This window comes from Elephantulus edwardii, unplaced genomic scaffold (assembly GCF_000299155.1).
Source record: "Elephantulus edwardii isolate Elephantulus edwardi_28Jun2011 unplaced genomic scaffold, EleEdw1.0 scaffold00185, whole genome shotgun sequence".
Classification (NCBI taxonomy): domain Eukaryota; kingdom Metazoa; phylum Chordata; class Mammalia; order Macroscelidea; family Macroscelididae; genus Elephantulus; species Elephantulus edwardii.
In genome coordinates, this window is record NW_006399935.1 from 1,185,662 (window position 1) to 1,250,852 (window position 65,191).

At 50.9% G+C, this 65,191-nt stretch overlaps 3 protein-coding genes across 3 annotated transcripts in view; all 3 read right to left on the minus strand.

Annotated features, from left to right (window-relative positions):
* The window catches only part of PRAM1 (PML-RARA regulated adaptor molecule 1), a 6,420-nt gene extending 3,823 nt beyond the window's left edge, over positions 1-2,597 (minus strand). Inside the window, exons 1-4 of the mRNA XM_006896403.1 lie at positions 2,580-2,597; positions 254-2,396; positions 116-182; positions 1-39 (exon numbers count right to left, since the gene is read on the minus strand). The exon at positions 1-39 is cut by the window's left edge and continues 35 nt beyond it. Coding sequence (XP_006896465.1) covers positions 1-39; positions 116-182; positions 254-2,396; positions 2,580-2,597 — 2,267 coding nt within the window. The remainder of the gene's footprint in view (positions 40-115; positions 183-253; positions 2,397-2,579) is intronic.
* A 7,169-nt stretch (positions 2,598-9,766) lies between these two features.
* Positions 9,767-12,877, minus strand: ZNF414 (zinc finger protein 414). Its single transcript, XM_006896404.1, has 8 exons — positions 12,692-12,877; positions 11,964-12,237; positions 11,561-11,668; positions 11,353-11,458; positions 10,503-10,849; positions 10,359-10,409; positions 9,934-10,098; positions 9,767-9,858 (listed from the first exon to the last, which is right to left on the minus strand). Exons 1-8 carry the CDS (start codon positions 12,875-12,877, stop codon positions 9,767-9,769), a joined length of 1,329 nt encoding a protein of 442 aa, XP_006896466.1.
* An 8,580-nt stretch (positions 12,878-21,457) lies between these two features.
* Positions 21,458-60,353, minus strand: MYO1F (myosin IF). Its single transcript, XM_006896405.1, has 27 exons — positions 60,108-60,353; positions 58,647-58,736; positions 58,470-58,564; positions 56,481-56,568; positions 56,289-56,378; positions 55,537-55,668; positions 55,281-55,415; positions 54,963-55,095; positions 54,543-54,739; positions 51,654-51,734; positions 51,461-51,547; positions 49,452-49,538; positions 48,452-48,619; positions 47,290-47,375; positions 37,254-37,335; positions 34,209-34,315; positions 33,654-33,752; positions 33,317-33,461; positions 27,590-27,704; positions 27,307-27,476; positions 24,760-24,905; positions 24,275-24,421; positions 23,972-24,120; positions 23,221-23,304; positions 22,533-22,728; positions 22,279-22,448; positions 21,458-21,534 (listed from the first exon to the last, which is right to left on the minus strand). The coding sequence occupies exons 1-27, from the start codon at positions 60,351-60,353 to the stop codon at positions 21,458-21,460; spliced, it is 3,402 nt and encodes a 1,133-aa protein (XP_006896467.1).
* Between the last annotated feature and the right edge of the window lie 4,838 nt (positions 60,354-65,191).

Consider the following 65,191-nt stretch of genomic DNA (forward strand, 5'->3'; position numbering starts at 1 on the left):
TCCACATCATCGTAGACCTCGTAGATCTCATCTGAGTCTCTGTAGGACACTTGAGTTGAGGGCCGTATCCACGCCCTCACCCTTGCGCCTGCACCCACCCGGTGCCCACACTCACTCGGGGTTGCCTGCTGGCCGTCGGGCCTGGATGTGGATGGCGGCAGCGGAGCGGCTCCTGTGCAGGCCTGTGGAGAGCAGAGAGGCAGGAGGCTGGTCCCCAGTGCCAGGGCCCTCCTGCCCAGACACCCTGACCCACCTGAGGCCGCCGAGGGTCTTCGAAAGCTCTGGATGTCCAGGGGGCCTGGGGGCAGCGGGGGCTTGGGAGGAGGGGGTCCCAGGGTGCTGGCAGAGGGCAGAGGCCTGTGCCGGGGTGGGTGGCCCAACCTCAGGCTGCTCCTGTGAGTGAGGGACCCCTTCTGCGGCTGCTGCCTCCCCAGGTGGGTTCTGAATCCAGGGCTGGGCGGGAATCGGGACCCAGTGCCCCTCGTAGCAGTGGGCAGTGAGCTCTCTGAGACAGAACTGGGGAGTGGGGGCTTTCGGGGGAGGCCCCGGATGAACTCGCCAGAGGTCGGCTTCCCAGGCAGGGCACCGACCTCGGGCTGGGAGAACTTCCGAGCTGGTCCACAGGCGTCTGATGGGAACTTGCGGGGCAGTGAGCGAAACTCGGGCTCCGAGGTCGTCCTGGGCAGGGAGCCTGACTCTACTTGCGGCGCCTTGAGCAGCGCCTGGAACTCGAGCTGCTGTGGCTTCTTGGGAAACACAGGGAATTCGGGCTCCGAGGCTGTTCGGATGAGATCACCGAACTCAGGCTGATGGAGCTTCCCTGGGTGGTTGGCTGGCTGTGATTGTGGGCTCCTCCTGGGAAATGCACCCGACTCAGGCTTCCAGGAGTGAGGCTGGGGCTCGCTGGGCTCTGGCCTCCAAGGTGGTGTCTGCAGGGGCTCACTGAATTCGGGCTGCGAGGTCTTGTGGAGGTGATCCATGAATTCGGGATGCTGGGGCTTCCGGGGTTGATCTGTGAACTCTTGCTGCAGGGGCTTCTGGGGGCCTATGCTGAACTCAGGCTGTGGGGCCTTTTGGAGGTGATCAGTGAACTTGGGCTGCAGGGGCTTCTGGGGACCTGCGCCAAACTCGGGCTGTGAGGGATTCCATGGGTGATCCGTGAACTTGGCCTTTGGGAGTTTTAGTGGGTGACTGGTGAACTCAGGCTGTGGGGACTTATTAGGACCTGCACTGAACTCTGGCTGTGAAGGCTTCCGGGTGTTCGGGGGCTTCTGAGGGCCTGTGCTTAACTCAGACTGTGGGGGTTTTGGGAGGTAATCAGGGAACTCGGACTGCCGGGGCTTTGGGGGATAACTGGTGAAATCGGATGGTGGGGGCTTCGGGGGGTCTGCGCTTAACTCAAGCTGTGAGGGTGTCTGGGGCTGATCAGTGAACTCAGACTGCAGGGGCTTCAGTGGGTGACTGGTGAACTCAGGCTGCAGGGGCTTTCGGGGGTAATCAGTGAACTCGGGCTGCAGGGCCTTCATGAGGTCATCAGTGAACTCTGGCTTTGGGGACTTCTTAGGGCCTGCACTGAATTTGGGCTGTGAAAGCTTTCGGGAGTGTTCAGTGAACTCAGGCTGTGGAGACTTAAGGGGGTGATTGGTGAACTCAGGCTGTTGAGGCTTCACAGAGTCATCCGTAAACTCAGGCTTTGGGGACTTCTTAGGGCCTGCACTGAACTTGTGCTGTGAGGGCATGCGGGAGTGATCAGTGAACTCAGGCTGCAAGGGCTTCATGAGGTCATCCATGAACTTGGCCTTCGGGGGCTTCACGAGGTCATCTGTGAACTCAGGCTTCACGGTCTTTTGGAGGTGACTGCTGAACTCGAGCTGCGAGGGCTTTGGGGGTTTCAAGGGGTGACTAGTAAACTCGGGTTGTGGGGGCTTCTTTGTGCCTGCATTGAACTCAGGCTGTGAGGGCTTCAGGGTGTCATCGGTGAACTCAGGCTGTGGGGGTTTCAGGATGGTCTCGCTGGTCTCGGGGGGCCAGTGCTTCCTCGGGAAACCACTGAACTTGGGTTCTGAAGGTGGCCTGATGGGGCTGGGCTCCAGCTGCGGGGGCTTCCGGAGGGCCTCACTGAACTCAGGCTTTGGGAGCTTTTTGGGAAGTGGACAGGCCTCAAGTGGTGGGAACTTCTTCGGGCCTGCACTGAACTCTGGCTGCGGGGACTTCTTGGTGCCTGTGCTGAACTCAGGCTGCAGAGGCTTCCTAGGATGTTCTCCTGACTCAGGTTGTGGAAATGTCTTTGGCAGTTTGTTGAAGTCAGGCTTTGGGGGTTTCCTGGGGTGTTCACAGGACTCTGACTGGGAAGCCTGGAACTTTGCTTGGAGGCTCCGAAAGTCCTGATGGTCTTCCTACGGGACACACAGAGGGTCTAGGGGACACAGACACTGTCACAGACACCCTCCCCCTCTACTCCTTCCAGGCTGTTTCCTCTTCCCGCCCTCAGGTCTCTCTTCTCTTTCAAGGCCCCCCCCTATGTTTTCTCCAGCCTCCGCCTGAGCCCTAAACCAAATAAAGCTAAGCCAGTGGCTTACTGAGTCATCCTGATTCATGGTGACCCCATGGGTGTGCAAAGTATCCCTGCTCGGTACCAGCTTAAAGGATGACCTTTCGGAAGCACATCTCCAGACCTCTGGTAAGTCTCCCTGGATTGGTTTTAACCACTAATCTTGTAGCTAGAAGCTGCTCAATTGTTTGCAGCACCTAGAGACTCCTCCCAAAGCCACAGGATCCAATAACTATACCCTAGTGTACCTTTCCTGCTCCCCGACCCCCACATAGAGGAGTCGAGCCCCCATCACTCAGGCTGCTGCCCCTACAAGGTGGTATTGTCTCAATATTTTGACCTCCCTCTCTCTTACTCCCTTCTCCCTAGAACTTGTCATTTCACCTTCTAAGTGCATCAGTATCCAACCACCTCTCTCCATCTCCACCATTGTTATCTGTCGAGGATCATTTTATCCAATACAGGCCCTCATGGCCCCTTCCCTGACTACCCCAGTCCATCCTCCCCTCCAGTTCCAGTCCTGCTGTGGCTGCTCGGGTCCCCAGCGAACACTGGAGACCTCCGCAAGGCTCTGTCATTTCCCTGGGAGGTGCCCTTGAAACACCTCATCAGGTGTGAGGTTTCTCCTCCATCACCTCCTTGAAACTTCACTCCACTCACTGCCACACTTCAGTCTCACCCCACTTTCTCCCTTTCTTCCAATATTTCCTTACCAGAGAGGCCATCCCTGCCACCTCCCCAGTTGTTGTTATGTGCCATCGAGTCGCCTGTGACTCATAGTGACCCTATGTACAACAGCCCTAACCCCTGCTCTATCCTGCGCCAGTTGCGTTGCCTCTGACACACCCGCCCCGATTACGCCAGTCCAGGTTTGAAAGTGATTCTCCCATGACCACGCCCTGGGTGGTGCAAATGATGAAATGTTCAGCTACCAGCCGAGAAGTGGGTGGTTCAGATCCACCCAGGGGCACTTCAGAAGAAAGACCTGGAGATCTACGTCCGAAAGTGCACCCACTGGAAACAAGAAACATTGTTCTGCTCCGAGTCGGAATCCACTTGTTGGCAACTGCTTGACTTCCTTGCAGTATAAACAGTTTATCTGCTGCAATCCGAACATACAGTGCTTAGCATCTATCTGAAAATGCCTCGGGAGTGAAACTTGGCTCTCTGTCCAGCCTGACACACAAGGGCCACACACAGAGCCACTGAGCCTCGGGCAGCTTGACAGCAACTGGCTTTTATTTTCTGTCAGTACTACCCTTAGCCACTCTCCAGTCTATTACACATGAACACACATTTTTTAATATCCTGACAATTCTGTCATGTGTTTTTTGTCTATACCCCACCCTCCGCCCTTGGTAGGAGATGAGTTCTGAATCAGAATGTTCATCAGAGTGTCCATCCTGGAAAAGGTGCTCGGTAAATAATGCTCACTTCTGAAGTGTATCTACAGAGCCACAAAGGCAACTTCTTGGCCAAAGGCAGCCTGAATGAGTGGCACAGACACATGTGGATATGTGCAGAGGAGCACAGGACCTGGGCAAGCTAGGGTGCACTGCACAACCATCAGGGCTAGCAGACCCTGGCCACTCTCCCTTGGCCCTGAGTGGCTGGCTCTGCACTGCTGTGCTGGACGATGGCAACAGGCACGGGCCCTCCGTGACCTACAGATATGCCAGTGACCCTGCATCAGACCCTGAGCCTGGCTTCTGTGGGAGTCTAGCCTGGTTTTCGCTTCACTCTGCATCCCTGACCATGTCCTGAGAGTCAAGGTGTAAGGGCCATCTTGGAAAGGTGAGGACGCCTGCCCAGGGCCCAAGTCACCTCTAGCTGAACTCCTGGTGAACTGTGACCAGGCCTTGCTAGTGGCCACAGGGCCTGACAAGTCTAGGTCAGCAGGCTGTGGCTTGGTTTACAGGGAGATAAGGAGGGGAGGGGACAGTGTGTGACCCACTCTGCCACCCCACAGGAAGGCCTGGCTGCTGCCTGACTCCCCCCCCCCCCCGCATCTCCCCTTGTGGCTCCCACAGGTGCAGGGTCTCCTGGGATGGGGACTCACCATGGCTGCAGGTGGATGGTGGGCTGCACAGTGCGAGGGATGCAGCAGACTGTTGCCTTCAGGAAATAACCAGCTTCTGCTTGAGCCAGTGCAGAGGTTGGGGGCAGCCGAAGGGGAAGGAGGGCAGAGGAGGAAGGAGGGGGCGGGGCCTCCCCAGCCCTAGGTCCTCAGATCCCACAAGTCCCTGTCCCCTCTTTTGTGGCTGTGCTTGAGCTATATGTGCTGGAGAGTAGCACAAGCCCCACGGAGGCCCTAGCCTCACTCTGTTATCATCCTCCCCTGGCTCTGCTAGGTCTTATATGCCAGGGTTGAAAGTCTCCAGTAGGGTGTCCTGGGAGGGAGAAGGGCCCCCTAGATCTGGGGCTCTGGGTCCCCTGGCTGACTTGGCAGCGGAGGGGGAGGGTTGCCCTCTTGCCTCAGGGGCCTCTGCCTTCCTCATTTCGACACTTCCCTGCTGGCTGCTTCCCAGCTCAGATTGCCTGTCACACTGAGAGGCCAGGGGGCTGGGGATGGCATTGGCAGGGGGTAGGGTGGATTGGTGGGGGTGGTAGATGAGGGAAGGAGGGAGTCGCTGGAGAACACTGTGATCTCAAGGTGGAAGGTGTGTGTGGGGGGGTAGGGGTAGGGAGGAAGCAGAGGAGACAGGGTTAGGAGGGGGCTGGGGGTGATGAAGGAAGCAGTCCAGCCAGAGAAGGGTGTGCTAACCGCACTAGCTTGTCCCAGGTCAGCGTCTCTGTGGGCTCCGACTGAGGAGTGGAAAGGAGGTCAGAACCCTTTCTTCACAGATTCTGCCTACTCTGCTCTGGGTGTAGTGTGGATGGTGTGCAGAGAACCACGGCTCCCATAGGCTGTTCCTTGGCTGCACAAGCCATCTGAAAGCCGACTGCCAGGCCTTGCTTCTTCCACGGCACTATGGGTGGGTTTGAACTGCCAGTATTTGGGCTAGCTGTTCATTGCTGTCAGTTCTACTCGCAGTGACTCTGCAGGATGCAGCTGTGTTCCCTAAGGTTTTTCAGAGCATTCAGGAATCAGATCTCCAGGCCTGATTTTAAAACTAATGTTATTTAAGTGAAAGTTTACAATGCAAATTAATTTTCCACCCAATAATTCACGTGCATTTTAGAACTTTAATTTCAAGGCCTCCAATGGATTGCTATTGTACATAGGGTTTTCAGAAATGGATGGCCAATCCTTCTTCCTAGTCTGTCTTAATCTGAATGCACAGATTTAGAAAAGTATCTGACAGACAAGCATTTTACAGGAAAAAAAAGCAGATGAAAGGTATTTCCCCAATTGTGGCATTAACCAATAGTTTCAGTGTTGGCCCCACAAGTGTCTTGACCCACCCATTTTCCTGCTCCACCATCCACCAGCATCCCCTTCCACACCTATCTCCCATTGTCCAGCCCTTGATCTGATAGCTTCTATCTCATATGCTTGGGAGGGTGGAGGGACAGCACAGGATAGGAAGACCTTCTATGAGGTGGATTAATTCAGTGACTGCGGTAATGAAGGTAGTGGAGACAGTGAAGTTGGCACAGGACAGAGCAGGGTTTAGGGCTGCTGTACATAGGGTTGTTATGAGTCGCAGGTGAGTGGATGGCACATAACAACCAACAATGGATTGCACTTTGCCCACTTTCCCCCTGTAATTCTTATGTCTGTGAATCCTTCAATACTTCAACACGTCTTCCTTTGCTTTAGTGATGGGGTGCTGGTCACCCCTTATTGGGCATGACCCTTCCAGATCAGACTTCTGTGGCACCTCTGCATGCATCCAACCCACCCACCTTTGGACTGGTAGTCAGACAACTGCTGAGGCCCCCATCCCTGTGTGAGCCCCGGTGGGGTGGACACTCAATGCAGCTCTGAGAAGCACCAAAAACCTGTAAAATGCACTCTGACTGAGGTCCATGAGGGGCTGGCTGGGGCTGCAGGGCTGCGGATCCGGAGCTTCTGCCGGGAGGGTGCTGCATTCTGCCTTCATCCGGCCCAGAGGAATGGAACACACAGTGCTAAGAGCACTGCTGTGGAATTCTGGGACCTTCTCACCCACTTCCAAGTATGGGGGTTCCCTCCTAGCTGGAGCTCCTCTAAGGTCTTCTGAGTCTCAGTCTGAGTCAGCTGAGGTTGGTCACCAGAGCACTGGATGGAGTATTGGAAAGTGTGAGGACTCAAGAACGAACAAGACTAGCGGTAAATAGAGTGGATGGAGGCTCCAACAAGGACGGCCAAGCGCTGACCGCTGTTGACTGCCCGTGCGGCCGGCAGGGGCGCCAGCGGGCGGTGCGCGCGGGGCTGGCGCGCAGTCACGGCACGGCCGGCAGGGGGCGCACGGCCCCTGCTTCGTGCGCAAGCTCCTTCCTTGGAGCTGGGGGCGGGGCCCAGGGGTCCCCACGTGGACAAAAAGCGGGGTGGGGGGAGGCACGTGGACAAACAACTCCTGATGGAACTAGGGAGTCAGAGTCGGGAAGCAGCAGAAGCCTGGGCGAGGCAGGATCGGCCCTGGGGAGGGTGGCTTCAGGGGCGCTAGCCCAGAGCTCTTGAGGACGCCCCAGGTGTGAACGCAGGCAGAGCGGAAGCACCTGGTCTTCTGGGACTGCCCGTGGCTGCTTAGGTCTAGGGTGGTCTGAGCACTTGAGCGGGTGGACCGCGGCTGTGCAGAGGGGTTGAGGCAGCAAAGCCAGGAGCTTGGAATGGAGGCTGATCGGGACCGCGGGTGCGGGCTAGGTTTCAGAACGCGCCCAGGACCTGCCCCTTTCCCGTGCTCAGCTGGCAACAGATGGCCGAGCTGGTGGTGGACAGTTCTCAGAAGGGCAGGCACCTGGCCGACTCCACGGTCAGATTAAAAGGACCTTCTGCAGAGGCTCAGCGGGAGGAACTTGTACCTGCAGTCATTGGCCACCTTGGCCCTGCTCTGAAAGGCGGGCCCAGGGTCGTGTCACTGTCCTCAGACTCCTGTGTGTCCCCTGCTGGGCGGGGAGTGGGGTGGACTTCCCTTCAGGACTTCCTGACCTTGGGGGACCTCTGTACATAGCAGCTCCAAAAAGAGTTGATCATGAGGGAGGGAGCGTGGGCAGGAAGGAGTCTGCAGAGTGGACACCGTCATCAGTGGAGGCCAGGTCCTGACCCACTTCCCCAGGGATAGAGCAGAGTGCCAGCTTGATCCAAAGGGCAGCTAGGAGCCATTCCCTATACCTGGGTGACAGATTAAGGGACGTTCCTTGGGCCAAGGCATGTGTGGATTTGGGCTGTGATGGGCCCTGCAGGGTTAGGTGCAGGATGATGGGACCATGGTGATTACGTGCCACCGGAGCACCTATGGCACAATGGTTATCACTGTGACCACTAACTGAAAGGACGGCAGGCAATTTATACCCCTGTAGTGGTGCCACGGAAGAAAGGCCTGGCAATATGCTTCCATCACAGTTATAACTGAGGAAGCCCTATGGTTTCCTTGTTCTGTAATGCATGAGGGTCTCCAGAAGTTGGAATTAACTTGACTGCAATGGAGCAGGGAGCCCTGGAACCCTGGAGAGGGGCTGTAGGCCTGGAACACCCTGTCTCTGGGTAAGGGTGCATTTGGGACTACAACCATATTTGGGGGGGCATCCCAGAGGCATGGGTGCAAATGAGGGGGTACCTCAAAGGCCCACTCTGGGCTTCTGTTGTGGAAGGGTGGTGATAACTGGGCCGACCCCACAGTGAGCCAGGTCTGCCCCCCTCACCCATCAGAGCAAGGCCCAGTCAGCACAGCTTGCAGATCTGTAGAGGGAGGGATGAAGATCACTCCGCAGTTACCTCCCAAACTTCTGACCCTTTCATGCCTCTTAATAAAGACTTGAGCACTTTGACATCTACTCTAAGGACTAGGAAGGCGGGGTTCAGGGCAGCAGTCTTTTCCCAGGCCACAGCTAGGAGGCCTGGGAGATCCGGGAGGCCCAGCTTGCCACCCCACAGCTGGAGCTGAGCAATAATGGGCTCAGTGGAGACTTTGAGGTGCTGGCAGCGCAGACCCCTGACCTGACCCACCTGAACTTCAGAAGCAGCCACGTCAAGGATGCTGTGGCCCTGAATCCTGTAACGGGGTATAGTAGTGGTCCTACATCCAGGTACCCAAGCCTTTCTCCACCCCACTGCCCACCCTAGCCCTGTCCAACTGTGAGGTGATCCAGCTCTTTACTGCTGCCCAGCTGGTCTACCTGGACAGATGTGATGCCAGGTGGCTGCGCCCCAGGTGCGAATACTGGAGGACCAAGTGGCAGAGGGAGGAACTGGTGAGGGAGGGCCAAGGAGGTGGTGCAAAGAGGTTTGTTTCGTGGCGGCAGACAGGAGGATGAAGGAGAAAACTCCACGGAAGAACTGAGAGGAGCTCTCTGCCCTGGGTTCACATACTCAGAGGAGGAGGGATCTATTGAGTGTGGTGGCCAGTTGTCAAAGAGATGGTGTCTTGTGGGCTACTGTGAGCATAGAACTTCACTGAATGTGTGTGGAGTCACTGAAGGGCGCTGGCCAGCGGACAGAAATGGTCTCTAGTGGTCTTCAGGCTGGGGGGACAGAGGAGAGAGGGTGGTGGGAAGGAAGCGTGCCACGGGTGTTGAAACCAGCTGTGAACGAGGCATGGCTGCATGCTGACCCAGGGGGTCTGGCCACGTAGGTTCTGTTGAAAGTGGGACACTGTGTACCCCAGATGGCCTGTCTTCCCATGAAAGAGAAGAGGTTCCCATGTCTGGAGTACAAAGGAGATAGCAAACCCTGATGCCACCTCAGAGCAAGGTGGGGGAAGCAGCGGAGTCTGGCAGCCAAGGACAAGGCGGCCTGAGCGTCCAGCTCTACCAGGCCTGTACTGCCCAGGATCCCCCCACCCCGATTCTCCAGCTAGGTTGACTGGGCACTTTTCCTGTAAACTATCACATCTGGTTTGTGGAAGTGGTGGGACACTGGCCCCTCTCTATACCAGCTGGGGTGGCCTGGACGGCAGGGCGACGATCCTGGGCACAGGATGCTGTGCTCGCCCGATGGCCAGACTTGGCTTACTGGGCCCACAGGGCCAAGGGACCTAGACACGTGCCGGCTCAGAGCGGTTCCTTTATTGTCCCCCCCAATCACAACACTACTCAAGGCCCTCACCCCCCCCCCCCAAAGGCGGCCACTGGTCAGAGCGGCAAGAAAACCGGACGCTCCCCTTCTGGCGGCGGTGGCGGTGGTGGCGGTGTCGGCGGCACCTTGGGCGCAAGCGGGGCCGGGTCTGGGGCGGCGAGAGGAGGGGCGCCTGAGCCTCGGCCCCCACCCGCCCCGCGCCCTCCCACGGTCCCTGCCTTACCCGCCGGGCTGTCGGGGCGGGGCGGCCCGGGCGCGGGGCCCGTGGGGCGGTGGTCCTCCAGGTGCAGCGTCATGGCGGGTCGCGAGGCGGTGGAGAAGGCGCACTGCATGCACGAGTAGCGGCCGCGCGTGTGCTCCCACACGATGCGGCTCGGGGCCGCGTGCCCTGCGGGCGGGCGGGCGACCGGTCACCCCGGGCCTGCGGGCCCTTTCCAACCTGACTACCCGAGCGACCGGGAGGGGTCTCCGCGGAACCGCCGGCGCAGATGAAATCGCAGGTGGCAGCCGTTTTAGGGGCAAACAGCCTGTATTTCGGGGGCGCAGCTGGCGCCCGGGGCAGGAGACGTGCACTGCCGCCCCCTACGGCCACCTGGCCACGGCAGGACGAAGCCCCTCCATCCCTCCCTGGTGGTCACCAGCACGCACCTGAGGACGCTTCGGCGCCGCCCTGGGGCTTCCGGGGGCTGCCGCTGGCACCTGCGTGGAGAGCGGGGGTTCAGGCCAGAGATCGGAGGGGCGGGGAGGAGGGAAGCTGGGTCCGCCCCTTCGAGTGGCCCCGCCCCCACTCACCTTGGTTCTTTTTCCAGACGGCGGCGCTGGAGGTGGGCGGCCCGGGCGCGGTGGCCAGGAAGGGGCGTAGGCGTGGGGGGCTCAGGCCAAAGGGAGCGGGGTTCAAGTAGGGTAGGAAGGGGCCGGCGGGGGTCGGGGCGGGGGTCGTGAAGGGCTCGAGCAAGGGCAGCGGCAGGCCGGGCGCCGACGCGGAGTCGGCCTCCGGGGGGCGCTCGGGCGCCGGCGGCTCCTTGTCGAGGGCGGGGGGCGGCGGCGGCGGGGCTGGGCTCTGCGCATGCTCGGCGCAAACATGCAGATGCTTGAAGAGCGAGCGGTGCGTGCGGAAGCGCAGGAGGCAGTTCTCACACCTGGGGCGGGGCACAGGGCGGGGCGGGGCCTCTGGGTGACGGGGCGGGGCTTCCCCCGACGCCGCACAGGCTCCGCCCCGGCAGCGTGCTGGTGGGACAACGGGGGGGGGGGGGGGGGGTGACAGTCACAGGTGGCAGATCCTCCACCTGCGGGACGGGGCCTAGACAGCTTGCCCTATGCGCCCCCCTACTGTGGCTTCGACCATTCTCGCCCCCTCCGCGTCCTGGGAAAACGAGGAAGGACGTCTCAACCTTGACTTAGGCCCGCGCTTTCCATCTAGGTCCTCCAGGGAGGCTGGGCGGGGCCATGCTCACGTAAGGGTGGCCTTTTTGGGCCAATGAGAGTGGAGGTCTTCACGAAGCCACGCCCACACGCAGACCCACCCTCCACAGTAGTAAAAGGCTGGGGACTCAATAGCCCCTGGTGCAGTAGGAGTGGGCAGAGCTTCTGGCACCAGCACTCTTCCTACCCCGATACCCTGCGACATGGGGTGGGGTCTCACTTGAAGTAGCGGTTGGGTTTGTAGTGCAGCTTGCTGTGAGCCATCAACTCCTGCATGCTGGGGAAGGTCTCCGCGCAGCTCAGGGCCGAGCATCGGAAGAGCTTGCCTAGAAGGTGGGCAGGGGAATGAGCGAGGTGTCCAGGCTGGCGGACGGGGGCGGGGGGGGGGGGGACGGGGAGGGGAGGGTTCTTCCCTAGCTTCGTCTTACCTTCCAGGGACTGTGTGGGCGGGCAGTGGGTTCGAAGATGTTGCGCCAGGTCCCGCACACTGGAGAAACTGAGGAAGCAGCCTGGACTGGAGCAGGGGACCTGCTTCCCTGCAGAATGCAAAGAACGGGAGGTGGGGGAGAGGGTTCGCTGGTCCCTTTCTCACCGACTCTACCCCCACCCGCGGGACTCTGCCCCAGGGAAGCACTGAGAAGGCCAGAATCGCCCTCTGCCCTGGCCACCAGACTGAGATGTCAGAGGGCAGGGGTAAGGTGGCCTGCATACAGCTGGTGGTTGGTAAATGATGGGTGATATTCCTCTAGATGGGATCTGGGCTGAGAGACAACCTGCATCCCACTGCTCCGAGGTCTGTGGCCCCTTCCTCAAGGTCCCCTCACAGGTCACCTGGTGGCGGGCGACGTCTGGGAGGTCGCAGGTCTTCAGTGGTCCCAGACACTGTGCCGGGGCTAGGTCCAGGGATGGGCTGAGTGCTGTCCCCTGCAGGTCCTCCAAGTCCCCACACTGGGGGAGTGGCTGCCCGGTCAGGGCCTGGCTCATCCCCCATGGGGATGCCGGACCCACTGGCCACAACTGGGGACACCACCTCTTTGTCCGTCTCGCTGGAGAGGGGCTCCGCGGTGGTGGGCATATCCAGGCTCAGTTCCAAGGGCTCTTCCTCCTGGTGGGAGGAGAAAAGCAAACAGAACCCTTCAGGATCCAGGTGTGGCCTGGACCAGCCAAGGAACCACCTTGTCAAACGCACTGTGCCCATCATTCTAGAAGCTTTACTGCACCGAGGGCACTGGGTAAGGGTGGATGAAGCCTCCTAAAACTCTCCTCTGGTTCGTCCTTGGCAGGGAGTTGAGAGGTGTCCCTGATGCGGAAGATATACCTGTTAAGATTTATCCCTAGGAGCGCAGCAAACATCCCTTCTCCAACTTAGGTGGGCGGCCCCAGAGGCGTGGCCTCCAGGTAGTGGGCTACAAAGGCTTTGGAATGGATGCGCGTAGGGAAATGACAAAGGAGCCAGACGGCCAAAAGGACTGAGGAAGGAGTTTCTATAGAAACTCCTATATGGGGCCGTATAGACTAATCTGGAGGTGTTAGGGGTACAAAGGAGGCGAGTTCGGGGCGTGGCCTAAGCCTTGTGGGCGGGGCCCAGGCAGGAAGTAGGCGAAGAGCGGGGGTCCTCCGGTGGAGGGAGTGTGCCCGGATGTGGGGGGCGGGGCTGCCCAGAGGGGTGTGTGCGCGCGACGTGCCGTTCGCAGCCTGTCCCCGCCGCGCCAGTGTGCCCGCATCCGCGGCGCCGCGCTCACCATCTTCGACTCAGATAAGCTCTCTTGCTCCGGTGGCGAAATCGGCTCCAGCCGCGACAGCGTCGATTCTCTCGGCAGGGCGGGCGCGCGCTCACGGCGGCACTAGCTTGCCCCTGCCAGATCTCGCGAGAGTGGGGCGGGGCTGGGGGCGGGGCTCCCATTGGTCGCTGGACCAAGGGGCGGGTCCTGGGGATTGGGCGGTGCTGGACTGCGCAGTGGACGCTGGAGCGGACCTGCGGTCTGGCTGCACCTTCTAGAGTCTGTGTGCCAAGTCAGACCCCACTGTCCTAGTCTCAGAAAGGGACACTTTCAGCTCTTCCCGCCAGTAGCCCTAGAAAGGCGGTAAACAGCGGCTTTCTTACTGTAGAGATCATATTAGTTCGGACCTATGGGCTCTTTGGAGGGAAATTAGTAAGAGTCGTCAACATTTTAAATACACGTAGTTGGAATGGGTCTGTTGAGATACCCAGATGGGGGATGAGAAGCTCAATGCCGTCTTCAGCTTAATACATGGATGTCAGGATGGAGATGCCCTTTTGATGGAGGGTGGAAGATGGTCTTTTTCAAGGATTAGCCCTTTGCACCTGCGGAGTGGAGGGGGTCAGCAGCCATTGTATTGTCCTGTGTAAAACGCAATGGATAAGTATCCACCCAGAAGCCCATCGCCCAAGCCTTGGACCAAATGAAACAATAAAGCTTTTTGCAGTAGCTTAAACAACAACAAAACACAATAAAACCACGACGGACATAGATTTTTCTGTGTACTTGTGCACTTTTATATGCAGAGAGCATCATTAGAAGCTGTTCTCTGAATTAAAACTCTGGAGCATAAGAATATGCAAGTGGAGTTTGGAGCGTGGCCCGGATTCAAATCTGAAATAAATTCCCTCTTGCCCTTGAAAAAAAAAAAAAGAATATGCAAGTGGGGGAAAGATTTTTTCTTTTGTATTATTTGAATTACAATTTCTGTCTCCTACTCTTTTTTTTTTTTTTTTTACATTTTCTGGGTAGCATAAATGATTAAGCAGTAGACAAAAAAACCCAAAAGGTTATTAATTCAAACTCAACTAGATGAGCCTTGGGAAAAAGACTTGTCAGTCTGCTCCTGAAAGATTACATACTTGAAAACCCTATTTAATGCCATTCTACTCTGACACACAAGGGGTCACCATATAGCCAATTGACTCGATGTCAGCTAACATCACCATCATCATTAAAAATCCAGTTAAAAAACCCCTCATGATTCAGATGGTTTTACTGATCTCCCTGAATTGTACATGGGAAAAATGTTCAGTTGGCAAATATTTTTCATACCTGTCTAGGTGTTGTTAAGCTTTGTCCAATCTTGTGCCAACTTCACAAGCTTAAGCCCACTGTTGCAATAGCTGTGTCCATCTGTCTTGTTGAGGGTCTTTTTTCTCCCCTCTGATCATCTACTTTTCCAAGTATGATGTCCTTCCCCTGGGATTGGCCCCTCTTGATAACATGCTCAAAATATGGGAAGCAAGTCTCATCATCCTAAACATATTTAACACAGTAACATTTTTAGAGATTGATACCAAACACATTTCTTCGCTATTAGTTTGAAAAAGAAAGGTGCTTGTGATGCAGGCTGGAGAGGGGGTTGTGTGGAGGAGAGGCTAGTGCAATCACTCTAGGGAGAGTGGGGTGGGTGGTGTGAGGTCTCAGCAAGGACAGGAACCAAGAAAGGGAGAGGAGGGGCCGGATTTGAGAAATAGTGCAAAACAGTCAACAGGATGTGGGGCCAGGGAGTGGGCAGGGTCAAGGTGACTGAGGTTTGCAGGCTGTGATGTCTGTAACCTAGATGTGAGAGCTGCCCGTTAAAATACCTGTCAAATCCACTCCCTTCTCCATGCCCACCATCCTACCCAACCGTCGTATCTCTTCATCCTTCCTGGATGCTGTTACTAGCATCCAGGTGAACAGAGTGTTGGCCATGGTGGTGAGACTGTTCCCCAGAATGCCAAGGTCAGAGGAAACTAGCATAGTGAATGAGTTCAAGTGAAGTGAAAGGAGCTGGAAAACTTCAAGTCTTCAGGAGCCCTGGTAGCACAATGGTTAAGTGCTTGGCTGCTAATTGGAATGCCTGGTGGTGGCAGGCTACAACGGCAAAGATTTACAGCCTCAGAAACTCTGTGGGGCAGTTTTATCTTACCCTGTACATTACTATGTTGATACAATGGCACACAACCACTCCTCTTCTGCACCTAGGAAATGCCCAGCTGTTGAGGTTGCTGGCTAACATCCTTTTCCCCAGCCTGTCCCCACATTACAGTCTGGATGAGAAAGACACATACAGTTGGACTTAAAAACAGACAAACAAATAAAAACCCTAATAAACATGTTGCCAGTGAGTCCATGACAACTCATGGTGACCCCATGTATTACAGAGGAGAACTGTTCCTTAGACTCACTTCCTTTCTGTAATCCTCCCAGAAGCAGTTTGCCAAGTTCATTGAATGGATTCGAACCCACCAACCTTCTGGTTAGTAGACCTGTGCAGAACATTTGCGCCACCCAGGGATCTTGGAAGCTGAAATCAATAGTCAAGCCCACTGTCATTCATTCAGTTGGTTCTGATTCACAGCAGCCCAGCAGGACAGAGTGGGACTGCCCCTTAAGACTTTAAGGGTGCCATCTTTTTAAAAAATTTTATTATTTTTTTTGTGTGTGTATACCATCAAATCAGATCTGACTGGTACAGGAGGAGATTGTTCCTCCTTCCCCAGTAAAGCATCTGGTGGGTTTGAACCACGCACCTCTGGGATTGCAGTGCAACTTCTTTCCACTAGGCCACCAGAGCTCACCAGGGTGCCATCTTTTAAGGATGCAGACTGCCACATCTTTCTCCCTCAGAGTGCCTGGGGGATTAGAATTACTAACCTTTGGGTTAGTAGCCAAACAATTTAGCCATTGCTTCACCAGAGCTCCTCAGAGGTTGGGCAGTGGAGTAAAACAGAGATAGATGTAAGGGACCAGGAATATCCCATTCACAACCCTGGTGTTTGTTTTTCCCATCCAGGATCATCATCCCACCGTAGGTACAGAAGGGAGACACTCCCAGCCCTTCAGAAGGATTGGCATTGCCTCCGTGCCTCCACTGGCTTTCCAGCTAATTAGGGCTCATTCTCTGCCTGGGAGTCTCCTGTCAAAGCTTAGATCCCTCTGTGTTGTGTTGCTAGGTCCCTTGGTGGTGGGAGTAAATTTGAACTGTCAACAGAACAGATATGTCTTGGAGAAGATGCAACTGGAATGTTCCTTGGAGGCCCAGTTGATGAAGCTTCATCTCACATATTTTGGACATGTAAGGAAAGGCTACAAAGAGAGAGCTACGTTGGCCTAGTGGAAAGGAAGTTATGCTACCAAGCCGAAGGTGGGTGATTTTCATCTGTGGCCCTCAGCCAGATTCAAATGGTTTTCCTGTCAAACATTCTTCTAGGTGGTATAGCACTGGTCTGTGCATTGCTGTACAGAGGTAACTTGTGGTTGCTGTGATACTGAACACTGTGACAGTGATGTGCCAATCGTGGTAATGGGTACCCATGGTGGACAGTGTTGGCTGGAGCTTCCCGACTAAAACAAGCCTAGAAGCAGGAGGGGCATCCACTTCTGAAATGGCTTGCCTCCGGAAACTCTATGTACGAACAGTGCTCAGGCCTTTAGTTCATAGGGTCACTATGAGTCGTCTACGATTCGACAGCACCAAACAACAACAAAAACAACAACAAGGAAAGGCTATTCGTTGGAAAAGGACATCATGCTTGGAAAAATGGAGGGTCGGTGACGGAGAGAAAGACTCTCAATGAGATGGATTGAGGCAGTGTCTGCGGCAATGGACTCGCATGTGTTGGGGATGATAAAGACGGAGCAGGCCAGGACAGGGTTCAGATCTGTTGTTCATGGGACTGCTGTGAGTCATGCTCAACGGCATGGCACTTAATAACAACTTAACCTAATGGTTATCAGTTTGAACCTAGCAAGCAGCACTTAGGAAGAAAGGTCTGGCAATCTGCTTTCATAAAGATTGTCATTAGCTGTTAGAAGGTAGATTTTGCTGGAGAAGGGGGGGCCATCTCCTCCTGTACCAGTCAGATCCAATTTGATGGTACACCCACAAAATAATAAAATTTAGAAAAGAAAAAAAAAAGAAGGTAGATTTTGATGCACACCCATGTTTATTGAAGCTTTGTTCACAATAGCAAAGAGCTGGAAACAATCTAAGTGCTCATCAGCAAACAAATGGATAGAGAAGCTCTGGTATATCCACACAATGGAATACTACACGGCACTGCAAAACAAGGAACTCATGCAATATTATTCCAAATGGGCGATGCTGGAGGACATTATGCTGAGTGAAATATCTCAGTCAAAAAGGGACAAATACTGTATAGAGCCACTGTTGTAAAATGGGACTGACATCAGGGTTGGGAAAAGACTGAGAAAGAGGGGATAAATTATGTATATTACATTGAAACAGATAATGAACTCTTTAAAAGGGATATATGATTAGGTATTATTGTCATGACAGGAGTCCAGAATGAAGGCTGCATAGTAAAGTGGACTTAGGGAGAGGGATTGTTTAACAATGAAAGAATTTTACTTTTCAAAGGGAAGAGGGAACTAGAGGGTGAGGTTGGGCAGGGATAAAAGTGCAACAATGAATGAAGGAAATCCAAAGTCTCTGTAAACTTTCATTAAAATTAATAAAAAAATATCCTTTGTAAGGGTTGAGATGTGGGGTCAGGATTGGTGGAAGATCAACAATCTGAGATATGCAGATGATACAACCCTGCTTGCTGAAACTGAGGAGGACCTGAAGCGCTTGCTGCAGAGGGTCAAGGACTGCAGCCTCCAATATGGATTGAGGCTCAATGTCAAGAAGACAAAGATTCTCACCACTGGGCCAGTTGGCAGCATAAGGATGGATGGTGAAGAGATTGAGATTGTTCACAGCTTCAGTTTGCTTGGCTCCACAGTCAACACTTTCAGCACCAGCAGCCAGGAAATTAGAAGACGTATTGCCATGGGAAAGTCTGCTGTTAGGGACCTCTCCAAAGTACTGAAGAGCAATGGTGTCTCTTTGGAGACTAAGGTGCATCTGATACAGGCCATGGTCTTTGCGATCACTTGTTATGCATCAGAGAGTTGGACAATGACTAAGGAGGATAGAAGGAGAATTGATGTCTTTGAGCTGTGGTGCAGGAGAAGAGTATTGAATGTACCATGGACTGCTAGGAAAGCAAACAGGTTCATCCTGGAAAGGGTCGAACTGGGCTGCTCCTTGGAGGCAGGATTCTAAGGCTCCGTCTAACATACTTTGTACATGTTGTAAGAAGGAACAGGTCCTTGGAGAAGGACATCATGCTTGGGAGGGTGGAGGGACAGCGCAGAAGGGGAAGGCCCCCTATGAGGTGGATTAATTCAGTGACTGGGGTAATTGGGATGGGTGTGTCGGAAGCGCGATTGGCACAGGACAGAGCAGGGTTTAGGGCTGTTGTACATAGGGTCGCTATGAGTCGCAGGCGACTTGATGGCACATAACAACAACAAGGGTTGAAAAAAAAAAGTAGATTTTGGGCAAGAAGCTGTTCTGCAATCCCAGAGGTATGCAGTTCAAATCCACCAGATGCTCTGCTAGAGAAGGAGGGGTAATCTCCTTCAGACCAGTCAGATCCGATTTGATGGTACACACACACAATAATAAAATAAAAATTAAAAATGAGAAAGTAGATTTTGCCTCCTAGAGACGCCGTGGGATAGACCAGAACTGCACTCACTACAGGGTCATCTTTCTAGGCTGTTGTCTTTATGAGCCTGCAGTCCCGAGAACAAAGCAGGATTGAGTAATGTTTCATTTTTGTTATACAGTGAAACTGAGAAAGAAAAGGGTTAAAATTTGAGGGCCCAAGCCCTCTTCACAGTTCCCTCATGCTCCAGGTGTGTTTCTGCCTTCAGAGTTTTCAGACCAGAGTAACATCAGACATTGTTTTCAGGACTGTAGGAACTCCCCCCTTGCAAAGCTTTAACATAAACAGACATGGAATAAACATCCAGTCTGAACAATGTGCCACAGTCAAATCCATAACCTGCCCTTGCAGATTGGAGATCAGACGGCTTCTGAGAGTAATTGCTTATGTAGGCAATCTTGACCATGTAAGTAACCCCAAAATCCAACCAAGGGCATGTAGACACGCTGGCATACACTAGGTCTCGGTTTGTTGTTGTTGTTATGTGCTGTCGAGTCGCTTGTGACTCATAGCGACCCTACGTACAACAGCCCTAAACCCTGCTCTGTCCTGTGCCAGTCACACTGTCTCCGACACACCCACCCTGATTACCCCAGTCAACCTCATAGAGGGCCTTTCCCTCCTGCGCTGTCCCTCCACCCTCCCAAGCATGATGTCCTTCTCCAAGGACCGATCCCTCCTTACAACATGTCCAAAGTATGTCAGACGAAGCCCCAGAATCCTTGCCTCCAAGGAGCAGCCTGGTTTAATCCTCTCCAGAATGAATGTTTGTTTTCCTAGCAGTCCATGGTATTCTCAATACTCTTCTCTAGCACCACAGCTCAAAGGCATCAATTCTCCTTCTATCCTCCCTAGTCATTGTCCTACTCCCTGATGCATAACAAGTGATTGCAAAGACCATGGCCTGTGTCAGACGGTTTATCTTCGCAAAATAAACTCTTTTTCTTTTCACAGACCTGGGCCCCTGTTGGCATTGAGCTGAGCCAGGGACCCTTAGGGGTAGCAGAACTGTGGGAGCTGGGACTTGGACTGCTAGGTTTACCCAGATCTTACGAGTCTTCCACTTGCTCCGTATTCTTGGAAACTGTTTGCCTTTTCCTCCTTTAACATGTCTCTGCATTTCACAGGTTCTGGCTTTCACAGCTCTTAACTGTACGACAGACTCAGTATCAACAGCTGCAGTATTTTGGGGAGCACACTGCCTGGTTTCTCTCTCAAGGCTCCTTTGGGTGGGTCAAGCACCAGCATTTAGGTAAGCAGCTGAGGGCTTTACCGTTGCACCACCAGGGCTCCTTTCCATGAAGATGGCAGCCAAAAACACAGTTCTGCGCTCTGACACATGGGGTGTCTGAAAGTTAGAACCCACAACAATGCGTTTGTGTGTTTCCCTTCTACTAAGCCATGTTGTGGTGGTTTGTTGTTCTTGTTGAGTATTGTAAAGTCAGAACCGACCCATAGCTGACTCTGGTGGGTGTTCAGAGGCAGTTAATCACACAGGAGGAGATTGCCCATCCTTCTGTGGAATCGTTGGTGGCCTTGAACCGCGTGCCTTTGGGATTGCAGTGCAGCTCCTTGCCCCTACTAGAGGTCCATTATGGTGGCTTAGAGGTAAGAAATGGTGCTGCCAATGCAAAGGTTTGTGGTTTGAATCCACCAGCTGCTCTCTGGGAGAAGGGTGAGCAGTCTCCTTCCATGTGATTTATTGCCTCTGAAAAACCTGGAGGGTCAGCTATGAATAGATTCCAACCCCATTGTACTATAAAACAATGACACTCTCCGCCCCAGTTGTCCTGGCTTCTCCAGTAGGGCTCATGTCCCCTCTGTGCCCAGGCTGCAGTCGCTGTCCTTCTTCCAGGCCAATTCCGACACTATGAGCTGAGAATTCTGTGTCTTGACTCCATCTCTCTCCAAGGGGCCGACCACTGACAGAGGAACAATGCTCGGGAGCTGAGGTCCCTGACTTCTAGGTTTCAGCTGGCTGTCCAGGCGCCCTGGTTATCTCAGCTCCCACAACTGGCTTGGAGCCAGGCAGGAAGACCAGTCTAGCCAGGCTAACTCCCTTCACCTCTGACAGGAAGTCCAGAAGGCCCTGGACCTATGAGGGAGAGGTTCCAGAAAGCAGTGATGTGGGATAGGGGGCCAGCAGCTGACCAAATGTGGACAGTGTGGGATCTGTGTGATGCCCGCCGGGTCCTGGGTGGGTCTCAGGACTGCAGGTTCAAGACTGAAGGGACCCACAAGACCACTCTCTGGGATACAGTTTCTGCTAGGGAAAGTGAGGTGACTCAATTATTTTTGCTTTTTTGGGGGTAGAGGGGAGTCGGCTACAGGTTGGAGCCTTGGTTTGAACTGTTTCAAATCTTCTGTCCCCCCACCCCCGGAGCTAACAAGATGCCTCACCACCTATGATGAGTGCTGTGAGATGCCACTTAGGAAAGGACTTCTTTCAATTTTCATCCAGCAATTGTTTATTGCCTTCCTGGTGGAGAAGGAAGAAAGTAATCATCACGGTCCCCAGACGCCTGGTGCTCTGTCAACAGGACACAACTCGCTGGGGTCACAGGGTATGTGGGAGGTAGGTTTGGCTCTTAGCCTCACTGGACGCATATAGAAGCAGAGGCGAGGGCAACACGTGTGACGTGGGGAGCCCAGGCCCCAGGGTGGGTGAGGGGACTGCACAGCTGTCTGCAGACCCTGGGCCTGTACTGGGGGGGACACAAGACTGGTCTTCCGCCACCATAAACACTGCAGATGGGGCTTCCGTCACAGGGCCAGGCTGGAGCAGGCAGGGACAGGGTGGAACTCTGACGCCGGCTCAGATCTTCTCTACATAGTTTCCGGGGAAGAGGCCCTCCTGGCCATGCAGCCGGCCCTTCCACCAGCCTGAGGGATCTGTGGGAGAAGGTGGAGTGAGGCAGCGCCCAGCGCGCCCGGCCACGGTGGGGGAGTGGGGAGAAGGCACAGGTGGGGTGGGGTGTGGTGTGGGAGGGCAGCCCTGCACGCTCTCATTTCTCTTAGGGCCCTGAGGCTAAGCTGAAGAGAGGTCAGCTGATGGACACACATGAAGGAAGGAGGGAAAGAAGGAAGGACAGACATTTGTCTCCTCTCCCCATCAACCTGCACTCTACTATTCTCTAGAATATTCCCTTGCATCCTTCCCTCATCCATTTTTCTCCCACAAATCCAAGGGTGGACTCAGGAATGACCAAGACTTCTTCAGGTGGCCTTCCCCTCTACCTGCCCACCAACCCACCAATACTGACTCATGGCCACGTCAGGGGTGTCAGAGCAGAAATCCTTGGTAGGATTTTCAGTGGTGTTTCCTTTGGCAAGTAGATTGCCAGGCCTTTCTTGTGAGGCACCCAGAAGCACCCACACATTTCCTTCTTACAAGGGCTCTTTGAGGCTGGCCTATGTTTGACAGGTATGGAAGCTGAGGATCAGGTAGTGGGTGTGATGCAGAGAAGCCAGGCCCCCCAAATGGCTCAGGAGGTGACCTCCAGACCCTGGGCTTCTAGCACATGAGCCATGTGGTAGGGGCCCTGAGCTGGTCCTCTCACACGGGAAGGCTATGCAGTAACTGGGGCTGCCAGCTTTGTCAGCGTCTGCCTGCCCAGCCCTGGCCCTGGCACACACCTTCCATGAGGATCTCGATGACCTCATTCACGTTGAAGCTTAGCTCGTCCACGTCCTGGCCTATGTACTGGTACAGCGCCCGGCACCGCGGGCCATGCACGCGAGGCTGGGGCTTAGGCCGGCCCACACCGGGCACTGGTCGCTGCCCCACACTGCGTTTCCTCTGCATGCTGGGGGCACAAAGGTTATGGGTCACAGCCTCGGACACTCCAGCAGCCCGTGACCACCTCCATGGCTGCCCCCACCCCACCTACCCGGCCACACCCTGGTCAGGCACGTTGAGGAATTCTGTGTTGTGTTCTGAAGGGGGCCGTGCCCTGGGACGTCTGCTGGCCCTCAAAGCTGAGGCTGGAGGGCCCTGGCGAGGCTGCTGGGAGCTCCGACTAGACGTGAGTTCCAGGGCCAGGGGGCCCCCTCTGGCTGATGGGGGCGCCCCATTTCGTTCCAGGCCTGTGATGGAACAAGTATAGGAGTGTTATCAGGGTGATCCTAAAATTTAGGCCAGACCCAGCTCCTTGTTCTCAGCCAGGGAGAGAAGCCAGTATGATAAGGACTGGGCCTTGAAGGACAGGGGCCCTGGAAAAAGGCTGTGCCATTCTTCCGTCGGAGGGCTTTTGAGGATGGGTCTTGGACTACAAGTGGAGTGGGCACAAGTGAGGTGGGAAGCAGAACGCACAAGCATAGAACTATAAATGAGTAAATCTGTTCGGTTGGCAAAACAGTATGTAGCCTGCATAACAGGAATGAAGGATAAAAGAGTTCACTGGTTAAACAGGATCATGGTTTGAGAAGCTTTAAATGCCTAAGCTTAGCAGGGTGGGAAGTTCTGACAGAGCAGAGTGGTCAACTCTGCTTGTTAGATCCGTTGACGAAGGTCTGGCTTAGGCCAGGGGACCCCACAGAAGCCAGGAAAATACTTTTAGTGGGGGGGCATGGCCTCACCTCTTGGGTGTCCAGGGGCTGTCCGGGCAGGGGCCTGGGCTGACCTTCGAGGTTTCCCCTGGGCTACTCCCTTCCGAGTAGGTTCTGAAAGGCAAAGGCGGATAAGGATTTGAGTGGCAAGACAGGCCCAGGACCCGGGTTGTGCCCATACATCCTATCCATTATTGGAGATAGCCCTTCAGACCCTGCCCCTTGGATACGCGAACCCTGGCCCCTGATCATTGGTCACGTGCCCCACTTCTGACTGTCTCATTCGTCATTTTACTCGTGTCTTTGCTGGCCCCTCCCCAATTGATTGGCTCTCTCACTGGCCCCTCCTTCGTGGCTTTTGCCTACTCTCAGCCGGCATCACTGGCCCCACCCACAACCTGGATTTGTACTCTCACTGGTCCCTCCTTACCCAGGGCCCACCTGCCTAGCTCCGCCCCCATGGCCTTTGCCCACAGTCAGCCAGTTATGATGGCTCCACCCACTCCTTGATTGGCTCTCGCTGGCTCCGCCTTTCTCCAAGACTTACTCATTTGGCCTCCTCTCATGGCCTTTGCAGACTCAGACAGCTGTGGTGGCCCCTCCCACAGCCTTGATTGGCTCTCATTGGCCTCTCCTTTCCCCAGGCTCATACATTTGGCTCCGCCTCTGCATCCTTTGCCCACTCTCAGCCAGCTGTGATGGCCCCTCCACAGCCTTGATTGGCTCTCACTGGCCCCTCCCCCAGTGCCCCTTTTGGCTCCACTCCCCCTCCCAGACTCACTGGAACTCTTGGGCAGCCCATCGCCCACACTGACAGTGAGGGTCCGGCTGCTAGCCTTGAGCATGGCCACGTCACCAGCACCTCGGGAGAAGGTGACATTGCGGGTACCGCCTCCACCCCAACCCTCCTTCTTCACCCGGAACTGTAGTCTGTAGAGAAGAGACAGCTATGTGGGTACAGGCAGTGTCTGGTCCCCTCCCTACTCTCCATCCCTGGGCCTGGACGTGGGATGAAAAGGGTGGGCCAGGTCTGGGATGGGGTGGAGGGGGAACCGTGGGCAGGGCTGTATGGTGGTGAGCGTACGTGTCACTGAAGGTGAGGGGCAGGGGCCTCCGTGCCGCCTCCTCGAAGCGCTTGCACAGAAGGCTGACAAATTCGGTCTTGAAGATGCTCTCCAGGAAGCTGTCGGCCGCGTCCTCTTGGAGGATGAAGAAGTCGTCCTGCCGGGTGCTGGGGGTGAGGCGGGAGGAAAGTCAGGTGAGGGTGACAGGCGAGACCCGGGTAAGGGTGACTGAAGTCCAGAAATGCCAGCTGCAACAAGGCAAAGTCAGATAAGCCGCAGGTGACACAGGTAGGGAAAGAGGGAGAGGTGGCAGCAGTGTAGGAAAGATGGCAATAGACCAGGTGAAGTCTAATGAGAAGGTCAGGTGTGTGTGTGTGCGTATGCACAAGTTGTTTGTAAATAACAGCCACAGTGCAACAGCAGGGACAGTGATAGGTGGTGCCAAGACATGGTAACAGGTACAGCTGCGATTACAAAGGGACAGGTGAGGGTGACCGGGAGTCACCTGAGGGAGACTCCTCGCAGGGTCTGGAGTTCCAGCTTCTTCTTCAGGACCTCTCGCACCTGGCCCTTCTCAGGCCCCTTCTTCACCTTCTCCCGCCCGATCACATACACACATTTGGGGGTCAGGATCAAGTCCCGCTTGATGGGCTGTGGACACAAGGCCAGAGACTGGTGGCTGGAGCCCTGGGCACGGGCAGCCTGGCCCCAGTGGATCAACACCAGGCAGAACGAAGGTGCTGGTTGGTCAGGTAAAGGTGTGACGGTCTAGTCTGTGATTGTTTACAGACTAGAATGGGGGGGCAGGTAAGGGTGCCTGTCCTCTAGGGGAAGGTATGTGGGTGGTTAAGTTACACAGGCAAGAGCAGGAGGTTAACTAAAGTTAGGTATATTATAGTATATTAAAAAAATAAAGGTATATTACAATAATAAATGCATATTACACTCTAAAGGTATATTGGCTTGAAATATAGATAGAAATTGGATAGAAATCTATTCTAAGGTATATTGGCTAGGAAAGAATGTTTGGAACAATGCCTTGGTACATACTAGGTGAAGGTATTCCTGCTGGACATGGTTACCTGGCTCAGATGAAAGTGCCCGAGTCATGTGACTGTAATGGGATCTTGTGAAGATGGAGAGAAGAGGTAGCTGAATAAGGGTCTCTGGGTCACGTGAGGAAGTAAGGACGAGATGTGTGTCTGAAGTGAGTTTGTAGAGAGGTAGGTAAAGGGGGGGGTGTGGTGGAGGAGTGTGTCTACGGCCAGTGAAGACATGTGCAAGTTTGGGGTGAATAGACCTGTGGGTCCAGCAGGGATACCTATCTAAGTGAAAATGTCTTAACAGGTGAGGCTATAGGCCAGTGGAAGTGTACCTGCAGCACAGACCTAGTCAAAGCAGATGAAGGTGTAGAGGACAGGGGAGGGTATACAAGTCTCTTAAGGAAGTCTAGGCTGTGAGGTTGTACAAATGTACTTGAAGATCAGGTATTTCTGGGATAATAAAGGGGGCATAAGCCAGATGGGGTTATATCTGGGGGACCAGTGTGTCTACTGAGGTGAGAAAGTACAGATCAGAGGACAGTGTACCCTCCACATAAACTTGTCTGAGGCACGTAGGCAATACGAGTGTCTACCCAGGTCCAGATCCGTAGGTTACCTCATGCTGTGCCCACTATGTAGGGCTCTCCAAGGCACAGAGGTGTGTTTGCACCAGGTGACAATATCTGGGATGTGACAAGTAGTATGGATCAAGTGATAGTCTACCTGGCAGGCAGGAATGTCTGAGCCAGGTGAGGACAGAACTGAGATGCCCAGGTATCTAGTCCAGGTGAGGAGATGCCCAAGTATAAGTGAACAGGAGTATTTGTCTGGTGAACATGTTTGTGATCAGGGCTAGCGGAGCCACGTGAAGATATATCCTCACCTCATGGGGGTATCTAGGGATTATGTACAGGTCAGGTGGGAGTACACTGGTGTGCAGAATTGTCTGGACCAGGCTGAGAGAGTACCTTTGAGCAGGACTGGCTGGGCCAGGTGGGTATGAGGCAGGCCTGATGAGTGCCACTGTGGATAGGTGTATCTGTGCCAGGTGAAGGCATAGCTGATTGACAGGTATGTCTAGGTTAGGTGAGAGTAGATCTGATGGTTTGGTATTTTCAGAACAGGTGGCTGTATGATCAGGATTTCTTGATGAGATACAGGTGTGCTTGTGGACAGGTGTGTCCAGGTCTCTCTGTCCAGTATAGCTGATGGACAGGTGTGTGATCGAGCTGAAGTCATACTTGATGAACAGTTATCTAGGCTCATTGAGTGTGTAAGTGTGGCATGTGAATCTGAGCCAGGTGAGGATGTACCTGTGGTGGGACAGGTGTGGCTAAGTGAGCATATACTGGCGGTGCATGTATCTACGCCAGATAAGGGTGTACTTGTGGTGGGAAAGACTTTTCTAGGTTAGATGCATATATGTGGACAGGTATGTCTAGGTCAGATAAAGATACAGCTAATGGACAGGTGTTTGTGGGGTCAAGCTTACTCATTGCCATTAAGTCTGAACCGACTCATAGCTGACCCTCCATTGGGTTGGTGAGGCTGTAAATCACATGGGAGGAGATTGCCCATCATTCTCCAGTGGGGCCACTGGCGGATTCGAACCAGCAGAGAGGGACAACCTTTGGGTTAGCATTACAACTCCCTATGAAGTGTGCCATCGCAGCACCCCATTTCTGGTTCAAATAAAGGCATCTTGTGTGCCATGGAGCTGGAACCGACCCATTAGCTGACCCTCCAGCAAGAGTTCAGAGGCAGTATATCGCAAGGGAGGAGACTGGCCATCTTTCCCTTGTGGAGCAGCTGGTGGATTTGAACTGCATGCCTTTGGGATTGCAGTGCAGCTTCTTACCGCTAGGCCACCGGAGCTCCCAAGGCATATTTGATGGCCAGTTTCTATATGGTCTCTGAATGCATACCTGTGGACAGGTCTGTCTGAGCTAAGTTAGGGTGAATCTGGCGGAGGGGTGTCTGGCTAAGGTCAGAGTCCTGGGCTTGCGCACCTTGAAGCGGCGGTCATACTTGGTGACTGAGTCAGCGAAGTCCACGCGCTCCCTCTTGCCCAGGAACTGGCGCAGCTCAGGCCGCTCCTCCAGCCCCAGGTAGTCCCCGACGAAGTTCCTGTTGATGCTGTTCCGCCTGCGTTCCTTCTTGTTAAGCAGGATGCTGGAGGCTGTGGGGACGCGGGGCAAGGGTCATGAAGGGTCATGCAGAGGGGCTCAGAGGAGGGCCCGGCTTTACCACTTCGTCCCCACCCAGAGCTCCCCTCCTGTCCTCCAGCCTCACCTTCCTCCCGCATCTCCTCGTACTTCCGGACAGCAACGTGGCGCCGCCAGGCCTTCTGGATGGTCCGCGCAAAGCCATCGAACTTGCGTTCTCGCATCTCCTCCAGGAGAAAAAGCTAGAGAAGAGGGAGGCTGGTGCGTTGGTCTCTCTGATGGCCACAGTCCGTTTCCCCCAGGCCCACCTCACTCACAGGCTCTCGCTCACACACACCTGCATACAGTCATTCTGAGCTTTTCTGTCTTCCACTACATGACTGGGCCCAGGGGTACCCCTCATTCCTGGACATCGCAGTCACCACTACAGGCTTGTCTGGCAAGGCTCGACTCCCAGCTCTGCCACGTATTTTCTGTGAGGTCTTGGCTGCTCTGTGCCTCAGTTTTCCATCTATAAACTAATAGCACCTTCCAACTGTAGGGAGGTCTCGTAGCCTAGTGGTAAATTGCTGCACTGCAATTCCAAAGGCACTCGGTTAGAATCCACTAGCTGCTTGCTCTGCGGGAGACGGATGTGCAGTCTCCTCCCATGTGATTTTACTGCCTCTGAAGGGTCAGCTGTGAGTCAGTTCCAGCCAGACTGTAGGTAACAGGATAACACCATATACGGTAAGGAGCCCTGGTGATGCACATGGTTAAGTGTTCGGCTAATAACCAAAAAGTTGGAGATTCAAACCCATCCAGGAACTTTGTGGGAGAAGGGCTACCTGCTTCTGCCAAGATTGTTGCTGTTGTTGTTAGGTGCCATTGAGTCAGTTATGACTCAGGAAGTCTTTGAATAACAGATGTGACACTTGCCCTATCTCGTGCCATCCTCACGAACTTTGCCAAGCTTGAGCCCGCTGGTGCAGACACTGTCAGTCCATCTCATTAAGGGGCTTCCTCTCTTTGCTGACTTTCTCTCTCTCCCAGCATGATGTCCTGACAACATGCCCAAAGCATGTGAGACAGACTTTCACCATCCTTGCCTCTAGACGGCACCCCGGGTGCACTCTCTCCATGACAGACTTGGTTTTCTTTTGTCGTTTTTGTTTTTTAAAAAGTTTTTAGGCGAGCTCTGATGGTCTAGTGGCAAGAAGCTGCCCTGCAATCTCAGAGGTGCATCGTTCAAATCCACTGGATCCTCTGCTGGAGAAGGAGGGAAAATCTCCTCCTGTACCAGCCAGATCTGATTTTAAAAAATTAAAAATTTTTTTAAATTTTATTATTATTTTTTTTGTGTGTGTGTGTATAGCCAAGTCGCATCTGACTCATACAGGAGGCAATTGTCCCTCGTTCTCTAGCAGACATCTGGTAGATTCGAACTGCTCACCTCTGGGATTACAGTGGTTTGTGGTTTGTTTTGTTGGTTTTTTTTTCACAGCCCATGGTATAGTGAATAAAGATTTTTGTTTGTTGTGTTGAGTACCGTGGAGTCGGAACCGACACATAGCTGACCCTCCAGTGGCTTTTGAGAGGCAGTTAATCGCAGGGGAGGAGATTGCCCATCCTTCTCCTGCAGAGCAGATGGTGGATTCAAACCACATACCTTTAGGATTGCAGCGCAGCTTCTTTCCACAAAGGCATCAGTGCTCCAATACAGATTACAGCCTAGAAAATCCTATGGGGCAGTTCTGTTCTGTCAGCTGGGGTCTCTGTGAACCTAAATTGACTTAAGGGCATCCAGTGATAGCAATAACACCTCTTAGGGTTGATATTTTAAAGAAGCCCCTTAAAAACCTGTGTATCAGTTGCTCTTAAATCAGTTCTACTTCAGGAAGACTGTGCTCTGTAGAGCTTTGACAGATGTGATGTTTCAGAAGCAGATCATCAGACCTTTCCTAGGTGGGTTTGAACTATCAAAATCAAACTTTCAGTTAGTAGTCAAGTGCTTAGCCATTTGTAGCCCCTTATAAATTGGTTATTTCTGCTTATTTTTGAGAAATCCCCCCAAATCCAGGGAAAGAACTCTTAGAGCAGTAAGACACTCCATAGCATGCCCAGATGAAATTTTGACTTTGCTCTTTAGAAGTAACCATGTGTCTGGATGACAGTTTGAAATGTAACCCAGAGCTTTGCGTTGACTGTCTCTTGTTGCTTTAACTTTCTTTCCTTGGTTTGGGAGACTCTTGCAAGCAGGTTCTGTTTGTAGCCTTTCCTCAGAGATGTTGTAGTTCCTCCCACTAGTTGAAGGACTTGTAACTGTCTACTGACAGAATAAGACTCTTTACTGTTGTCTGTCCCAACGTGGCTAATGGATGCCACGGAGGGGCCTCAAATTTCAGAAGTATTACAAAAGTGTGTGTTCTTGCTGTGTGCCACCAGGTGACAACCGACTCACAGCTGACTCTCCCATGACTTTCAGAGACAGTGAATTACAGGAGAGGAGACTACTCATCCTTTTACTGTGGAGCAGCTGGTGGATTTGAACTATGGACTTTTGGGTTGGCAGCGCAATTCCTTACCCCCAGACCACCAGAACTCCAGTAAGATGGAGCCACCAGCAGAAATGGAACCGATTAAGACAAACAAACCCAGAAAACAAATGCTAGTGAGGATATGAGGAAATTGGGACTCTTATCCACTGCTGGGGGAATTGTAAACTATTACAACCACTATGGAAAATGATCATAACATACTGGCTGACTCTGAGAAGAATGGGAATCCCAGAACACTTGATTGTGCTAATGCGAAACCTATACTTGGACCAGGAGGCAGTCGTCAGAACAGAGCAACGAAACACTGCATGGTTCAAAATTGGGAAGGGCGTACACCAGGGATGTGTCCTATCTCCATACCTTTTCAACCTATATGCAGAACAGATTATCCGGGAGGCTGGGCTGTTTGAGGAGAAGTGTAGCATCAGGATTGGAGGTAGACTCATCACCAATCTGCATTATGCAGATGACACAACCCTGCTTGCTGAAATTGAGGAAGACCTGAAGTGCTTGCTGCAGAGGGTCAAGGACTGCAGCCTTCAATATGGATTGAAGCTCAACATCAAGAAAACAAAGATTCTCACCACTGGGCCAATTGGCAGCATCATGATGGATGATGAAGAGATTGAGATTGTTGACTGTTTCAGTTTGGTTGGCTCTACTGTTAGTATCAGCAGCCAGGAAATTAAAAGATGAGTTGCATTGGGAAAGTCTGCTGTCAGAGACCTCTCTAAAGTACTGAAGAGCAATGATGTCAGTCTGGAGACTAAGGTGTGCCTGATACAGGCCATGGTCTTTGCAATTCCATGCTATGCATCAGAGTTGGACAATGACTAGAAGGAGAGTTGATGCCTTTCAGCTGTGGTGTTGGAGAAGAGTACTGGACAGCTAGGAGAACAAACAAGTTCATCCTGGAGAGGTTGAAGTCAGGCTGCTCCTTGAAGATAAGGATTCTGAAGCTTCATCTGACATACTTTGGACATGCTGCAAGTGGGGATCAGTCCTTGGAGAGGGACTTCATGCTTGGGAGGGTGGATGGACAGCACAGAAGGGGAAGACCCTCAATGAGATGGATTGATTCAGTGACTGGGGTAATGGGGATAGGCATGTTGGAGACAATAAGATTGGCACAGGATAGAGCAGGGTTTAGGGCTGTTGTACATAGGGTCGCTATGAGTCGCAGGTGACTTGATGGTACATAACAATAACAACATGGAAAATGATATCACACTTGCTCAAAAAGCTAGATATAGAAGTATGTTCCAGAATTCCCCTTCCTTGGTATATATACCCTAGAGAGCTAATAAAAGACATGGACAGACATGCACAACCATGTCCACTCAGAATAATAAATAATAAAAATATAATAATAATAATAATAATAATAAACAATAATAGTAATAACAACAATAATAGATGGAAACACGCTAAGTGCCCATCAGCAAATGAATGAATGACCACAGTATGGTCCCTCCATGTGGTAGAACACCACACAGCCATAAAGAGGAATGCCAAGTCATTGCCATGGATTCAGAAGTGACCCTCCCCAGCTGACCCTCCAGTGGGTTTTTGGAGGCTGCATGGGAGGAGGTTGCCCACCTTTCTCCTGAGATGTCGGCCCATTCATACAGGCAGGGAAGTGCCATGTTTGGGTTATCAGTACAGTAGTGCTTTAGGGTGTATGGCACTAGAGCTCCCCAAAGAATAATGACAGGTCCTCAAACCATAATGTGGATGACTCTGGAGAGGACATTATACTGAGTGCATTAAGTCAACGGGAAAAGGGAAAATATTGTAGGGCGGCACTTATATAAGACTCTAAACCCTGCTCTCTCCTGTGCAATCCTCATCATCTCGGACACACTTTGAGTCTATTGCTGCAGTCACTGTGTCACTCCACCTTGGGGGCCTTTCTCTCTTCTGCTGACCCTCCACTTTTCTAAACACTAGATCCCTTTCTAAGGAATAGCATCAGGATTGGAGGTAGACTCATCAACAATCTGCATTATGCAGATGACACAACCCTGCCTGCTGAAATTGTTGCCTCCAAGGAGCTTTGTAGATGCACCATTTTCAAGACATATTGTTTATTCTTTTGGTAATCCATGGGGTGGTCAGTGCTTGTCTCCAACACCACCAGTTCAAAGGCATTAATTCTTCTCCCATCATCTTTATTCACTGTCCAGCTTTCAGAGGGACAGCGAGTGACTGAAAAGGTGAATCCACCTTTCCAAGCACTTTTCTCAAGACATACCTGTTCTTTGGCCGTCCATAGGATGTTCAGTATTCTCTAACCCAGTTCAAAAGCATCGATTCTTCTCCTGTCATCCTTATTCATTGTCAAGCTCTCAAGATACATGTAGCAAAGTGATTGGAAAGACCATGACCTGAGACAGCGGCACCTTAGTCTTCAAACTGACATTATTGCTCTTAAGTGTTTTGGAGAGGTCCCTGACAGTGGACTTGCTCAATGCAATACATCTGCTGGTACCAACGGTGTTGATTGTTGATCCAAATAAGATGAAACAATTGACAATTTCAATCTTTTCTCCATCTATCATGATGTGGCATATCTGTCTAGCGGTGAGGATTTTTGTCTTCTTGATGTTGCGATGTAATCCATATTGAAGGCTGTTAGCTTTGATCTTTTGTAACAAGTGCTTCAAGTCCTCTTCACTTTTAGCAAGTAAGGATGTGTCACTTGCGTGAAGCAGGTTGTTGGTGAGTCTTCCTCCAATCCTGATAGCACATATTTTACACAGATACTCCATTGTTAATGAAGCAGGAATGGCTGACAGGGCCTGGGAGTGATTATTTGCACATCAAAGGACTTGCGTGAGACTGATCTTGAAATAACCCCAGAAGGAAGAAAGGCGCAATGAAAACACAGGAGGAAGGGAAAGAAGGGACAGGTGTCCAAGGCCAGTCCTGTGTCCTCATCATTTGTATGCCCTCGTGTCTCCACTCCAGTATCTGACGGCCACCAGGAAGCACCTCGTTTCTGAGCGCCTACTACCCAGCAGCTAGCGCCCGGGGAGAAACACCTGGTGATTTGCTCCTGTGAAGTTTACAGCCAAGAAGCCCCTCGGGACAGGTCTGCACTGTCATGTGGGGCTGCTGTGCGTCGAACCGACTTAACATCACAGGCTACGCATAGGGCATCTACTGTGCGCGTGCGCAGTGCCTGCCTGCCCTGCTGTGGACTGACCCTCACCCAGGTCCTGCAGGACCAGATGTCCCACATGGGGAAAGTGAGGCTCAGCAGACAGTCAGGGGCCCCAGCAGCCTGTCTTTCTGCCTGCTGGACACAGTCTTACCGACTCTGGGTTCTTGATGAAGACCTTGGTACTGCCCATCTGGTACTGGTCTTGGTCCATGTTGACTGCCCTGAGCAAGTGCTGGACACCCTGGCGCTCATCCCCACGCCACCGCGGCCACGTCTCAGGGGTCAGGATGGCGTACCTGCAGACAGAGGGCTGCGTGGGGGGGTGTGGAGGTGACGGCCGGTGGGCAGGACAGGGGGACTGGGTGACCAAGGCAGAGGCTGATGGGCAGTACGGGGGGCCTGGGGTCAGGGCAGCAGCTGGTGGATAGGATGGGGGTTCTGGGGTCAGGGCAGCATGGGGTCACTGGTGGCAGCTGTGCCTTGCTTACCTCTGAAGGAATTTGGCGAACTGGCGGCGGTAGGCGAAGCCGGCCCTGCGAACCCGGATGTTCTCCTTCAGACCCAGGTACTCCACCTGGTGCTTGACCCTACGGGGACAGTCCCACTTGTGTCAGATGGGGCTTCACCATTGGAGGGCATGCTGTTAGGGAGTGCCTGCACAGGCTGACCCGGGTCCGGGGGTCTCCACTGTGCAATGTAGGACTGAGTAGGACCGAGTTCTGAGATGGGTAGGGAGATCAGTGCAGGCCCAGAGGTCCTCCTGGGAATCAGGTGCTCTGGGGGGGTGGGGTGGGGAGCATGGCTGGGGGACGGAGTCTGTGTCTAACTGATCAATTTTGGGACCTTTGGAGCTGGGGAACCCAGCTTGTCCCTAGCCATTCTGTAGTTGATCTGGGTACATTTTGGGGGCTGAGTGGGGGGGTCTTGGTCAGTCTGAGATGTTGTCCGAGGGTCCCATGGGGTTCTGTGTGGTTTTGGGGACCAGCAGGTCAGTTATGGGGTGGGTCCTGGAGGGCCCATGCTAGTCTCGGGACGGGGATCACCTGCTCTCCTCCCAGTCGTGCGGTTTCTTGGTCTCATTGGGCTTTATGCAGCGGATGTAGTGCGGTGTGCACTTCTTCAGGGTGGTCACCAGGTCGTTGGCTTGTTTCTGGGATGGGCAGGAAGCCAGCAGGAGGGGCTCAGATGACACCCTCAGGGCCCATGCTTATCCCCAACCTGCTCATACACCCAAGAAACAGACACACTGGGGTGGATGGGGGCTGTCAACGGTGGCCCCCCGGGCTCAGGTGGCCCTGGCCTGTGTACTCGTTAACCTACAGCAGTCTTTTTGGTTGGGAGTATCCCTGCTAACACACACCTCACAGCATCAGTATTCTCTGGCTGCCTGACCCTGGGTGATGCACATGGCTAACACACTCGCTGCTGACCGAAATGCTGGAGGTTCTTGTCCACTCAGAGGTGACTTGCAAGAAAGGCCAGGCTATCTGCTTTCAAAAAACCAAAGGGAGCTCTGGTGGCCTAGTGGCAAGACGCTGCACTGCAATCCCAGAGGTACACGGTTCAAATCCACCGCATGCTTTCTGCTGGAGAAGGAGGGGGCAATCTCCTCCTGTACCAGTCAGATCTGATTTGATGGTACACGTAAAAATAATACAATAAAAATTAAAAAAAATGAAAACAACAACAACAACAAAAACCAAAAAAACCAAGCACAGGGAACCAAGGACACAGTTGTACTTTGACAGGTGAGGTTGCTAGGAGTCAGGGTCCACTCCACAGCAAGTGGCTGTCACTGGTCCTCGTCTTATACTGAGAGTGCTCACATCTGTCACACACACCACCCAGCAGGACCTGGCACGTGACAGCCAGGCGCCAGCAAGTCAGCCACGATTCCTGGTCACCCCACATGTGTCAGAGAAGAACTGGGCTCTACACGGTCTTCAGTGGCTGGGAGCTCACTCGTCCTTTCCACCAAGGGTCTCTGGGTGGACCTGAACTGCCTACCTATTGGGTAGCAGCCAAGCACATTAACCGTCCACATCATCCAGGGGTTTCCGGCTGCTGGTAAATGCTCAGTAAACACTTGATAGAGAGTTCTGGGAGGACATGTCACCCAGGAGCAGCCCTTTTTGGGGTGAGTTGTGGTTTGTGTGTATTGAGGGGCCAGAAGCTGTCACTGTGTATCTATCTCATGTGTATCTCAGTCCCTTGGGGGAACTGCAAGGAAAACTGACCCAGCAAAAAAACTAGGGTTCGCAGTGGGAGCGACTTGGGTGTTAAAATTGTCTCTGTGTGACGCAGACCAGCGACTGTCCTTCTGTGAGCTCTGTCTCCTCACCGGCCAGATAAGCCTAACGTGGGACCGGTGTGTCTAGCCATTGACCCACTGATGGGCATTGAGGCCGTGTCCCCCTTAGGCCGTTGTGGACTCTGCTGTGCTGAACACCGGAGAACTGGCCTCTGTTTGAATCTCTGCATTCAGATCAGGAGTGGAATTGCGCGGCCATGGAGGAGTTCTGTGTTTGATTTTTGAGGACCTGCCAACGTGTTTTCCACCCTTTTATAATCCTGTCACAGTGGGGTACTCTGGTGGCCTAGTCAGTAAAGCATTGTGCTGCCAACCCAAAGGTAAGTGGTTCGAATCCACCAGCTGCTCCTTGGAAGAAGGATGGGCGGTCTCCTCCTGTTTGATTTACTGCCTCTGAGATCCTGCTGGAGGGTCAGCTATGAGTCGGTTCCAATTTGATGGTGCATAACGACAATTGGCAATGAACGGATGAGGGTGCCCACTCCTCTGCATTCTCGCATGGTACCCATGCATGCAACGTGACCCATGGATATTGCCAGCAACAAGTGACTCTTCAATACTTAGTCCCTAAAATACAATAGTCAGCAGGTAGTGGGGAGGTGGTATGGAAACTGGAGCCTTCACCTATTGCGGGTGGGAATGGGAAGTGGGGCAGCCACTGTGCAATCCATTAATGGCTCCTCAAAAAGTTGACCGTGGCTTAGACATGGGCCAGCAGTCCCAGTGCTTGGCATGCACCCAGGAGAAGCGGAGGCAGGAGCACAAACAGGAACTCCTGCCCCAGTGCTCACTGCACTTTGCACAGTTGCCACAAAGTAGAGACAGCCAAAATGTCCAGCAGCAGACAACAGGGCAGACACCACTGCGGTCCAGCCACACGGAGGAACATGCTGCAGTTAAAAAGGGAAATGAGGCCCTGCCGCGTGCACGTGCACGGCAGGGATGGGCCCTGAGGACATCACCCTGAGGGAAATGAGGCCCCTCTAGGTCCCGGTGCACCCAGAAAAGAATGAGCTCATTTACATGAAACAAGCAACCACAAGGAAGCAAAAGCTGACTGGGGTTTCAGGGTGGGAGGGAGGAGGATGAGGGGGTTTGTTTGGTGAATTTGTCAGTAGTGGTGGAATAATGTGCAAAAGAAAAGTGAGAATGGTGGTCCACCCTGGAAAAATGTCTTCAACATCAGTTCATTCTCGGTGTGGAAGCTGCTGTGCTGGGGAAGAGTTCTGGTGGCTGTATTTCGCTGCAATAATCACTAGTATGTATGTATGTATACATATACATATATATATATTCTGGTGGCTGTATTTCACTGCAATAATCACTAGTATGTATGTGTGTGTATGTATGTATATATATATGTATATCATCTATATCTATATCATCTGTATCTATCTATATCATCTCTATCTCTATATCTATATCATCTATCTCTATCTCTATATAGATATCTATATCATCTATATCTGTATCTATATCTGTATCTATCTCTGTCTCTATCTCTATATCATATAACTATATCATATATCTATACCTATATCTATATCTATCTATATCTATCTATATATCATCTATATCTATATCTCTACTGTGCACTTCAGGATTTAGAGAATTGGGAGGTCATCAAAGGGAAACAGACCAACGCCCCACAAACCCAGAACTAGAGGAGGAACCTTCATGGGGAGGAGAGAAGAGATGGAGATCCTGTGGATGGGAGAGACAGACACTGGGGGGACTGGTCAGGCTGCCCTGTGGCCCCTCACCATCCCAGGCCCACCTTGATCTTGGAGCCGGCTGTGCTGGGACGACCCTTCTTGTCTGTGTCCAGCTTCTCAGGAAAGAGCATCCGAAGGAAGGCCCTGGAGTGGGGGTGGAGAAGGGCATTTGTGGGTACAGCTGGACCCCAGACGTGGAGCTCTCCGGTGTCTTGTTTGCCCCAGCTGTGGGGGGCTGTGATGGGCAAGGGGCTAGCTTTGTTCCTTCTCTCCTCAAGCTTTTCACTTTGCACTTTTGTTACTTTGTCTTTCAGGAAGATATATACCCATGAACGGCAGAGGGGAGAGAAATGAAGCAATAACATGGATCAGCTGGTGCAGCACGCTGGGCAAACAGGAGCAGTCAGTCCTTCTGTGTGGTGAGAAAAAGAAAGGCACCCCATCGACTTTGTCGGTCATCTGCCCCAGCTCATGGCAGCCCCAGGCAGTCAGTGTCCAGTCCTGCTTCAATCCCCTTGTTAGCAGTCAGCTGGCTGTTAAAATGATTTAGGGCAAAAAAGCCCAGGAAGGAGAGTCAAGGATGAAGTTAAAATCATCAAGTGCTTTGCAGTGTCTCCTGGAACCTTGTCAAACAAGCTATTGGAGGCCAGCTGGAGCCCATACAGTGTAGAGGCTCCAGAGAATCCAATGAAAGCCAAGCACACAGCTTTACCTTGTAAGGAAGGTGCCAAGGCTGACATGTGCACTAAGAGTTACCCCAGGGAAGGGCGCTCTGGTGGCATAGTGGCAAGACGCTGCACTGCAACCCAGACGTACGCGGTTCAAATCCACCAGATGCTCTGCTGGAGAAGGAGGGGGCAATCTCCTTCTGTACCAGTCAGATCTGATTTGACGGTACACGTAAAAGTAATACAATAAGGGGAGCTCTGGTAGCCTAGTTGTAAGGAGCTGCAACTACAATCCCAGAGGCGCACGGTTCGAATCCACCAGATGCTCTGCCGGGGAAGGAGAGACAATCTCCTCCTGTACCAGTCAGATCTGATTTGACAGTACACACACACAAAAATAATAAAATAAAAAAAATTAAAACAAACAAACAAAATTACAATAAAAGTTTTCTTTTAAAAAAAGAGTTACCCCAGGGAGAGGAGACCTAACATGCAATTAAACAACAGACCTGAGTGGGAACCTCCAGCAACATCATCCCATTGGTCCAGATACCACTAACCTTAATTTGCATAAAAATGGCCCCCAGAAGCTATATAACCCTTTGTCCACTCTTTTCCTTTTCATGGAGAGTGACCCATTCTTCTCTCTAGAACGTATTATCACTAATAAACTGTCTTTATTTTCCCTTTTGTCTTTCCTCTTGGCAAGTGAGACATCCTTGAGCTTAGTGACCACTGAGGTTCTGGGGCTCCGATCATACTCTGCGGAATTGAGGGCTCAGCCCACACTAGGACTGCTTTAATCAAGCAAGTCAGACAATGCCTCTTTTCAGAGCTACTAAAATTGCAGTCAGGAAATCAAAAGACGAATTGCATTAGGGAAATGTGCTGTCAGGGACCTCTTCGAAGTTCTACTACAGAGTAATGATGTAGTCTAGAGACTAAGGTGCTCCTGACTCAGGCCATGTCTTCTCACTTGTTTGCTATGCATCTGGGAGCTGGACAATGAATAAGGATGACAGAAGGGGAATAGATGCCTTTCAGTTGTGGTGCTGGAGAAGAGTCTTGAACATACCATGGACTGCCAAGAGAGGGTGAAACCAAGCAGCCCCTTGGAGACAAGGATTTTGAAGCTCTGTCTCACAGACTTTGGGCATTTAGCCCAGAGGGACCAGTCCTTGGAGAAGGACATCATACTTGGAAGGGTGGAGGGATAACACAGGAGAGGAAGACCCTGGATGAGATGGATTGGCACAGTTACTGGGTAATGTATTTACAACTGGGATAAGTGTATTTGAGACAGCGAGAATGGTTCAGGATAGGGCAAGGTTTAGAGCTATGGTACATAGGGTCACTGTGCGTCACAGATGACTCGATGGCATATAACAACAAGAACAAAATTGCTGTAACAAAGAATTACCTCTTTTAGAGCCACCAGATTCTGTCACACTCTCTGGTGCCTCCCATCTGGCTCAATCCTTTGACTGGGCAAGGAAGACCAAAACCAGGTCACTTACTATGGTAACACCGTGACTCGCTATTAAATGGACTATGACCTGTGGGCTTTCCAATAGCTGGTTTTTGGAGGTGCATCTCCAGGCCTTTCTTCCGAGTCTATCAGTGTGGAAGCTGCATGGAAACCTATTTAGCATCCCAGCAACATGGAAGCTTCCACTGCCAGAGAGATAGTGGTGAAACACGTGATGCAGTGGCTGAGAATGGAAGGTGAGAAAATGCCCACTGAACTACTGGTGCCTCACTGTCCTCAAAGGTCATCCAGCCCAAGGGTCTGGAACTGAGGTTAAAGAGGTCTTTGCAAATATAATGAAATAAGGGATCTTGGAATAATCCTGGGTTATCTAGGAGAATACCGAGCTCCAGTGACAAAAATGAAAAATTCCATTTTTTCGAAGATGGTGCCAAAAGCGAAGAAGGAAACCCCTGCCCCTCCAAAAAGTGAAGCCAAAGCAAAGGCATTAAAGGCCAAGAAGGCAGTCCTGAAGGGCATCCACAGCCAAAAAAAAGAAGATCCGCATGTCACCCACCTTCCGGAAGCCTAAGACGGAGACTCTGAAGGCAGCCCAAATACCCCCGGAAGAGCGCCCCCAGGAGAAACAAGCTTGACCACTATGCCATCATCAAGTTTCCCCTGACCACTGAGTCAGCTATGAAGAAGATAGACGATAACAACACACTTGTGTTCATTGTGGATGTCAAGGCCAACAAGCACCAAATTAAACACGCCGCCGTAAAGAAGCTCTATGACATTGATGTGGCTAAGGTCAACACTTTGATTAGGCCTGATGGAGAGAAGGCCTATGTTCGACTTGCTCCTGATTATGTTGCTTTGGATGTTGCCAACAAAATTGGGATCATCTAAACTGAGTCCAGCGGGCTAATTCTAAATATAAATTTTTCTCACCATAAGAAAAATGAAAAATTCAAATCATTGTCGTGGGCTCAGAGCTGGCCCTCCAGCAGGTTTTCAGAGGCTGTAAATTGCACAGAAGGAGATTGCCCATCTTTCTCCTGTGGAGCAGCTACATGTATTTGGGTTGGCAGTGCAACTGTTGTTGTTGTTATTGTGTACCATAGAGTCAGAACTGACCCATAGCTGACTCTCTAGTGTTTTTTCAAAGGCAGTTAATAGCATGGGAGGAGATTGCCTATCTTTCTTCCATGGAGCGGCTGGTGGCCTAGAACCATGTACCTTCGGTATTGCAGCACTGCTTCTTGCCACTAGGCCACTAGAATTCTCTATATTTACACTATACTTTAGTCTGCTATGGATGTTATAGCATCAAGAAAATGTGTGAAATATTGAGTTAACCAACAACAAAAATGGTGCTGCTAGACTTTCTCAGTGCAGACCTTCAACTTGTAAAAAGCACAGTATCTGAGAAGTACACTAATGCGAAGTACAAGAAGCTGAGACTTGTCTGCACACCTTGCCAGGGGTACGCTGTGCACACCTGTCTGAAGACATGCACAAGAGTGCTCGCTGGGGCACTGCTGGTGATGACCAAGGAAAGAGCTGTCATGACGGCCCTTCCCAAACAAAGGGTCAGAATCCTATTCCCTGGCCCTCTGCATGGAATCCTGCTTGGACACTGTGTTCTTCGTTGCATCAACAAGACTCAGTTACTGTAGGGCGTGCCTTAAACCAGTCACTTTTGATTTCTAAAAAAAGAGCAGATGAAGGATAATAAAGTGCAAACAAGAGAAGACAGAAGTCACGGGATGATCACCAAGAAACCAGGAACTATAGAACCAAGGCTCTTTCCCAAAGCCTCAAAGAGCCTTATATGGGGCCAGAGGCCTGAAATTGGGCATCTCCCCAACAGGGCCCTCAGGCCTGCAGCCCTTGGGGCAAACGTATTGATTTTAGAATGAATACTTTTCAAGGGACATAGCAATCATTTGTCTATTTGCTGTACTGAACACCTTGGAGATGCTGTGACGCTGAATACTGTGCCATTGTTGTGTCAAATACAACACAAATGGTTGCCCATTATTTACAATGTTTGGATGAGCTTCCAGACTGATTCATGTTGGGAAGCAGGAGTGGCATCCACTTCCTAAACTAGATGCCTCTGGAAACTCTACAAACTCTCTTATAAATGTACAGAAATGATGTTAATTATAGAAGAGGGTTCAGGTCTTCTGTGCAAAGCTTACTCTGAGTTGTATTTGACTCGACAACACATAACCACTGCTAAATGAGCCGAGTGCTGTTATGTCTGGAGGAACCTTCTTCATAATAGTTTCCCTTGTGGACAGCGTTTGGTGGAGCTCCCAGGTGTAAAAAAGGTTTGGAAGCAGGAGTGGCTTCCACTTCCTAAACCACATGCCTCTGGAAACTCTATGAACTTGGAGAAATGACGATAGTTATGGAAAGGCTTTATGTCTTTTGTTCATTGAGTCGCTATGAATCATGCTCTACTCGAAGGCAGTCAATGACAACCCAACAAAAGTCCGAGAAAGCACATTCCTGTTCTTCAGAGCCACTTGGGGTAATTCGGTTACAGCAGCACAAAGAAACGAAAACAGGATTGGAAATTTTTGCTACATTCCTGGCTCACTCCTCACCTCCTCCTTGAGGCCTTCCCTGATTGCCCTGTCTAAAACAGAGTGCTGTCCTCCTCACCCTCCAGCCTTTACCATCTTCGCTTTTCTTCGGTCTCTGCTTGACGACTAACTTAAAAAGAAGCCCTGGTGGCACAACAGGTAAGCATCCAGCTGTTAACCCAAAGGTTGGCATTTTGGACCAACCCAGGGGCTCCACACGAAACCGTGTGGGCACAGCCGGTAAAGTGATGGGCTGTGAACAGGAAAGTTAGAACTCTGAACCTGCCCACTGCTCGACAGGAGAAGGATGAGGCGGTTTGCTCCTGTAAAGATTGACAGTTCCCAAACCCTTATTCGGAGAGTTCTACCTTGTCTTTCCCAGAGGGTCGATGCGAGTTGGAAGTGACTCAATGACAGGGGTTAATGGCTCCTAGTTACCCACTCCTATAAAGATTACGGTCCATGAAACTCAATGGGGCAGGTGTACAGTGTCATGCATGGAGATGACACGGGCAGGAGTCTACTAGATGGAGAACTACAGGCAACCTCAAAGTTGGTGGTTCAAACTCACCCAGCTGTACCATGGAAGAAAGGTCTGGTTAACTGCCTCTGCTGAGATTATAACCAAGAAAGCCCTGTGAAGCTTGTCCTGAGGTGGTCTTTAAGCCTTCAACAACAACAACAAATACCCTCTGAAGTCATCTTAAAACCTTAGAGTAGTTTAGTGTAACTACAAAAAATGGTCTATAGAACAGAGAGCATAACCTCATAAAGTGGTTGTGAAGATTAAATAAGGACATAATAGATGTAAAGAAATTGTAACTACACCAACACACATATCAAGAGTTTTTTAAAAAGTAAAAAAAAAAGTTTAATAAATGCTAGTTACAGGTAAAACTAAAAAAAATAAAAAATAGGAAAGTGGTCTGCCTTGAGTTCTGCTTCTGTCTGTTGTTGCATTGAGGTGTCATCAAGTCCGTTACACTCACGGGGAGCCTGTGAGCAATAAATCGGAAGCTAGCCCTGTTCCGTGCCATCCTTATGGTCTCTGACATGCCGAGCCCATTGTACAGTCACTGTCCCTCCATCCGTCTTACTGAGTGCCATCCTCTCTTCTACTGACCCAAGGACATGCTCCTCCTGAAAACAAGCCCCAAGTATGTAAGACCAAGTTCCACCATCTGCGTTCAGGAGCATCTTGGTTGCACTGTTCTAACATATATTTGCTTGCTTGTTTGCCAGCCCAGGGGATATTCAGTACTCTTCTCCAACACTGCGATGTATAGCTGACTCTATGTACAGCAGCTCTGAGCCCTCCCCTGTCCTGAGCCCGTCTCACTAACTCTGACACACCAACCCCCATCGCCCCAGTTACCGTATCAATCCATCTCATCCGGGGTCTCCCTCTCCTGCGCTGTCTATCCTCGCTTCTGAGCATGATATCCTTCTCCAAGGACCCATCTCTTCCTGGCTATGTGCCCAAAGTATGTGAGGCAGAGCTTCAAAATCTTAGCCTCCAAGGAGAGACTTGGTTTCACCTTCTCCAAAACAGACCTATTTGTTTTCTTGGCGGTCCATGGTATGTTCAAGACTCTTCTCCAGCACCACAACTCAAAGGCATCTATTCTTCTGTCATCCTTAGTCATTGTTCAACTCTCCAAAGCATAACAAGTAATCAAGAAGACCATGGCCTGGATTAAGTGCACCTTTGCTAGCGACTCAATGGCACATAAAAACAATAACATACTATGACAGGTTTGGAAGCAGGAGTGGCATCCACTTCCTAAATAACATGCCTCCCAAAACTATATGAACTTTGATAAATGTCAATAATTGTAGAGGGGCTTCACACCTTTTATTCATAGGCTGCTATGAGTCATGCTCAACTCGAAGGTAATCAACAACAACAACAACTCCAACACTAGAGTTCAAATCCATCAATCCTCTGGTCCTTAATCATGGTCCAACTTTCAGATGCACAGGAAGCAAGTGGAAATACCGTAGCTTGGATGAGGCACACTTCAGTCATTAAACTCACATCCTTGTTCTTTGTCATTTTGAAGAAGTCTTTTTTTTTTAAATTTCATTATTTTTGTGTGCGTGTACCGTCAAATCAGATCTGACAGGTACAGGAGGAGATTGTCCCTCCTTCCCCGGCAGAGCATCTGGTGGATTCGAACTGTGCGCCTCTGGGATTGTAGTTGCAGCTCCTTGCCACTAGGCCACCAGAGCTCCCCTGAAGAAGTCTTTTAACTGTACATTTTTCCAATGCAACCCATCTTCACCTTAGGAGTTCTTGATTGCTGCTACATGCTGTGTAGCTTTTGATTGCTTGAATTGTGGATCCAAGTAAAATGAATTTGTTGACAGCTTCAATGTTTTCTCCTCCTATCATAATTTTGGCTGCCAGTAGAATGGTGAGGATTTTTGTTTTTTTGATATTGAGAAATTATCCAAATTGAAAACTGTAGTCTTTAATCTTCTTCAGTAAGTACTTCAAGTCGTCTTCACTTTCTTTAAGCAAGGTTGTGCCATCTGCATAACAAAGGTTGTTAATGAGTCTTCCTCCAATCCTGATGCCACATTCTTCTTCATATTTCTCAAATTATTTGCTCAGCATACAGGTAGAGATAGGATACAACCCTGATACACTTTTCCTGATTTTAAACCATGCAGTGTCCCCCACTGCTTCTTGGTCCATGTATACATTTTGCAGGAGCACAATTAAGTGTTTTGGGATTCCTTAGCAAGGCTAACCATAAATTGTTATGATCTACATATTCAAATGCCTTTGACTAATCAATAAAACACAGATAAACATCTTTCTAGTATTCTCTGCTTTCAACCAAGATCCAGCTGACATCAGCAATGATATACCTTACTCCATAGCCTTTTCTGAATCCAATTTGAATTTCTGGCAGTACTCTGTTAATGTATGGTCCAAGTCATTTAAAAAGAATCTTCAGCAAGGTTTTACGTGCATGTGATATTAATGATATTATTTGCTAATTTCCACATTCTGTTGGATCACCTTTTTTTTTAAATCTTGTCCCATCCTGAGCCAAACTCACCGTCTCTGACACGCCTGACCACATTGCCACAGTCACTGTGTCAGTTCATCTTATCTGGGGTCTTCCTCTCCTGTGCTGACCTTCTACCCTTCCAATCATGATGTCCTTCTCCAAGGACTAGTCCTTCCTGGCAATATGCCCAAATTATTTGAGAATGAGTTTTAAAGTCCTTGCCTCCAAGGAGTAACCTGATTTGACCCTCTCCAGGACAGACCTGTTTGTTCTCTTGGTAGTCCATGGTATACTCAATACTCTTCTCCACACCACAGCTCGAAGGCATCAATTCTTCTGTCAACCTCAGTCATTGTCCAGCTCTCAGATGCATAGAAAGCAACTAAGAAGACCATGACCTGAATCAGGGGCACCTTAGTCTCTATATTGATATCATTGCTCTTTAATACTCTGGGGAGGTCCCTGACAACAGATTTTCCCCAACGCAATCTGTCTTTTGATTTCTTGACTGCTGGTGCCAAGAGTGTTGATTGTGGTTCCTAGCAAGATGAAATTGTTAACAACCTCAATCTCTTCTCCATTTATTATGATATTGTCAATTGGCTCAGTGGTGAGGATCTCTGTTTTCTTGATGTTGAGATGCAATCCATATTGAAGACTGCAGTCTTCTGCAGCAAATGCGTCAAATCCTCCTCAGTTTCGGCGAGCAAAGTTGTGCCATCTGCATGATTCAAGTTGTTGATGAGTGTTCCTCCAGTCCTGATGCCATATTCTTCTTCATAAAGTCCAGCCTCCCGAATGACCTGGGAAAGGAGAGGATGCATGTATTGTTGTTAGGTCCTGGCAAGTCAGTTCCAAGTCAAGTGACCATGTGTGAGATCGAACAGAACACCGTTCCATCCCACACCATCCTCACAATCAAGAATCGCGTGTTCGAGGCCACTGTTGAAGCTGCTGTGGCAGTCTAGTTTGTTGATGCTCTTTTTTTGCTGATTCTCCCCTTTTCCAAGCAGAGTGTCTTTCTCCAGGGACTGGCCTCTTCTGAGAACATGTCCGAAGTGTGTGAGATGAAGTCTCATCATTATTGCTTCCAAGGAACAGTCAGGGCAAACTTCTTCCAAGACAGATTTTTTCTTTCTTGCTGTGTACTGTCAAGTTGGATCCGACTGCCACAGGAGAAGACTGCCCCTCCTTCTCCAACAGAACATCTGGTGGATTAGAACCACACGCCTTTGGGACTGCAGTGAAGCTTCTTGACACTTGGCCACCAGAGCTTCCTTTGGATTTGTTTTTTTTGGCAATCCACAGCATATTCAGCAGTCTTTTTCCAGCATCACAACTCAAAGGTATCAATTCTTTAGTCTTCCTTATTTATTGTCCAACTTTCACATGCATATGAAGCAACTGAAAATACCAAGGGTTGGAGCAGCTGCACCTTACTCTTTAGAGTTACATCCTTGCTCTTTCACACTTTCAAAGGGTCCTTGGCAGCAGATTTTCCCAGTGCAGTATGCTCTTTGATTTTTTTGGCTGCTACTCCCATGGAAGTTGATTTTGGATCCTTGTAAAAGGGGTCTTTGACATGTTCAGCCATCATTGATCATGATGTTGTTTATTGGTCCAGTTGTTAAGGATTTTTGTTTTCTCTGTGTTTCAGTGCACTGAAACTACAATCTTTGAGCTTCATAAATAACCTCCTGATCCTTTTGGCCCAGAAACCCTATGAATAATATCAACAAAACCAAAGAGCCAAACTCATTAACTGTGGAATAGATTTGACTCCTAGCAGAACAGTCTCTTTGGGCTCTCAAGGTCGTAATCTTTGCAGAAGGAGGCCCAACATCCCAATGGTTAGAGCACTTGATTGCTAACTGAAAGCTAGCTGATTTAAACCCACCAGCTAATCCAAGAGAAGAAGAATGGGGCAGTTGGTGTTCACAAATATTTCAGCTCTGGAGATCCTGTGAGGCAGTTCTCTGCTGGCCTATGTGGTTACTATGAGTTGGTATCCTATCCATAATAGTGGGTTTGGGGGATCTTTACAGAAGCACTCTGCTGTATCCTTCTATCACAGAAGGGCCAATGGGTTCAAACCGATAACCTTTCCATTAACAGCCAAGCTTTTAATCACTGTGCTACCAGGCCCCCTGCTTTTTAATGAAGTAATCAATGTATTCCATTCACACCACCCAGGGACTTCATCAAAATCTGTCTCTGAGAACACATAGCCCCTCTCACAAAGCCCAGGGCATGACAAGAGCTCTAGGGAAGATGTGATGGTCTCAGGCCCCGGTCCCTAAGGGGGTTCTGCCAGAGGCCCCACGCCTGGGACCACTCACTGCTCACTGGTCTGCATCAGCTCTATGAGGTCAGAGAAGAGGACATCCCGGTTCCTCTCGCAGAAGCCATTGACGTCATAAGAGACCTGAGGAGACAGGACATCAGGGCAGGTGAGGGGCTGAAGCTGAGATCTCAGGGGCCTGCTCTGGGGTGAAAGGATTGGGTGTTTCTAAAACTCTAGTTGGGGAGGGGGAGAAATCTGTGGTTCAAAATGGGAGGGGAGGCTGCAGTGAGGATCCTTTGGGCATCCTGAAGGGTTGATACCTAAGTAGAAGTTGGGGGGGGGGCTACAGTTTGGGTCAGAAGTAGGAGGTTACAGCCCAAGAAATGGGGTAGCCTGAATCAAAGGGTGAGGCTGAGGCCCAGGCAAGAGTCAGAGGTTACATTGGAACGGTGTCTGTTTAGGGCCACTGCAGGGGGCTAGGGCAGTGCCAGGGGGCTACAAGACTGGGGAGGGGTCCATGGGAACTAGGGTTATATGTGCTGCCCACAGGGGAGACTATAGCTTGGTTGACGGAACTTGCAGTTCCTGTCTACTTTTAGGAGGGCTGCCACAGAGACAGGTGTCTAGGGGTGCTTGATGTCCATGTTGAGATTAGCTAATGTCTGCTGGCCCCTGTAGGTGTGTCTAGGGTCTGAGGCCAGTGGATTTCTCAGCTTTGGGCAGGACCTGTGGGGCTTCAGCCTATTTCAGAGGATGTTTTCCAGAATCTGGTCTCTCTGAGTTTTGCCTTCAAAAATGGGGTCAGAAGTGGCAGTTGTGTCCTGGGTTAACTGAGGTTACAACTCCAACTGGGGTTTAAGAGGTCTGCAGCCTAGACTTGGCTCTGGTGGCCTCATGTCCTTGTGGTGAATGGAGGGTTTTGGTGGGGGTTGTACTGTTAGCTGGGGAGCTGTGGGTTTGATCGGGAGCTTCTGCGGTTCAGCATCCTGGCTGAGCACACGAGGTGTTTTATGGCTAGGTCAGGGTGAACAAGGGATTTGGGTGGGTGATCAGGATCTCTGGGTTTCTGGTCAGTAGCGGTATAGCGATGGCCTCGACCCTAGGGTCAGTGGCGCTCCACCCTTCTGTTAGGGGGTAGTGCTGGGAGGGGGTGTTGCAACGTGGGCTGGGGTCCTGGTGGGCTGAGAGGAGGTGTCAGTTGGGCAGGGTTCAGGCACCTTGCCGGCATAGTGATGGATGACGAAGCCGGAGCTCCAGCTGTTGAAGTGCTCGTGGGTGCCCACGGCCGCCTGCAGTTTCTGCAGCAGCGTCTGGTCGGCGCCACCCCCTGTGGCGTGCATGGTGGCACACACGTCGTCCAGCACGCTCATGATGCCCGGTGGGTTCTGTGGAAGATGGGCTTGGTCAGGCTGAGGGGTTTGGCCACAGAGAGCATGGCCAGGCTGAGGGGCGTGGCCACACTCAGGGGCAGGGCCACACAGAAGGAGTGGCCAGGCAGAAGGGCGTGGTTACACGGAGGGCGTGACCAGACAGAGGGGCGTGATCGCACAGAGGGCGTGGCCACACAGAGAGCGTGGCCACACAGACTGTGTGGCCAGACTAAGGGGAGCAGCAGTCACACAGAGGGTGTGGCCAGGCTATGGGGCTTGGCCAGGCTGAGGGGCGCGGCCATACAGAGGGTGTGGCCAGGGGAAGAGGAAAGAGAAGGTGGGGTGAGAATGATTGCGTGACCTTGCAGGGAAAGGAGGGGTGGGTCCAGGGAAAGAAGCGGCTGGGGATGAGAATTAGGGAGAGGAGTGTGGAGGGGCAGCAGCAGGAGGAGGGAGGAGAATGATGACTGGGGTGTGGGTGGAGGAAGGGGGAGGGTTAGAATTCGGGGGCCACTTTCTGGGAGCAAAAGGTGGTGATGGTGGGGTGTCAGTATGTGAGGGGGGGTGCTATAGAAGCTTGCTGGGGCGTAGAGCAGGGACCATGGGGGTGCAGGCAGCCCTGGAGAAGCCCATGCCTTTCCCCCTCTCTTTCTAGGAGGCCTGCAGCGCTGATTCCTATGCCCTGAACAACCTCAGAGGAATGTTTGCTGAATGACTGAGCGAGTGTTGACCATATGAGCAGTGTCTAGAGAAGGGTCAGCGGGAGCCACAAACCCACAGCGCATGATCCAGTCAGCCCTGCCTGACTCAGGGACGCAGGGGATCCCGAAATTGGCCAGGGCCTCACCAGCTTGTTCTCGATGAGGTCGCAGACGACTTTGTTGTTGAAGTACTGGATGGGGGTCCAGTGGATGCCTTCCTGTACATACTCCTCCTGGAGGGCAGGAAAGGGGGACAGGAGAGGGTCGATGTCCTGGCAAAGGTGTATGTATGTGTCTAGAATACAGGTTCTATAAGGTGGTGTCTCATCCACACCTCCTCACTTGTCCATGGTAGTTAAGTGGAGTGGCCCTGGGGGTGGGGGGCAGGCCAGGTGTGTCAGGGGAAACATACTTATCCCTGGTTGCTCTCACCCAATGCAGGCAGGAGCGGGTGGCTCAGTGCCCCAGCTCCTCGCTCTCTGCTGGGACAGCCCTGGGATGTGCAGTATGCAGTCCCAGCAGTGCCCACTGAATCGAGGTGCAGACACCCATAGTATAACCTGCTCTCCAACAAGCCCCTTTGGGCTCCTTCTTGTCCATGCCTCATTTCCTCACTCCCCTACTAGCCCTTCCGGGGACCATTCCCCAGCAGAAGATACTGTTATCTTTTCCATAGTTATAACCCTGGCACCTAAAACAGCGCCAGACAATGTTGTTGTTATGTGCTGTCAGTTGTTTGCGACTCATAGCGACCCTATGTACATTATCTCTGACACACCCAACTCCTATTACCCCAGTCAGAGAGCACTCACTAAATATCAAAACCCCAAACTTAATGCTGTCAAGTAGGGAGCTCTGGTGGCTTAGTGGCAAGGAATGGTGCTGCCAACGCAGAGGTAGATGGTTCGAATCCACCAGTTGCTCAGCAGGAGAAAAATGGGCAATCTCCTCCTGTGTAATTCACTGCCTCTGAAAACCAACTGGAGGGCCAGTTATGGGTCAGTTCTGACTCAGCGGCACAAAATAACAACCACAACTTACTCTCTAACTCCACAGTACACAACAACAATAACCACCACCTGCTGTCTTTTCTGACTCATGACGGCCTCCGTGTAGAGCCGCTCTGTAGAACTATCAAGACAGTAAGCTTCTAGAAGCAGACCCCAGGGCCTTTCTTCCCAGCAGCCACTGGGTGGTTTGGAACACCACCTTTTAGGCAAGTTGTTATTGAGTACCATCAAGTGAGAACCGACACACACATAGCTGACCCTCCCTCCAGTGGGTTTTCAGAGGCAGTTAAATGCATGGGAGGAGACTGCCCATTCTTCTCCTGCAGAGCAGCTGGTAGTTTCAAACCACATGCCTTCAGGATTTCAGGGCTGCTCTTGACGCTCGCCCACTAGAGCTCCCTTCAGGTTAGGAGTGGAGTATAAACTCTCTGCATCGCCTGGGGATGCTTTTCTTAAAAAAGCCCAGTTGCAGGGAGCTCTAGTGGCAAGAAGCTGCACTGCAATCCCAGAGGTATGCGGTTCGAATCCACCAGATGCTCTGCTGGAGAAGGAGGGGCAACCTCCTCCTGTACCAGTCAGATCTGATATGACAGTACACACGCACAAAGTAATAAAATAATAATAAAAAGATCCCAGTTGCCTGACCTCCCGCGAGGTTCTGGAGTAAGAACTGCACTCCACAAGGTTTTCAGGGCTGTGACCTTTCAGCAGTGGTTGCCAGGTCTTTCTTGTGTGACATGTTTGGCTGGTTTCAAACCACCATACTTTTGGTTAGTAGTTGAGGGTTTAACTCTTTGTGCCATCCAGGGGCTCCCACACAGGGGTCCGGCTCATGAAATCAGGTTATTAATGGATGCCATCGAGTCTATTCCAACTCACAGGGACCCGAGGACAGGGCAGTGTTGCCCAACAGGGTTCCCTAAGTGGTAATCTTTGGTTCATTGAATTGCAGACCTTTGCTTAGCTCCTCGCCAGCTGGGCTCATTCCACTAAGTAACACTCAACCGAGAACCCAGCTCTGTCAGCTCTGTGGAGGCAGAACGCCTCTCCTGAAGATAATCTCAGGGAACATGGACAGGTAAGTCAGGAATGGGAGGGGGGCCGAGGACACTCAAGCTGGGCGGCCGCCTCGTGGTCCCGCCCACCTGCTCGGCCTTCAGAGTGAGCTCGATGAAGATCTGCTGCAGCTTCTCGTTGACGAAGTTGATGCAGAACTGCTCGAAGCCGTTTTTCTGTTTAGGGAAGGGAAGATGCATCCCTCAGTGCACTGATGCTGGAGGTCTGCCTGGGAGGGGGACCCAGGGAGGATGGGAGAGGGTGGCCGGGCGGGGGCTGTACCTGGAAGATCTCGAAACCGTAGATGTCAAGCACACCAATGCTGTACTCCTCCTGGGGCTTCTGCATGGCACGGTTGATGGCCTGAGACAAGAGTGGGACAGCAGGGCCCCAGTGAGGTCCACCCCTAGCCCATGTCACACACTATGTCCCTTCAAAGTGGTTTCTCTCCCGCCTTTCTCAGCTCTGTGTGTGCTGCTGTTGCTGATGGGTTGATTCTGACTTACAGTAACTTATAGTAACTATGTGGCCAAGCATAACTGTCCAATAGGGTTTCAATGGCTATAATCTTACATACATCGATTGCCAGGCCTTTCTTCCACATGCCTCTGGGTGGGTTTGAACTGTCCACTTTTTAGTTAGTCAAACCTCATTGCTCTGAGTCAGAACCGACTCATAGCTGAGCCTCCAGAGGGTTTTCAGTCAATCACACAGGAGACCACCCAGATTCTCCCTCGGAGCTACTCCTAGATTCGAACCACCCTTGAGTTAAGCAGGTTGGCTCCCTACTGACTACTCCAGCAGAGCTCCCTAGTGTGAAGTGTTGGTGAGTCAATCTCAACTCATCGCAACCCCATGCGACAGAGCGGAACAGCCCCTCCCCCCATGGCTTTCTTGGCTCTAATCTCTTGTTTAAGTGAAAATCTGCAAATCCTACTGGGTTTCCACTTGCTCACTCGTACACACTGGCTGAAATCTTTATTGGTGCAGTTCACCACGGGGTCAGAACTGCTAATCTTCCAGCTAGTAGCCAAGTAGGTAATGATTCCATCATCAGTGCATTCTGCTCTCAGCACACACTTCCCATGACATACAGGTTGTATTGTCCCCTAAAAAGGTATGTTGGAAGTGTATGCCTGTACCTGTGAATGTGACCTTGCTTGGAAATAGGTATTGGTGGTTCTTTCTCCTCAGTTACACGAGTAACTGGAAGGGCAGGATCTAATCCTATATGAGTGATATCCTCACAAGAAGAGAAGAGCCCCAGAGAAGGGGAGACACAGAGGAGGATGCCATGTGATGATGAGGCAGGGGTGGTGATGCTGCAGCTGCAAGTTCAGGACCGCCAGGGGTCACCAGAGATGGAAGAGTCAAGGAAGGCTCTTCCCTGAGTGCCTTTTGAGGGAAGCATGGCCCGTCAACACCCCAAATTCAGATCTCCAGAACAGAGTCAATGCTTGTCTGTCCTGTGGGCCACCCAATATGTAGTGCTTTGTTACAGCAGCTGTAGGAAACCCATACACAGCCCCCTCCATCATCCATGTCAGACACCCAGGTGTCAGAATACCACTTGCTGGCTGTGTGACCTCAAGCAAGTCACTTAACATCTCTGTGTCTCTGTTCTCTCATTTTTCAAATGGGTTAATACTAGCAACTACCTGAGAGTTTTTGTTTGTTTGGTTTTTGTTTTTGAGAGTTAAGGAAACTGTGGGATACAAAACCCGTATAGGAGTGTCCAACACACACAAGTGCTCTGTTAATGTTTGCTATGATTGTTAACTGTTCTGGGCCTTCATACCCTGTTGCTCAGCCTATAACCCCAGACCCTGACAGCCACCTTGGCTCTCTCAAGTCATCCACCTTCTACAACGCCAGTCCCTAGATGCTCCAGTATCTGCCTGCCTTGTGCTCTGAGTCCCAGCCAGAAGGAACCTCTGATGCTTGCACCTGATCATCCCCAACCTCTGCTTAAAGTCTTCCCTGTTCAGAAGCAAGAGGCCATCATAACCAAGCCTGCCTCCCATGGGACCAGGCTTCAGTCCCAGCCCACAGCTCGGCAGGCGTTGGCACGCTCCGTGCATGTTAGTGGTGGTGTTGGAGGAGAGCACTGACCACCTCATGGACTGCCAAAAGAACAACAGATGCGTCTTAGAAAAAGTGCAGCCAGTGTGCTCCGGGGAGGCAAAGATGGAGACAGTTAATCTCTCATGCTTTGGGCATGTTGCTAGGAGAGGCTGCTCCTTAGAAAGGGATATCGTGCTTGGAATGGTGGAGGGTCAGCAAAAGAGAGGAAGACTCTCAATGAGATGGACTGACACTGTGACTGCAGCAATGGACTCAAGTGTGTCAGATGGTGAGGATGGCACAGAATAGGACAGGGTTCAGATCTGTTGTTCACAGGGACGCTATGAGTCACTGTTGACTTGATGCCACCTAACAACAACAACAATAACAATAACAGTGGTAGGCTGAAGTCCGAATCTCTCTATCTGTGAACATGACCCAGTTTGTGAACAGAGACAGATTTGGAATGTTTGAGGCCAAACTGGAGTAGGGTGGATCCCAAAAGTAAACTCTTCTGGGAGGTCTTGTAAAAAGAACCTTATAGGCACAGACATGCAGAGGCAGAGACCATGTCAAACAACAAGCTAAGGAACAGCAAAGACCCAAGCAAAACCTGGGACCACCAAGAAGTGAATCTTCCCTAGAGTAGGTGTCCTGCTGCTAATTTCAAATCTCCAGCACTGTGAGGTAGACAAGAAATCTTGTACTTGTCCCACGCCCACCCCGCCCACAATCCACACAGCACCTCTAGTACCTCCTGTGCCCCATCAACAGCCCCACCCACTGCTCCTGCCCCACCCACAGCCCCACCCACCTCCCCTGCCAAAGCCACACCCACAACCATGCCCATCTCCTTGTCCCGCCCCACCCACATGCCCCCCAATCTCCCCTGCTCAGTCACACAATCCTGCTCAGATTCCCTTGCCCCGCCCCATCCCACCCACAGCCCCACCCCTTTACTGCCAAGCCACACCCACAACCATGCCCACCTCCTTGCTCCACCCACCTTCCCCGCTCAGAGCCACACCCACAGCCCCGCCCATATTCCTTGCCCCGCCCATCCCATCCTCTTCCTGCCTCACCCCAGCCGCAGCCTTTCCCACTCACCTCCACCAGGAAGTCAAAAAGGCGTGCATACAGCCCCTTGGCTAGGGCATCGCGAGTGTAGGCAGCCTGCTCCACGTTCAGGGTAACATCAATCGACTCGCTGCGTCCACCCCAGCGGCTGTCCATCTTTCGACTGGTGAGCTTCTCTTGCAGCCGCCCGCTGTCTATGCCCAGCAGATAGGCAGGAAAGGCCAGGACTGCCAGTGTGTGGGGGACACACACACATACATTCTTACAAATGTGCGCTCCTTCAGACACACATGGCCACTAGTCTTTCCGTGCACAAGCCATCCCTCTCCCGGAACCTCCTGAAGCCCCCACTTCTCGCAGACCAACTCCTATGCTCACACATATTTGCACATGTTCACTACAGTCTCCACCCACTCCTCACCTCCAGGCCCCCTCAGCTTTTGCACTCACGGTCCACACTCTCCACACGCGCATAGTTTCCCTCTTCACAGAAGCTGATGTTCCCCAGGTGAAGGATTCCAGCCACGAGCTGCACGACCTGCTGCTGGATGTTCGGGGGGATCCCAATTATCTGCATGGCGCTCTGCGGACAAACGGAGCAGAGCCTGAGCCTGGAGTCCTGACCTCCTCTGGCCACAAGTCAGGCTTCCTGGGCTCTTGTCCTGCCTCTTTACCCGTGTGCTGTGTGACCCCCTACCCCGCTCTGGGCCTTGGTTTCCTATTTGTGACACGAGGGGCATGGGGGTTGGAACAGTGGCCTATCCTCACCAGCGTCTCACTGAAGTCGCTTCTGTCATCAGTGCCATCCACCTTGTAGGTGTCTGATTGGTTGAGGTAGTAATAGTAGTCGGGGGTCATGAGCCCCAGGTTCTGCCGCTGCTCCTGGGAGGCCCCTTCCAGCAGCTGAAGGATGGTAATGGTGGTGCATCTCCCAGGTATATGGGGCCTCCAAGACACTACCATTTTCCCCTTCAGATGGGCCTTCCTCTACTCCAGGCTCAGGGCACCCCCCCCCTCCCTTCACCTGGTAGTAGATGTGGAAGTTCCTCTCATTTTCGTTCTGGGACACCACGCGAGACTTCTCCAGCAGGAAGTTAGAGATCTTGCCTCCATCTGGCTCTCCTCCTCGGCTGAACTGAATCTCAAAGTACTTTCCCTGAGATGGAGAGAGCCATGTCAGCCCTCGAGGGTCCCAAGGGTGCATGCAGGTGGAGAAGGAGTGGGACTGTAGACAGGGTCATATGGAGCTGGACATTCTTCATTTCTCCACCATATGACCTCAGTTTATTCCTAAATTCCATTTTACCACAATTTGATTGGGGGAATGGAGGAGCAATAGTAATTCAGTGGGCAAATTCTTGCTTTTCTTGCAGGAGACCCAGGTTCAAGTCCTGACTACTGCAATTATCCTGACCAGTGCAATTATCGTTCTCTGTCAGTTGTAGCTTTTAAGTTTCTGATAGGAAGTTTCAGCAGAACTTCCAGACTACGAAAACCAAGAAGAATTGTAAACTGGCCCTGAAGTGTGCTCCTAGAAACAGTTGTGGTGTCGGAGTGTTTAAGGGTTACACAGAAGTGTAATAATATTCTCATTGCCACCAAAAGGGGGCACTTTTTCGGAAGGACCGTAGACAGGAATTGAGTCTCCCAGGCAGGAGCAGTTGTTTCCTGTCAGGTTCCAATGGCGCTCTCGTAATGGGAATGAAGGGGCATTCTTGCAGGTTGGGAAGGGGAGTGAAGGTCATCGTGGAGTGAGTGCCTGCCCCAAAGACTCACAAAGCGACTGGAGTTGTTGTTGCGCACGGTCTTGGCATTGCCGAAGGCCTCCAGCAACGGGTTGGACTGCAGGATGATATCCTTGACATGCTGGGGGTGGGGTCAAACCAGGAGAGGAAGAAGTCAGCCTAGGGCAGGCAGCTGGAAGGTAAACCAACCTGGAGAGGGAAGACTCAACTGTCCTCGTCTCACCTGGACCTTCTCGCCTCCACCAGACACCTTGGAGATGTAACCCATGATGTATTTGGCTGCCACTGTCTTCCCAGCTCCACTCTCTCCGCTGGGGGTGGGGGGTGGGGGAAGGGGGAAGAAGAGACCAGAGAGTGGGAGGAATAAGGCAAAGGGCCACATTTCTGAATTGTAATTAATTCATTTAGCATTTACTGTATGCCAGAGGGCCACATTTTTGTAGTATAATTCATTCATTTAGCACTTACTGTATGCTATATCCTGGCCCCAATGGGCGTGCCATACCTTGACATGACTTGGTATATTTAAGCAGCTCCACGGAGAAGATGGAAGATACAATAATAGAGATACAACAATGACAAAGTAGATGGAAATCCCCGTCCCCAGAGAGCTGACGTTTAGGAAGACTGAGGGCCAATAAGAACCAATTTCCACTGAGTCAGCTCGAACTCAAGGCCTTCCCATGTGTGTCAGAGTAGAACTGGACTCCACAGAGTTTGGAGTGGCTGATTCTTCAGGAGTAGTTCACCAGGCCTTTCTTCCAAGGTGCTTCTGGGTAGACTTGAACTGACAATCTTTTGGCTAGCATCCAAGTATTTAACCATTTACACCCACCAGAGAGGAAGAATAAATACATCATGGGTCAGATGATGCAGTGAAATCATTACCTTTATGTAGCCTTTTTGCTTTGATTCCTTGGAAAAACAGCATGAGAGATTTCCCCTATAAGCCCTGAACAATTACCGTTGCCACAATTTTCTACTCCAAGCGGTCTTATTTTTATTGGGTTGATTGATAATTTATGGGCAAATTGTAACTAACCTTGGTTTAATACCATCTATTTTGTCTTGGGCTGTAGCCTGCTCGCTCTATGATTGATCTTGCAAGATTGGTCAATAGACTATACGAGTGAGGTGAGTTGTAGCCTCGCAGTGCACACTATGCAAATGAAGTAGCTATGGCCTACTGAGAGGGGATTGGCTACATCCTGGCCCCAGTCGGCATGCCATACCTTGACATGAGTTGGTATATTTAAGCAGCTCCACAGAGAAGCTGGAAGATAATTTGTAGAAAGTAGAAAGTGAACGAAGAGGAAAGGGTGTAAAGAGAGAGGAGAAGGGAAAGGGGAGAGGAAAAGGGTCTCCTAAAAGAATTTTAATACACATCAAGGGCTGTAACACTGAAGACCTCAAAGGTGTGGGAGAGGCCACAGGTGACAGATGGAAGGAAGGGTCGAGAGGAGCCTATTCTGATGGGGCTGTGAGAGCTTCCCAGCATTGAAGGACAGCTGAACCCAGAGGACCCTGATGTGTGGCTTCTGAGCCCGAGTTGTAGCCTGTTCCTTAAGAAACCATTTAAGAATGTTCTGTGAGTCTGCCTGACCACCACAGTGCATAGCTGAACCCAGCAGAGAAGGACAGAATGCCTTGGGAGGGGTGGCTGGTGTCAGAATTGATGGTTGGAGAGTGGATGTACACCTGACCTCCATCTCATGGCAACCAGCTTTGTACTAGTAGTGATTCTCATCATCTTCTATGAAATTAGGCAGGCTTTGACATTATTGTTATTGTTAGGTGCTGTCGAGTCGAGTTTAAGACCTTATGAACAAGAGATCTGAACCCTGTTGTATCCTGTGCCATCCTCTTCCTCTCTCTCTGACATAGCTGAGCCCATTGCTGCAGTCACTGTTTCAATCCACCTGGTTGGAGGTCTTCTCTTTTGCTGTCCCCCTACCACTAATACTAGACCCATTTTACAGACAGGGCCAAGACAAGTAAAGCAGGGATAGGGCAGACACTGAGCTACAAATAAGGTGATGAGAAAAGGAAATGAGAAAAAGGGAGTTTGGGAAGGTTCTGGTGAGGAGCAGAGTGAAAATGTTCCAAGGACGGAGAAGACTGAGGCAGGGCAGGTGGAGGGATAGAGACTGAGCTCTGTGTCCTGGGCGGGGATAGTATGTGAATGGAGCCTGTGCAGGCGGGTCCCCTGTACCTGATGATGACACACTGGTTCTCACAGTCGATAAGCATGTTCCGGTACATGTTGTCCGTGAGGGCGTAGATGTGAGGTGGGTTCTCATACTGGGCCTGGCAGAGGAGGTCAGGGCTCAGCCCAGGGCTGGGGGCTGGGAGTCCTGGTGACCTGCCCCCCACCCAGCTGGGGCCTTACCGCGCCCTGGTAGAGGTCGATCTCGCGGTCAGTGAAGTAGGGCATCTGCTTGAAGGGATTCACTGAGATGAGCACAGAACCAATGTAGGTCTGAGGGACGGTGGTTAAGGGCCACGTGGTGTCCAAGTAGAACTAATCCTTCAAGGATCTGGATCCACCCATCCTGCTCCCCTAGAGCCTTTCAGAGCCCCATTATTCACAGAAAGACATGAACATCCTCCGTTATGCTCTGGGCCTCTTAGGAAGGAAACAAGGCTGGGGCTGGACTGTGGTCAGTGGAAATATACTGGTCTGAGCTCCTACTCCTGAGAAGAGGAAGCAGTGAGAGCCACAGAAACTCCCAACCAGATCTCTGCTGTCATTCCTCTGTCGCCTCTCGGTGCTCATTCCTCTGACCCCTTATTCCATCATCAGTCTCTGCATCCATGTGCTCCTCCTCTGCTAGCCTTCATCCATCCACTCACATGTCACCTCTCATCCATCCACACCTCATCCTTCCATCCATCCCACATGACATCCTTTCCTCAATCCCTAGACAATCCATCCATCCATCCATCCATCCATCCATCCATCCATCCATCCATATGTCATCCTTTATCCATCCCCATGCCAGCCTTCATCTATCACCATGTTGTCCCTCATCTACCCATACATCATCTTTCCATCCATCCACATACCATCCCTTGCTCCATCCAAAGGCCTCTCTTCATCTAACTCCATGTTATCTCCTATCCTTGCATATGTCATCTATCCATTCACCCCCACATCACCCTTCATCCATTCATATCTCATCCATCCATCCATCCATCCATCCATCCATCCATCCATCCATCTCCCATCCATCCATCATCCATCCATCCCATCCATCCAACCACCCATCCATATTCCATCCATCCATCCATCCATCCATCCATCCATCCATCCATCCATCCATATTCCATCCATCCATCCATCTCATCCATCCATCCATCCATCCATCCATCCATCCATCCATATACCATCCATCCATCCACCCACCCATCCATATTCCATCCATCCATCCATATACCATCCATCCATCCATCCATCCATCCACCCACCCATCCATCCAACCACCCATCCATATTCCATCCATCCATTCATATCTCATCCATCCATCCATTTATAGGTCATCCTCCATCCATCCCCACATCATTTCATCATCCATTCATAGATAATCCCTTATCCAACAACAAACAGTCCATCCATTGCCATGCCATTCCTCATCCATCTACACATCTGATCATTTCTATGTCCATGTCCATGCCATCTCTCCATCCATCCACAGGTCATCTCTCCATCCATTCATAAACCATTCCTCAATCCAACCACACACCATCACTAATCTATCTACGCATCAACCCTTCTGTTACTTGTCTGTTATCCTTCCATCCCTCTCTCCTGCTCATGTTTCTGTCTCCACCCTGCTGAAACCAAGGATGCAAAGATGTAGTCATCCATGAAACGCTTGCGTAGGTTGTTCACGATGGCATCCTCCGTGATCTGGGGCAGCAGCACCATATCATCCACGCCACTCTGCTTCACGTTGTGGCTCTGCCAGTGGAAACGCTCCTTGCTGCCCTGTGGGTGGGGGCCATGAGGTAGGGGGTGAGTCCATGCGGGAGGCAGGGCAGGCTGGACCTCAGGCACCAACATCACCTCCACTTCCTGCTTCTGTGCCTTGATCATCTGCTCCACCACCCATCTCTGCCACCTTCCTCATCTCAGAGTCGCCAGGCAATACGTGTTGGAGAGATATGCTCATGCACTAACCACCAGTCCCTGTACTCATGATGGTAATTCTTTTAATTTCCTTAGAATTAATCCCAGTGCGTGACAACCTGAGTTGTCCCTAAGGCTTTCTTTGACCTTTTGGAAGGTCACAGAATGTCAACCCTTTCTTCCAGGGAACCCCTGGGTGGGTTTTAACTGATGACCTTTAGTTTAACTGAGTCACTGAGGGACTTGATTTGGAAAGAAGATACAACACATTAAGGTTACATACCAGGGTAGAGAAAACATAAAACCTAACATGTGGTCTTGGAGTCAAATCTGGTTCATAATGCCTCCAAGTCTACAGAGCAGGACTGTGCTCTGAATGGTCAACTTTTCAAGAAGTAGAGCACCAGGCCTTTCTTCCTGGGCACTTTTGGGTGGACTTGAACTGACAACCTCTTGTTTAGCAGTTGAATGCCTAACTGCACCCCACAGAGATTTTTTTTTACTAAATGCAATTCCTTTTTTATTTCATATTCACTGGTTTTAATATTTGAGAAAAAATATGTATGCCTCTTATTGAAAGAAAGACATACTTATACAGTTTTAAAATTAGCAAGATTTTTTAAAATTTAAATTTATTATTAATTTCAGTAAAAATTTACAGACTTTAGATTTCTATTCATTCATTGTTGCACTTTTCTCCCCTCCCAACCCTCTCCCCTCATAAGTAAAAGAAAAATTCCTTCATTGTTTTACAAACCCTCCCCCAGGTCCACTCTACCATGCAGCCTTCCCTCTAGACTCCTGTCAGGACAAAAATACCTAATCACATATCCCTTTTAAACAGTTTTCTCCCTCATCTGTTTCAATGCAATATACATTATTGAACCCATCTTTTTCAGTCTCCCCCCAACCCCGATGTCAGTCCTGTTTTACAACAGTGGCACCATGCAGTATTTGTCCTTTTGTGATTGAGATACTTCACTCAGCATAATGTTCTCCAGAGTCACCCATTTTGAATAATATTGTATGAGGTCCTTGTTTTTCACTGCAGCGTAGTATTCCATTGTGTGAATATACCACAGCTTCTCTATCCATTCGTTTGTTGATGGGCACTTAGGCTGTTTCCAACTCTTTGTTATTGTGAACAAAGCCACAATCAACATGGGTGTGCAAAAGATTCTTATTAGAGGCAAGTGGATAACTTGACTTAATGTCTTTATAAAAAGCAACAATGAATGAATGGAATCCCAAAATCTCTGTAGATGTTCATTGAAATGAAAAATAACCTAAATTAAAAAAAAAAGACAAGGAGAGTCACATGGACAGGGACACAGCCAGAAGATGTCTGTGTGAAGACAGGAGCAAGAGACTGAAGTGTAGCCGCAAGTCAAGGAATGCCCGGGACACCGAAAGCGGAAGGCGACCAGGAAAGGCCCTCTCTGGAGCCTCCCGTGGAGGATGGCTCCCATTGGCTAGCCAGGATGCTGGGGGCGGGCTCCAGCCTCTAGACCTGAGAGAATAAATTGCCAGTATGCGAATCCATACATGTATGGCAATGAGTGAGAGAAGCCTTGTGATTGGGCTGGATTCACATGGCTTCTCTCACTCATTGTCAACGATTCTGAAACACCTCTCAGTTGGCCCTCCCGCTGGTTTTTAGAGGCTGTAAATTGCATGGGAGGAAACTAGCCATCTTTCTCCTGAGGACCAGCTGGTGGATTCGAACCATAGAGAGGCAGGGCCATTGGTTTAACTCCACCAGAGCTCCCCGAGAGGCCTCGAAGTGGGTTCAGATTACCAACTTTCAGCTGCCAGTTGAGCGTTTTGACAATTTCCGCTATTCGGGAACCCTTTTTAGTGCGGTAAACACATAAACAACGGAACACTCGCCAGCTCAGCATTTTTCATGCAAGCAAATCAGGTACACTGATGACATTCGTCCTGTGGTGTGGCCACCACGTCTCTCCGTTTCCAAATTATCTGGTCACTGTGAACAGAACCCAAGTGTTTCCCTAAGCAATGGCTCCCCACCTGGATTCCCCACCACTCACTCAACTCACAGACTTGGAGCAAGCTCTCTAGAGAACAGGGCGCTCTGGTGGCCTGGTGGTGAGAATCTGAGCTGCAATCCCGAAGGCTCACAATTCAAATCCACCAGTTGTTCCATGGGAGAAAGACAGGCAATGGCCTCCCATGCAGTTTACTGCCTCTGAAAGCCCACTGGAGGGTCAGCTCTGATTTGACACACACATAACAACACCACCACTCAAGGGGACTAGCCCTTTAAGGAGGACATCGCACATGGTAAAGTGGAAGGTCAGCAAAAACGAAGATGACCCTCAACCAGATGGATCAACACAGCAGCTGGAACAGAGGGCTCACGTGGTGCCTGTGAGGGCACAGAGCGGGCAGTGGGGGGGACATTATGAGTTGGAACCCACATGATAGTCCCTAACAACAACCACCACCCAAGCCCTGGGTGTCTGAGTGGTGCAGACATTTAACAAAATCATTTGTGAACCAAAAGGGTGGGAGGTTCAAGACCACCCAGAGATGCTCTGGAAGAAAGAAAGGCCTAGAGAATTACTTCAGCACATCCTGCCATTAAAACCCTGCAGAGACGCACATCCACGCTTGCTGCGTTACTCGCAACAGCAAAGAGATGGAAGCAACCCAAGTGCCCATCAGCAAACGAATGGAGAGAAAAACCATGGTATACTCACACAATGGAATATGACACAGCCTTGAAAAACAATGAACTTGTAAAACATTATGCAGCATGCGGGAGCCTGGAGGACATTATGCTGACGGAAATATCTCAGCCACAAAAGGATAAATACTGCATAATGCCACTGTTATAAAATAGGACAGACATGGGAGAGGTTGGTGAGAGAATAGGGAAAGAGTAGATAGATAATAAACACTGCATTAGGTTAGATGAGGGGGAGAACTGTCCGCAAGGAATATATGTAGGATGACAATCTGGAATAAGGGGTGCATTATGGGGAGAGGTGGGAGGGAAGGGGGAAAGAAAATGTTCAACAGTGAAAAAACAAAAAAACTCCAGCAGAGCTCAGAGCTGACACATACAGACTAGCCATTAAGCTGGAGTTTGTCGTTGTTGTTATTAGGTGCTGTCAAGTAGAATACAACTCATAGTGACCCTATGGACAATAGATCTGAACCATGTTCTATCCTGTGCCGTCTTCACACTTCCTGACACACAAGAGCCCATTGAGGCAGTCACCGTGTTAATCCACCTGGTTGAGAGCTTTCCTCTCCTTTGCTGACCCTCCACAGCTCCTAGCATCATGTCTCTCTTCAAGGAATAGCACCTCCCAGCAACATGCCTAAAGGATGTGAGACGAAGCCTCACCACTCTTGCCTCCAAAGAGTACTCAGGCTACATCCTCTCCAAGACATATCTGTATGTTCCCTTGGCTGTCCATGGGATGCTCAATGCTCTTTTCCAACACCACAATTCAAAGACGTCAATTCTTTTTCTGTCATCCTTATTTATTGTCCAGCTCTCAGATACATAGCAAGTCATCATAAAGATGATGGCCTAAATCAGACACACCTTAGTCCTCAAACTGATATCATTACTCTTCAATAATTTGAAGAGGCCTCTAACTGCAGATTTTCCCAGTGCAATGCATCTCCTTATTTCCTGACTGCTGGTACTATGGGTGTTAATTGTGGATCCAAGCAAGATGAAGCTCTTGACAGTTTTAATGTCCTCTCCACCCATCATGATGTGGCCTATTCGTCCAGTGGTAAGAATCTTTGTATTAATCTTTGTAATACTCAGCAGTATTTTGTCTATTTTTGCTGAGTATTTTCTAAGAGCTGGACATGTTGGGCATGTAGCTAGGAGGGGCTATTCTTTGGAGAGGGACATGATGCTGGGAAGGGTATATGGTTGGAAAAGGGTAGGAAAACCCTCAACCAGGTGGATTGACATGGTGACTGCTACAATAGGTTCTTGTTCATCAGGAAGTGTGAGGACAGCACAGGATAGAACTAATTTCAGATCTTTTGTTCATAAGGTTACTATTAATCATATTTGACTTGGCGGTATGTAACAACAAGAACAACAACAAGAAGTGTTCCCTTGATCCGTTTGTACAACAGCCTGTTTGTCCAGGTATAGGTTTTGTATGAGCACAATTGAGTGTTCTGGGTTTTTCATTCTCCTCAATATTTGTTATGATCCGCACAGTCGAATGTCTTAGTCAATAAAGCATAAATAACATTCTTTTGATATTCCTTACTTTCAGCCAGACTCTATGTGACATCAACAATGATATCTCTGGTGTTGGAGTAGAGTACTGACTATCCCAATGAATGAGAATGACAGAAAAAGAATTGATGCCTCTGAGCTGTGGTACTGAAGAAGAGCACTGGACGTCCCATGGACGGCCAAGAGGACGAACAGATATGTCCTAGAGAAGGAGGACACAGAGTGCTCCTTGGAGGCAAATCCGAAAAGGCTTCATCTCGCTTACTTTTTTGACATTTTGCTACAAGAGGCTATTGTTTGGAAAGGGGCATCATGCTGTGAAGGGTGGAGGGACAGTGAAGGAGAGGAAGACCCTCAATCAGATAGATGACATGGTGACTACAGCTATGGTCTCAAGTGTGTCAGAGATTGTGAGGTTGGCACAGAAAAGGACAAGGCTCCCATCAACAAACGAATGGCTAGAGAAACTGTGGTATATTCACACAATGGAATACTATGCTGCATTAAAAAACAAGGAACTCATGCAATATTATTCAAAATGGTTGACTCTGGAGAACATTAT

What these genes read in the sequence shown, in the direction of transcription:
- MYO1F (XM_006896405.1), bottom strand. Translation starts at nt 60,353, where the DNA reads ATGATCAAGGCACAGAAGCAGGAAGTGGAGGTGATGTTGGTGCCTGAG. An exon ending in TCACTCTGAAGGCCGAGCAG is followed by an intron (nt 49,539 to 51,460) that starts GTGGGCGGGACC and finishes CCTGCCCTCCAG; the next exon opens with GAGGAGTATGTACAGGAAGG. An exon ending in CTGCGAGGAGTCTCCCTCAG is followed by an intron (nt 24,422 to 24,759) that starts GTGACTCCCGGT and finishes CCTCACCCCCAG; the next exon opens with CACCCGGCAGGACGACTTCT.
- ZNF414 (XM_006896404.1), bottom strand. Translation starts at nt 12,877, where the DNA reads ATGGTGAGCGCGGCGCCGCGGATGCGGGCACACTGGCGCGGCGGGGAC. An exon ending in AAACCCAACCGCTACTTCAA is followed by an intron (nt 10,850 to 11,352) that starts GTGAGACCCCAC and finishes GCCCCGCCCCAG; the next exon opens with GTGTGAGAACTGCCTCCTGC. An exon ending in CGGCGCCGAAGCGTCCTCAG is followed by an intron (nt 10,099 to 10,358) that starts GTGCGTGCTGGT and finishes GCCCGCCCGCAG; the next exon opens with GGCACGCGGCCCCGAGCCGC.